The following is a 71,910-nucleotide window of genomic DNA, read 5'->3' on the forward strand; positions in this document are numbered from 1 at the left end:
GCACGGGGTTGGGGTAATGCTTTCGCTCTAATTTGTGAAAGTTCTGAGCACAACTTGGGCACAGCGAAAGGCAAGTCATTTTAACATTTACAGGAAGAATTTGCTGCGCTAATTCCGTGCACAGAATTGAAGAACAACGGTAGGTCAAATAAAGTCTCGCGATATGGACCATGAGAAATTCTACCAAACACCTCGAGAGGATTCTGCTTTAAAAGTGTTCGATGCTGCCATCTTGCAACATATTTTCTTTTTCATACTCACATTACCAAGACAAATTCTACGTTCCTATTACAGCTTGAGCGCGCCCACGGCAGGGGGCGCAGTCGCATCTCGAGTCTCCTGAGGGCCATCGAGCTACTGCGGCACCAGCTGTTCCTACCCGAGTGGCTGCACAAATCGCGTCTGCGCATGCGCTTCGCCGAGCTCGCATTCGCCGATGCCGAGGAGTCGCCATTGGTCTCGTGGAGAGGTCTTCTGGCCTCCAGGAAGAGGAACGCCCTGCTCAAAATCGCCGACCGGGGCTTCGAGACCTTCTGGGAGGTACGCGGACATGCAGGTGAGGTGCTTTCGACACTTGAATCACTGAAAATCAGAATCACTCAGTGGTTAGGGCGCTCGACTACTGATCCGGAGTTCCTGGGTTTTAACCCGACTGCAGCGGCCGCGTTTTTATGGAGGAAAAACGCTAAGGCGCCCGTGTGCTGTGCGATGTCAATGCACGTTAAAGATCCCCAGGTGGTCTAAATTATTCCGGAGCCCACCACTACGGCACCTCTTTCTTCCTTTCTTCTTTCACTCCCTCCTTTATCCCTTCCCTTACGGCGCGGTTCATGTCTCCAACGATATATGAGACAGATACTGCGCCATTTCCTTTTCTTGAAAAGGGGAAGTCTATTGACTGCCAGACCAGCAATCTATGTATACACAAAAGGGCACATGGAAAAACATAATATATCTGGTCGAAGCAATTACAAAACCAATGAAGGCGAACGTGAAGAAGATCTTGGATGGATGGATGGAAACTTTTGTTAGAAAGAAAAGGAAAGAAAAAAATCTTCCAGGGTGGTCTTCTACTGGTCGAGGAGTCCACGTGCTTGTGCCTCACATAAGGCCCGATCGACCAGCCATTTCTGGCCGGCGGGCTGAGCGATCCGTAAAGCAGCCTCCCAGGAAGTATGAGTGGGATAGGGGATGAGGGTACTGCCTGTGGGGAAGGCCATTCCCTAAGGTAGTGGAAAAGTGTGGATCTGGGCACGCCACAGGTGTTACAATGAGGAGGAAAGGTGGGATGAAAGCATGAGAGACGGTAGGGTTATATAAAGCAGCCCGTCTGTAATTTTCGCCACGTGGCTCTGGATAAGGATGACAATGCACTGTGGGGTGGTGGTAATGTCAATGGTAATGGCGGTAAAGAGCTTTTAAGCTCGTGTTTATGCACAAACAAATAATAGCTACGTTCCTCAGCTCACGAACCGCAAATGAAGCCAGTTCTCACTTGATTAGAAACCGCTAGCTTATGCATTCAGCGCACAAAAAATTAGTGGTCCAGTAAGAGGCTTTTGATCAAAAAAATTCAACTCTAAGTGTAACTCTTGCTTGCTTTCAACGCTGATTGTGTACTGGCGGGGTTGCATCGAAGTTTTAATCAATGTCAAATTAGAATCTGAGATTTAGGCTAAGCGGAGATATTATTGTTACTCTTCATTTTGCTTTACCCTGCTGACGACGAACAGCCAAAAAAATAATGTAGATTAACTCAGCTAATCCAGGATATACAAAGCGAAATACGTCGGCGTTCACCGTGTTCATTGGCGTTACGTTGACAATGTTCTAGAAGGCGATGGCTTTGAGCAAAGGAACGGCGCATAACTGGCTCCCTGGATATGCGGACGGGTCATTCGTGATTTGATACATATGGCGGTGGTGAGAGAGAGATGTGGCCTGAATGCATTAGCGCTGACAGCGTTGTGGCTGACAAGTGGCACTGCAGCAATAGCTGGGCCGCAGCGTTCATTTGGTGATCAATCTCTCGCGATCAACCATTAACCTCCCAGGGTGGGATGGAGGGCGCGCTGCCTATCCACTGTGCGGAACGCAATCAAAGCAGGCTTTTGCAGTTGAACACCAATGCCACGTACATGAAAACGAGATGGAGGTCTTCGCTGACCGACGGAGCCGGTTGTGCGCCTTTCCTTTCGTGAAAATCACCGGCACTGCCTTTGCAAAGCGGTAAACGCCAATGAACTCTATGAACGCCGTTGGCTCACTTGTTTTATTTGGTTTGAGAGGAAAGGAAATGGCAGAGTAACCGTCTCACATATCTCGGCGGACACCCGAACCGCGCCATAAGGCAAGGGATAAACGAGGGAGTGAAAGAAGAAAGAGGTGTGTTAGTGGAGGTCTCCTTTTGTAATTTCGACCACCCGGGGATCTTTAACGTACAGTGACATCGCACAGCACACGGACGACTTTGCGTTACGTCTCCATCGAAACGCTGCCGCCGCGGTCGGGTTGGAACCCGGAACTCCGGATCAGTAGACGAGCGCCTTAACCACTGAAACACCGCGGTGGGGTAGAATCACTGCGCCTTCAAGAATATCGCTAGCTGCTTATTTGTGGAAGGAGAGCAGTAGTAGCGGGAGAATACCAAATGTTTAGAACATGAATTGAATACGAATAGTTCTGCCCGAATATCACTCGAATATCTGGTTCGAACCCGACCGCGGTGGCTGCGTTCTTATGGAGGAAAAACGCTAGGCGCCCATGTGCTGCGCGATGTCAGCGCACGTTAACGATCCCCACGTGGTCGAAATTATTCCGGAGCCCTCCACTACGGCACCTCTTTCTTCCTTTCTTCTTTGACTCCCTCCTTTATCCCTTCCCTTACGGCGCGGTTCAGGCGTCCAACGATATATGAGACAGATACTGGGCCATTTCCTTCCCCAAAAACCAATTATTATGATTATTATTAAATGAAATAATAAACCACTGGCACATTGGTTCACGCAACCACTTTTATTTGCACATCATCTAGCATTCTAATTTGGGGAATAATAAAGCAGCACACTTATAACTGAATTCATACTTCGGATGAGGATTTAATAATTTGTGATAGTGCTTTAACATAGCGAATATGAACGGTCCTGTTAGTCTGTGATGCGCACAAGGATCGTGAAACTCGGTTAACTGCCGTTAGTATGCGACGCTCGCTCGTTGCTGGTAAATGGAATAGTCGTGGTGCCGCCATCGGTGCCCTTCTTATCTCCGCAATAACCTCCTTTCGCATACCCTCACACATGCCGGGCACGAACACTGGTATGTATTAATGTTTGGCTCAATATCAGGAAACGGCCACAGTTTCTGCCATGGCAGGTTACGGCGACAGTTTCTACAATTAAGCTGCAGAATAGACAACCCTGCACAGTCCCATATCAAGAGCCAGCATATCAGCCTTTTTTTTATCATTAGCTCTCACGTGCTCCGGTGCTTTTCAGAGTGCTTCGTAGGTGTCATACACCTTGTGGCACTACTCCGTTGATGTCAGCATCCCAGATATAGTTTTCAACGCGAAGGCTATGTAAACGACCGACTTGCTAACGCACTTACGCCCTTCTCCCTTCTAATTCGCCACCAGCGGCTGGGAAATTTATTCATTCATTCATTCATTTTTCGGGCCATACTTCTCCGCTTCGCTGACGGCTAAGCGCAAATGTCGCGCGCCTTCATCATTGAAATATGAAGTCATACCGAAATAGACACTGTCTAGTTATCACAAAACGGAATGACTTCTATCGCATTACAAGGCGATGCACAGAGTCTGCCATTTTGGGTCACTATAGCTCAAGTAAGGGAAGCCTTGCAGCGACCAAGAAAAAAAAGTTAATGCTTCGGAATGCTCTCACGTGTGTTCGATTTTCTGGCGATCTTCAGGTCTCATCGAATATTCGAAATTCAATTGAGATGAGTTCACCAGCTGAATATAAATGATAAATAAAAAAGTTCGAATATTCCATTCGTATTCGAAGCGTTCGAATATACGCACGCCCCTAGAAAGCTGCAATCTTTCTCGCTGTATGTAATATAAAGACATCCAGTGAGACATCGCGGGAGAAGCCAGAAATCAAACTCGTTCTGCATGTTTTCAATCGTCGTCTTCACCGAGAGCATGCCTACACAGCTTCGAGGCCGGGCGATATGCAGTTTTAGCATTGAGCCGGTCAAGTCAACCTGCTGCTGACGTAGGATCCAACAAAGAACGAAGGCGCAGCCCCTGCACTATTCCGAAATCATTATATCAGATGGATCCGGCCATGAGACAAAAAGAGCAACCGAAATCAGGCTAGAACAGGGCTAACAAATTCAAACAAAATGAAAGGAAGAAAACCAGCACCTCCAATTCTCTGTTTATCTCAGAACTTCGTGAACGTTTTTTTTTTTGATCAGCGGTTCTAAACATCCGTTCTAAACCTCCAGCAGGCATTTAGAATGTGCCCGCCACGGTACCCGAGTAGTTATCGCGTGTTACTGTCCCGCAAGACGCCGGAAAATCGAACCTCGACCGCACCGGACGCAATTTAATAGAAATCATACCATGAATATGCTACTGTGCTATATAATTGCATCCGTGGCTCTCTCCTACAACAAGCATTACGCCCTCATTTCGTCTACCCCTTTTCACAGTTTTTTCCAATGTTTGGTTAATATGTTCACCGAGAGCAAGGCTAGGCCTTTATCTTCTTCATAGCCAGATAAATCTATAAAGTTTAATAGCTCAAGTTTTCATTACAATCTGCAGCAAGCCGTGGAGCTCAGACACGGGGGACACTGGTTTACGCCAAAGTTGTGTTCCTTAATCAGGCATCAATACTGTTTTCCGAGTGCCCCTTACAAAAATTTCTTTAGACAATCTACATACTGTCCATAGACTTCTGTCTGTAAAGTCTATAGACTCTCTATAGACAAACCCTTGAGAACAGTCTATAGGCAATACAAATTCTATAGACAGCCTATAGACAATCTGTAGATTTATAGCCATGCACATTTAGTAGTCTTTTGACTATAGACTATGAATTGACAAAAAGAAATATTGTAAGAAGGCAATAGAGTCTATAAGAAGTCTATAGACTGTATATAGATCATTTTCATTAGGAACTATTTCTATAACGTGCTAGCAGCCACCAGATTTCGTGAAAAAGCGCGTCGGTCCTCCTAAAGCCTGCACATCTACCGCGACTGCCGTGACTATAAGGAGTTAATGCATAGAACCTGCATTCGCCGATATAGTTGGAGACTATTACCACGTCTTCCTCCTGCTTGTCGATTTCAGGGTTCAGCACTGACGGATACGCCATGGCTGGACGCGGACGAAGAGTACCTAGCCGTACCACCTGGTGCCGTTGACACCAGGTACAGCACCAACCGCGTTTTTCTGGAACACAACAAGGCACTCTCTCATAACGTGTCACCGGGTTCATTACGAAGAGCGGTTGACACAGACGGTGGAAAAGCAAAGTACAACGAAGTTCTGAGTGCTTACTCTGCTGTGCAGCTCATACTGTATGGAGAAAGAAATTGCAATGACCCACGATCGTGTTCACACATACTCTAAGCGGAAAGACAAGATAGCAAGATGACCTTGGATTTGACACCGCCAAATTCAGAAAGGAATAGAATAATAAGAATAAGGTAGTAAAATGATAGATCGAGTGACGCAAGTACTCTCCGAGGTGAGAAGGAAGAAAATAAATTGAAATTGAAATTGAAAGGGTGGGGTGCTCCATGAATAACTACCACCAGCAAATATTCTAGGCCATAAAGGATTTTTCTTCTTCCGGTATACAAATAGGGATAGGGTAGAGCAAATCCCCACGCAGGGAATGGGCTCCGATCCTCCAGTAAATTGAGAACAAAACAATACAAGATTGTTTTGGATTGAAAAAAAAACAATTTAAGTGTATAGTCAACCTTCAGAAAGAAAAAGAAGCTGAAGGATATAAGGACGAAGAAGAAGATTATTCATGGAAGAGAACGTGATAATACTTTGTTTAACCAGGGAAAGCAAAGTGCCGTAACAACTTATTGTAAAGACACTCCCGAGAAGACGTTGTTATGAACAGAAGAAGCGTGGCTAAATGAGATACTCTAGATGTCTTCTAGGTGTTTCTGCACTGAGTGCCCAAAGCGCTAACACCTCAAGTGAAGAAAAAACATGGTGGGACGCTTAACGCACGTTCAGAGTGAAAGGCGATAGCATTACAGGTCCCCAGTGTTGCTACATTGGACGGGATAGCGTGTACAGCTCGTTCGGTCGAAAAGCCGTCAGCGTAGTCGGCACCGGGCGTCAGAAATAATTGATGGCTGCGTGAAAAAAAAACCGTACGTTGGTAATTTGTGCTTCTAGTAATTGATGATTGATTGGTGTGTGATAGGCGATAACGAGTTAATGAAATCATTGTAATTTATTTACTGAATAATGAGAAAAATGAAAAATAAATTGGAAAAAAAAGGGTTTCAAAGATGTCAAAATGCTCAGAATGAAAAGTCAATGCTATGTTGATGCTAATTAAGAAAATTTGGAGTGTGTAATTGATAGATTAATTATTCACACAATTGATAAAAATGAAAAATGCGTTCAAAGGTGTCAAAATTCTCAGAATAGAAAGCCTAACCCGCTACGCTATTGCGTCATACCCTTAAGGCGGAGCTTAAGTGTACTCTCCAATTTTTTTATGCGTTTCGGGGTTGCTCCTGAGGCACTCGACAGCACTTAATAGGTTCACTTCTGTCGCGCAGCTGAATCGGTATATGATGTCACAAGATCAAGTGACCTTTTAATCTGGTAGGCCGGTTGCCACCTGCTAGGGTGGGCACGTTGTGATGACGTTACAAGGTCGCCTGAGCTCTCTCACCAATAAATATAATCCCCACCTACCACAGTGGGCAGGTCGTGTGGACGTCACAAGATCAGGTGATTTCCCTCGACCAATCAGGGAAGTTAGCCTCGGTCAGCGGCAGGGCTTTGTTGCGACAACTCTAACGCTATCGCGTTAATATCAAGCGGAACCTTGTCAATAATTGTTAGCCTTGATCGTATAGGATTTCAGCTGCGTTTAGGAACTGCTAGTCAGCGGGAGCAATGCCCAATGCCTTCTGCCTGGGCTCTGCAGACAGGATAGAAAAATTGAATGTATATATGCACGTACACCTTACCTGATTCTGTCGAAAATGAATGAATGAATGAATGAATGAATGAATGAAATCTTAACCTGCAGCAGAGACCCTGAGTGAGATAAGAGAGAATGACCTGGTCTTGAGACCTCCCCTTCGACCCACCCCTGAAATTCAAGAGAACATCGGGGCTAAATAACATGGACACACTTTTTTATATGCAATGTTTTTTTTTTAGTGTTTACCTCCTGGTCACAACAACGACAGCTGCAGCTTATTCATTTTACGAGCGATTCAGTTAGATGAGCCCATAAAGAAAGAGGCTCGAAAATTTCGCGAACGTTGTATCCTTCATAAATCGCAATAGCTAAGCCCGCACATGTCATGTTGCCACAGATGCTTTAAGTGACAGCGAAATGGAAGATGGCAACCACGTAGTCGACTACCACACCTTGCTTCGTTTTTTCTATCTTTTTCGCTATTTCCGAAAGTCTATTTCATAATATCTCATTAATGGTGAGCCCAAAAAATGCTCTTTTGAGAGATGAAACGAATGGTTCTTTTCTTTTCGAATGATAAAACTCAATTGCAAACCTAAAAGCCTTTCTGTGCTAGATTTAGGAATGACTGAACGCCCTTGCATGGCAACAAAAAGGACGAACCAACCTCAGTAGAAAGCCTAACATTCAATATCCCCTGATCGGCCAGCTTCACGCACTGTATGACTGTTTTACAGCAGCACCTCAAGAGTGCGGAGATAATAGTTGCATAAATTTGTCATGTTTCGTATCTCGGTGTCTCTCACACATATATAGGTCCACCAGGAAAAATTATCTTCGCAGCTGTAGGGGACACGTAAGCTGTTTGTCGCTTTGATTATAATTCTTCGGCAGAAAGGACACATAGGTTGATGCGACAGTAGTATTTAAAAGTGGAACAATAATTTTCCGTTCTCGGTGCGTCAAGAGTCAAGACCGACAAGGACTCCGTTATCGTTGCTTGAATGTCAATGGTAGTGAAGCATGTCCCCGGAGATCAGCTTCGGAAAACGGTCTTGACGCAGTCACGGTTTGTTTCTGAAAGCAAGCGCAAGCGTCCACACCTGTTTTTAAACTTTTGGACATTTCTGGCTCATAACAGCGGCTTCTATTGTCATTAGAACACAGTAGTTTTGATACACGCGAAATGTTTACTTCATTCTCCATAAATTATCTGGAAAGTGGTCAGAAAGGTGACGCCACACACAGAGGCGTATAGGAGGAGGAGGTAAGCTTTATTAAAGAAGAGGTCTTAGGCGCGGGCTGGGGTGACGTTCCCCTCCCCGCGGGGAGCTCCTCTTCTCCAAGGCTCCATGTGGCCGACCGACGGTGTTGTTCGGCGACCTCTTCGGCCCGCTCCGTGGGTTGGAGTTGAACCTCCGGGTCCAAGCTGAGCAGCGCGGCCTCCCACTGCGATTGGGTACAGAGCTGCAGACTCTGTGATGGCTTGTCTCAGTTACATGAGTATCGGATGTGTGGTGTGTCATGCCTTTTGGTGCCCGCCGGGAGAATTCTGACGGGGCTGGACTGCTCCGGGAACCATACGGAGTACATGTACGGATTAAGGAAAGTGTCTGTTTGGAGCTGCCGCCAACTGACTTGTGTTTTACTTAGAGATCTATGTGTTTCTGGGAAGATTTGTCTTTCTTTCTTTCTTGAAGTGGGTAGCAATTTCTTCGTAGGTCGTCACTCGCTCCCTGGCCGACCTGAGGCTAGGTTGGCGCACCTCCCGGTTAATTAAGAATCCTCGGGCAAATTGGTTCGCCGCCTCGTTTAAAGGATGGCCCGAATTGGTGGGGACCCAGACAAAGGCGTATATTTCTTGCTTCTTTTGCAGGTTCGACGGCCCCGCCTTCTTCATTCACCACGTGCCCTCCCTGGGCGTCGACTTGCCTCGGCTTCTCGCGTCTCGGCTCGGCCGAACAGCCGCCCATAATCGCAGAGACTCCTTGCGGCTGCGGCTGGACCTGCTGAGTGATTGTCTGCGTCGGCAGCATCATAGCGCGCGTCCTTCAAACGATGCCGCCGCCCGCGAGGACATGCTCGACCTATTGGCCCTACGTGTCGCCCTGCACGTGTTCCGTCACCAGGTGGCGCGTGGGAGCCGCCGGTGCGTATGGTCAGAGTACTGCATATATCTTCCACTTGCCGCCGTTCATGGAACCGATGCTGTCATGGCAGCGAACACCGACATTTATAGTTCGCTAATCGGCGACCTTTTCAAGCCTCTTAGCTGCCACCTGGGACCTGCAAGACGCACAAGGTGCTGTTTGAAGAAATCGAAAACATGTATTTTTCCACGGTTGCGGAAAAAAACTGTCCTGACAAGTTACTCTTCAATTTATTAACGCGACTGCGTTAAAGGTCCCGTTGTCCAGAAAATCCGATGTCGGCGTCGTGAGCGAAAAATCACGAGCTTGATTCTGGCAGGTGGTGCCCAGCGAGCAACCTATGAGGAAAGCGGGCCACCTGGGTCACGTGACCTTGCGGCGTCATCACAACCTGCTCATTATGACAGTTGGCAGTCAAATTAATGATTGTTCGCCCGGGAAGAGCAACCTAGGCCACACAAGGCCCATGGCTGGGAGCTCCTGCCATCGCAGGGCAGTGGCGCATCGCTTAAGTGCTGCACCATTGCGTTAGGAGGGGAATTAGGACTCCCTGGGATCTATGAATGTGAAGTAAAGAATGGCCTTCTGCATATTTGCGGATTAACTCATAACGCTATCGCGTTCATCATACTCTAAAGGCGGAGCTTATATGTCCCCTCCAGTATTTGTTTCCACTTATTGTTCGGGTGCTGGTTCGCGATAACCCCGAAATCGGCTACGCAATCAACAGAGAGGTTGAACTTGTCGCCTATAGCAAGTACGCTGTAAAGGGAGACGCAAAGAGCACCACAAAATTGATTCTTGCACTGGCTACGTTAGGCAGCTGCAGACGTACACTTCCCTATCCGCTTGTGTGTAGGGGATCCTCTGGAAAAAATGTTTGGTGTTTCGGTTGCACGTGGTGGTACCTCACAAGAGACCGCGTCCCAGCGTTGCGGATCACGCCACTCTACACTGCCGTCAACGTTCTAGTGTCTAGGAAGTTACACAAAGTGCAGTTACGCAAAGAACATTCACATAGTATGCGAATGTTCTTTGTGCAACTTCACGCTTGTCGGTTGACGTCATCGGGGTAGAGAAGACAAAGAGAGAAGGAATGAGAACGATGCCTTTGGAGGTGCAGTTCTCCGCTTTCGCCTGACGCATTAACCCGAAATAGACGCTGTTAATGCCCTACACGGCATTGCATGTCCTTCTGGATGAATCCATGGCTCGTTACTCGTTCTGCGCAGATAGGAAAATGCAGCAGCTGCTCATTCTTACGCCTTTGCATTGTCTTCTCCGGTGTCCTTGGATAAATCACAAATTTTAGCCAACTGCAGTCAAGGCGAGCCATATTGAGGGCCAAGGGCATCGCAGAATTGTTCGATCTATCGCGTACTTCCGTCTATAAAAATTGCTGTGGATAACCTTATCTGTAACACACAAGCAATACATTGCACCCACGCTAGTGACGTGCGTCATGGCGCAGCCTGCAGGCTGAGCCCACCTCCCCTCTTTAGTCATCGTTAGGCTTAGCACTCCTCGTATCGAAGCCGCGGCGGACGGTGCTTTGGAAACAGCCACTGTTTATTAATAAGGTGTCAAATCGTGTCAAACCCCAGGTGGTCGAAGTTTCCGGAGCCCTTCACTACGGCGTCTCTCATAGCCTGAGTCGCTTTGGGACGTTAAACCTCCATAAACCATAAACTATCATATCGTGTCACCAGTAGTCTCCACATATTATAATGTTATTAAAACATGGTATACAGTGGTTTTCCGGAAGGCCTTCGAGAGACCGCCGCTAGGCTTTACTAGTATAGTTAGATTGGCTTCATCGCATGGCACTGGTGTGACAGAAAATGAGTGCAGGAGACAGCAGGCCCCCTCAAGCACAACCCACGGTACATTGTCACGTGGTTTCACAGCGCTAGACCTGCCGGCGAATGCCCAACGCAGTGGACACGGCCACCTCCACGCTTTGCAGAACCGCCACTTGGTGGGGCGATGCATGCCGTTCGATGTATCGAACAACCTGCGAAATTGGAGCTCGATATGCTGAGCTAATTTCTTATACTTTTGTGCAGGATTTTGAAGAGGATAATCTGTTTGATACCGCAAATAATTCAAATTACCTCGGTTCGGTGTAAAAGAGCTTGACTGCATTAAATTAATTTTCAAATTTGCGGCGGCTGCATTTTTATGGAGGCAAAACTCTAAGGCGCCCGTGTGCTGTGCGATTTCAGTGCACGTGTACGATCCCCAGGTGGTAGAAATTATTCCGGAGCCCTCCACGATGGCACATTTTTCTTCCTTTCCTCTTTCGATCCCACCTTTATTCCTTCCCTTACGGCGCGGTTCAGGTGTCCAACGATATATGAGACAGATACTGCGCCATTTCCTTTCCCTAAGAACCAATTATTATTATTATTATTAGTCACTCCAGCGTTCATGACTGCGCTCTTTTTACCGCTTGCGTCGAATTCTGCCGAGACGTTATTGACGAATAGACGCTAAATAAGTACATGGACCTACCCTTGGTCGCCATTCTTCATCCGCAGGTTTCATATGGGTGCAGTTAGTTCGGGTGCAAACGTGACGTACGGCACAGACCAGCTGCTGTTCTACGGGTTCGCCATGGACCGGTGCGAGGCCTACGACGAGGCTTACCTACAGCAGCGCACGGTCAACGGGCTGCGCTCGCCTGCTCCGACGCTCGTCAATGGACCACTCAGGAACCTCCGGACTTTCGCGAGGGCTTTCAACTGCTCACGGGGTTCGCCAATGAGTCCCGAGCGCATATGCAAGCTTCAGGTTGCGTCGGATCGTCGTCGTGCTTAGCGTAATCCACGCGTGATAAACACAAAAAAATCATTCACACATTGAATGACACCGATAGAAATTATAAGTGATAAAACCCTGTGGCACTATTCGATAAGGATCGCTTGGCGAAGAATTAAGACATTTCACGGAAACAACTTCTCTTCTACGTGCTGCTGGTTACGAGCTAACACACATGCGTCACTATGATGTCACTTGGAAATGAAGACGTTGCCAACAGCGCATATGAGTGCTTGCTGCATCCATTGCTTGTGTTTTGTTTACTATGATCCGATTGTTGTTTACGCCGCTCCTGGTTTGGTCTTGACAGGACCGATAGTCAGAGCAATACAAGTACATTGTAATGCACCTTTCTCTCTACGGGGAAACACTGGGCGGGTGTCTTTGAAATGATTCGTTGAAGAACTTACCCCGAAAAGTAAAAATTAGTAGGGGGTTTAACCTAGTTAAAGCGAGTCGACGTGCGAAACCATGTCTTCGTTCATCAATTGGAGGGGACACTTAAGCGCCGCCTTAATGGACGCGATAGCTTTGTAGGGTTAGCGCCCATATGTGCAGAATTGGTCATTCTCTAGCAATCACAGATTGCGGCCAGTCCTCATACCACAACCAGCGCAGTGGCGCAGCGGTTAAGCGATGCGCCATGCATTGGCAGTCGTGGCCGTTTCTATTACAGTCACCGGTAGGGACTGTGCGACTCATGTTGCTCTTCCCGAGCAACCACTCGCGAACCAATCATTATTTTAACTGCCTCGTGCCAAGCTGCCCAGTTTGCTCACTACACGGTGGGCAGGTTGTGATGACGCCCTCCTCCGAGTGGCTACACCTGGCGCGACGCTCCTCCGAACTTACCCGATCGCCCATTGGACCACACATGCCAGACGGGCATCTGGCTAATGTCCGAAGATGGATGTTCAAATCTCCGTAGGACATCCGCCAAAATCCACGACACCTACTACGGGCATCTGTCGGATTTCCCCCTCAAAAAATTGATGTCTGTGAGGACGTCCCACGTGCGTCTTAAGAGGATATACTGACATCCAGGGGACGTTCAAAATCGAGACACGCCCAGTGCAGAGATCCATGAGGTGTCCTCGAGATTGCTCCTATTGGCTGTGGCTTGCCCGACGCTCCTCCCAACTAACCTGAGCTTACCCGAGTAGCCCGGGTTAGTTCGAGGCACAAGACAAGACAAGATTCTTGTTCAGGGTTGGCTAGTTCGGAACGCAAGACAAGGCACAAGAAAAGATTCTTGCTCGGGATTGGTACGTCTGGAGTCGTGCTTTCGTACCGAAGCGTCGTAGCGGGACAAGCCACAAGCGGTGGTTAAGGCCACCGGAAGCATTCTCCCACTGTACGTTATCCAAAATTTGAGCAAGAGTAAAGTACGCCACTCATTCCAATGTGAGCCGTTTGAATGTTTTTAGCATTGTGCACCCATTTGCGAACCCAGCACCTTGGGAAGAAAAACCGGTGTTTGTTGCAAACTAATGCGGCTATGATCAAGTCTCAAACTGTACTCCCCCCGTTCGTCTATTTCCATTTTTGCGAGTTTGCTATGGATTTCCTGCGACATTGGGCAGTAGTCAATGGTCCTCTCCCTGTTACGGAATTCCAACGTGATTTATCCCTCACATTTAGTTTATCTAATTGAAACAACTAGGCTGCGCCGCTCACAGAAGTCTTGCATTAACTTCCCGTTACAATCTCTGTATCCTTCCAGACCCTCGATGTGGCCATTCATGTCCCTCAGTAGAATAATATCGGCTGTCTCCAAACTGCTTCATATCGGCTCTGAGATAACTAAATCGTCTTCTTGCCCGCATTTGTCCCATCTCCCTAAATACACTACCCCTAGCCATGTCATTTTACAGGCAATCGTTCCTAATACCCAGACATGTTCTTTGTAAGTTGACTTTATTCTTTGCCAACATCGATGTATCAGCTAGCATGCCTACCCCTCCCCACTTCATCTCCGTTGTTGTTCTGTTGCTGCCGTGGACCCCCTAGAAAAAGCTACTGCCCGGCTTGCCAGGCGCCAGCCGATCTCTCCTTCTACCCTTCCAGCAAAATGGCTGCCTTCTCCTGTAAACCCTCTGCCAACGCCTGCTCCATGCACTTCCCTGTTTATGTCTGCCACTTCAAAACCTTTCTCAAGGCTTAGCTTCTTTATCTCCCGATTAACATTCACCGCGTCCTTGTCAACATCTCAGTTCTGTCCTTGCACACCGGTACTGTGCACACCACGAACTGCACTTGCTGCGCTATTGCCCTTAAATCGTCAACTCCTCAGCTTATATTTCCACCACTTTCCACGGATAAAGTATACGGCAGGTCTGACGAGGACTTTATTTTTGCTAGTGACGCAACTTTTTGCATCTAGAGCATTTCACAAGTGCTTCGCTACTGCCGTATCCAGGGTATCTTAACTTACTAGGTACACAAATAACCAGAGAGTTAGCAGCTTTGGCAAATGTGACGCCTGATTTCATGTGCTGTTATTAAAGTTGGAAAATCAGCCTTTGTCCGGTCGTCTACGTCCATTCTTAGCTTACGTGAATTAAGCACACACTCATTTCACTTCGCGCGACAGCTAAAGAAAATGACTGGTAACGAGTGTCATCCGTCGTTAATGAGAATAAATTTCTCTTGTATCAATGGAATGAAATTAGTTTTTGAGGAAAGGAAATGGCTCTGTCTCACATATCGGTCGACACCCGAACAGCGCTCTAGGGGAAAGGAGGAAGGTTGGAGTGAAATAAGAAAGGAACAAAGGGGTGTCATAGTGGAGGGCTCCGGAATAATTTCGACCACCTGGTGATCTTTAACGTGCACTGACATCGCACCAGAGGTGGGCATTTGACCTCAAAAATCTGGACCTCACCCCAACCTCAAAAAGAATTTGCGGGCCTCACTCAACCTCATCAGTTGAAGTTGAGGTCTCCTTAGACGCCCTCACCTCACTTTCCCCGAGGCCACTGCTGACCTCACTCAACCTCACCTCAACCTCAAATTGTGAGGTTGAGGTCGGCTGCTCGACCTCAGAAAACAAACGAAAAGCAAAACAAAAAGCGATTAAGAAGTTTTTCAGTTAAAAACAATTCTGAGAATCATGTGAGACAGGAGAGCCAAATGGTGATAGAGATGAAGAGGACTAGGGAAAGGCAGGAATGTTAACCAGAAAGGAGTTCCGGTTGGCTACCCTGCACTGGGGGAGAGGAATTAGGGGACTAAAGGAGGAATAGAGAAGGGAAAAAGGCATAACACACTCACACGCACAACGCTGTCACAATTTGTCACTCAATTCAGTCGCTCTCAAGTAGGCAAAGAGTGCCTTGTATGCTTAGAGGGCAGGTCGACTGCTGTTGCCACGGACCGAGGATTTTTTGCTCTGTTAATGGGCGAGGATCGAGGTGGTCCAGGGCACAACACAGTGTATGTCTTGCACTCGCAAATGCAGGGCACTCACAGAGAAGATGAGCGATGGTCTCCTCACAACCACAGCTTTCACAGGAAGGGCTGTCGGCCATCCCCATCCGGAAAGCATAGTGGTCGGTAAATGCAACACCGATCCATAAACGGCATAACAATGTAGCTTCGCGACGTGCTAAGTTACGTGGAAGACGAAGGTGCAGTCCAAAGTCCAGTGCCTTGAGGCGGACGTTGCAAACCTCTCTCGTGTTCCACGCTGAAAGTGTGAGCTCCAGCGCCAAAGGGCGAAGCCCACACGCAGCGTCAGGTCTTGATATTGGAATCCTCACTGGAAGTCCGTCGTTGTGAGCAGAGCGCGCAGCCGCATCGGCCTGGTGATTGCCGTTATAACCACAGTGTCCTGACAGCCACTGAAAATTGATGTCATGACCTTTGGATATGGTGCCGTGATACAGTAGACGGATCTCAGCAACAAGTTGTTCCTGAAACCCGCGACGTAACGCAGCTTGCAGGGCTTGAAGGGCTGCTTTAGAGTCGGTGAAAACCGTCCAGTCATGTGGAGGTTCTTGATTGATGAACTCTACCGCAGCCCGTAAGGCTGCGAGTTGCGCACCAGCTGAAGATGTTGGATAGGTCGTCTTCATTTTCATGAAGACGGATCCGGCCGGTATCACCACCGACCCCGCAGAACTGGTCGAGTGAACGGATCCATGTGTGTAAACATGTATGCGGTGACTGTGGTAAGAATGCAGATGATTCAATGTCAGTTGTTTGAGAGCGGGCAGTGATACACCAGCTTCCTTCGTAATTCCAGGAATATAGAGGTGAACCCGAGGTTCTTGAAGACTCCATAAGGGTGAGAACGGTCATGACGCAGGGGTGAACTCCGATGGAAGATATGTGCGATGAGCTTCAATGACTTTGGGGAATGCAGTACGCGGCCTAATTATTGGAAGTGTTGGGAGGTGATGACCGGGAACCCGTGTGAGGTGCCGAATATGTGTTCTCATGGTGTCAACAGCAATGTATGTAGTAACAGGATGTTCCCGGACAACAAGAATGCTGCTGTTGATGCACATTTAGGCAGTCCAAGGCAGGTACGGAGAGCTTGCGCTTGCACACTTTGAAGAGTCTTGATATTTGTATTTCTAATGGAACTGAATATCGGAAGACTGTGCCGCATGTAGCCCAGAAATAGGGAACGGTAGAGTTGTAGTATCGAGCGCACTGATGCGCCCCAGGACTTTCCCCCGAGGAAGTAGAGGACGTGGATAATCGCAATTAGTCTCTTTCTCATGTCGTAGATATGTGGACTCCACGAGAGGTTCCTGTCGATGACAACACCAAGGAAGCGGTGGCTTCTCTCATAAGGAATGGCTTCGCCATTGATGCGAATGGTGTAACGTGACATTATTTTGCGTGTGAACGCCGCAAATGAACACTTTTCGGTCGAAATGTTGAGGCTGTGCAAGCGAAGATAAGATGTCAATATCGATGCCGCCTTTTGAAGTCTTGCACGAAATTGAGGACCGGTCACCCGTGGTGCCCAAATAGAGATATCATCTATGCGCAAGGCGCCACTGCCCGCTTGGTCGTCTTCTGGTAGAAAATAATGTATTCACTGGCACGTCATAAGCACGCAGGCTATTTGAGCACGAAGGGATAGGAAGATGAAGCGCAAAACTTAGCTCGAGGAAGATACAGAAGTGGTTCTTGCTGGTGCTTGGCTTCGAGCTCAACTGTGGTTCCCTGGTGGTGCCTACGTGGTCATCTCTGGTGAGGCCGTTCTGTGTGGGGGATTTGGCCAGGTGTCAGGTTAGGTCTGTAGGCCAGGTTAATGTGCATTTGAGGGTGCGTTTGGCCTAGGTATGTCGCTGACCTCCCCGGGTGGAGGGACGGCAACCTGGTTTGCCAGCTTGCCCACCCAAAGCTTGCCGCTAGAAAATTTTCGTAAAAATGGAATTGACATCTTCCCTGTGGCTTTCGTGCCGATCGGTGAGGGAACGATCAAGATGAAAAGCCCCAAGGTCCTTCAGCAGGAGCTAAGATCTCTCACTACCCACTACCTCCAGATCTCTGAGGTGCGACCGTTCGGCCGGAGAGGCATTGTTTGCAGGTCCGCTGACATTGATTGTGTCACAGACCTGCTCCAGTGCAAAATATTTCAGTCCTTAGCGGTTAAAGCCTTCATCCCGGAACAGCTCGCATGTTCCAAAGGTATTGTTCGTGGCGTGGACCCAGCATCTTCCCCGCAGGATATACTGAAGGAGTTTCAGGATGCAGGTGTGGGGGTTCTTTCTGTCTACCGGTGCAGTAGAGAATTCAATGGTGTGCGTGTTGCGACAGAGTCAGTTATCACTACGTTTGCTGGTTCCTCCTGTCCTTCTGAACTCAAGGTTTGGCCGATAGTGTATCGTGTGGACCCTCTGCAGCCCCGTCCTCTTCAGTGCAACAACTGTTGGCGTTTCGGTCACAGTGGTAAAGCGTGTAAGTCGGCGACCCGCTGCCGGGTTTGTGGAGAAGGGCATTCAGATGACAGCTGCGCCTCTGATCAGCCCCAGTGTTGCCTATGCAAGGGCAACCACTCAGCTGATGATGTCAACTGCTCGAAACGAGCCGACGAACAAAGCCTGCTCGATATCATTCAAGCGAAACGATGTTCGAGAGCAGATGCTTATGCACTTCTGGATCGGAGGGGTAATACATATGCCAGCCGTGCGCGAAGCTCTGTTGCTGATATACCGTCAAGTTTGACTACTTCAATAGTGTCCTCAGTAGAACAGGCTCTTTCTGTGGTGGTCGAGCGAATGCTGGGCAGTTTCACCGAGGCTCTATCTCAACTTGTTGCTGGCCAATCTCTGCCTACTGAATCACATGTTTCGGCGGCTACGCCGGCATCACTCCCGAGTGCTGCTAGTAAGAGTCATTCCATGTCGCCTCCTACCGTGCCCCAAGTACCGCCTGCCAACAGCGCTCCTGACAGTGTCGCTCACGTAGATCCTTGTAGTATGGACGTTGAAATGCTCACCACTTCCCAGAAGCGTCGAGCTTCTTCCTCACCCTCGAAGTCAGCTGTTCCGCAAGTCAAAGCAAAGAAAGGACCCCCCAAATTAATTCCCCAGACTTATGTGCTGAAGGAGGCTGTTGATGCCTCTTTAACCAGTCGATAATCATGGCGGGTCTAAAAGTTATGCAGTGGAATTGTCGCTCCGTACTTTCTTCTTTACCGGATCTTGAATTACTTCTTCATAAACATAATCCAGATATTGTGATTTTACAAGAAACGTGGCTCTCACCACTTAAATCATTCACATTTAAAAAATTTCGTGTTTTCAGGGTAGATCGCGTTAATGGCAGGGGTGGTGGGTTAATAACTATGATCTCTACGAAAATATGTCACCGGGCATCAATCTCGCAGACAGTTATGCGCCCTGACTGTGAGTTGTTGGCGGTTGAAATCTCCCTTCCACAGTGCGCCAAAGTCACTATTGCTAACGTCTATTTCCCAATCGGTGTTCACAGGACAGACTGTTTGGACACCTTACTGAGCGGCGCAAACAGCACAGTCATCGCAGGAGATTTTAATTCGCACCACAGTGCCTGGGATAGTCGCTCTGACTCCTGCGGCCAGCTTCTGTGGTCCTGGATGTCAATGAATGCAGTGCGCTGCTGTAATTCCGGAGCAGTAACCTTTATGCGTGGAGGATCCCGTTCAATCATAGATTTAACATTAGCATCTCGTGGGGTTGGCGTATCTGCATGGTCAACTGAAGAATCAGGTACATCTAGTGACCACTTTCCAATAACCTTTTCTATTATATCCTCGCCTATCAGAAAAGGTGGTGCAACCATGAAATTTCTAAACCACATTATGTACAAAAAATTGATATCTGCCTCACTCCCCTCCATAGTTAGCTCAGGTCGAACACAAAGAGCTCAGCGGACAATTACCTTTCTGCAAGATGCTGCTGAGAGTTCTGTATTCTCGGTGTGCACTACTGCTCCTGCCAGACAGCCGTCTCCTTGGTGGACGGAGGAGTGTGAGAAAGCTTATCGTCGTAGAAAAGCAGCCTGGAAAAGCCTTTCCTATAATCAGAGCCCAGCTAATTGGATAAATTATAAGTTCTTCTCTGCATGTTTCAAACGAACTGTTAAAAAGGCAAAGGAGGATTATAATCAAAATTTAAACACGTATCTCTCAAAACCCCAGAATAAGAAGGCTCTCTATAGATTCATGGCGCAGAATAACAGCTCTCCGGCCTCCAATCGCATAAGGTCAATGGTAATGTCTCCGCAGGAGGCTAAGCAAAACCTTGAACGCATCGCGCAGGGGCTGGCCTTACGTTTCCAGGTACAGAAAGCAGAACCTTTGCACACTCTCACCCCCAGCTCGGACTATCCTGAGGTCGACGTGTCGGAGCTCCTGCAAATTGTTTCCTCGATGCACTCTGCTGCTCCGGGATCTGACGGGATTACTGTGGGCATGTTAAAGATTTTAGCGCACGACTTTCCAACTCACCTTCTAGATATTGTAAATGCGTCATTGGAAACCTCTTGGATTCCTCACAGTTGGAAAATTGCGAAAATAATTTTACTTTTAAAAAATGCAGACAATGGATTTCAATTAGACAATATTCGGCCGATTGCTTTAACCTCAAATTTAGTAAAGCTAATAGAAAGAGTAGTACACAGTCGCCTCACAAAGCATGTTCATCATATTAACGGCCTCAGCCCCGCACAGATTGGCTTTCGTCGCGGTTGTTCCATATGGTCCGCGCATGTGGATCTCGAGAGCCGAATACGACTCTCAATGCGCCAGAGAGAAGTTTCGGCCTTGGTGACGCTTGACGTTGCGAAGGCCTATGACAGCGTGGAGCACACAGTCCTCATTAACAAGCTTGCTCAACTACAACCACCGCATTACCTCTACGCCTGGATTTGTGAATTTCTAAAAGATAGATTTTTCTTCTGTACAGACGGATCTTTTTGTTCTAATACCTATGGTCAATCAAGAGGTGTGCCGCAAGGCTCTGTTCTTTCTCCGCTGCTTTTCAACATATTAGTTCGGGACATCCCCATTCATCCTAACGTTACAGTTTATGTATACGCAGATGATATAGCTTTTTTCGCATCAGCAAATGATATTCATGTGCTCTACGGGTATTTGCAGGCATATCTGAATGCTCTTGAAGTCTGGTTGGACCAAATCAATTTATCACTTAATGTCAGCAAATGCGGCGTGCTGGTATTTCCACCCGACGCTCCTATGTACATCTCGCTAGCCTACCGCTCCACTCCAATTCCGCAGGTGGAGTCGGTTAAATACCTAGGTGTTACTTATGACCAAAATTTGGACTGGCGACACCATATTAAGAATAATGTTATTAAAGGGGAACGTGCACTGGGCCGTTTGACCCGAGTTGGCAATAAAAAGTTTGGCATGCGTCGTGACACGCTACTGTTGCTCTATAAGGCTTATATGAGACCGATTCTGGAATTTGGTTGCCCCTTGTTCTCTGGTAGCGCGAACTACAAGCTGCAGCCATTAGCCTTACTGGAAAGACGTGCCCTACGGCTATGCCTCGGGCTCCCAAAATCAGCTTCCAACGCTGTCCTTTATCTGGAAGCGCGTATCCCCAACCTCTATTCCCGCTTCCAACTTCTAACAGTGCGTACTTTCCTCAAGTCTTTTGACCCGGCCCCAGGCGTTAGTATTCCAATTTTTGTATCCCAACCACACCTTTTTTTGACTAATCACTGGCCACGTTATCAGCTTCCGCAAGTTAGGTTCACGCAGAATCTGTTAGCTCCGCTTCAGGTTGATCTGATCTCCTTGCAACGAGTTGCTGACACGCAGGCTGATCCCGTCTTCTATTACGACTTTATTTTCCCGTCCCATGCGAAGCATATGCCCGCACATACCCTAAATGGTCTTCTTTCTGAACACCTACAGAATTTTCCACATCATACTGTTCTCTCCACTGATGCCTCCGGCAGCTGTGAGAAGGCGGCGATTGGCATATATTCGCAGGATCTAGATTGGAGCTACTCCGTTCGTATCCCTGATTATACTCCTATATTCTTCGCAGAGTTTTTGGCCATTGGTTTGGCTCTTCTCAAAATTCCCAGACATGTCGCACGGGTTCTTATTCTCACAGACTGCCTTTCAGTTATTGTCTCTCTCCAAAATTCGGAAAAATCTTTCTTGACTCGTTCACTTAGGTTTTTTTGTTCCGAGCACAGTGCGCGAGATCCGATTGGTCTGGGTACCTGGGCATTCAGGCGTCTATTTTAACGAGGTGGTGATTTATTGGCAAGGTCAGCTCTCAGCGCACCTGTAATATATCCCGTCCCTCACCTCATTCTGTTAGCAGCTTCACGTTTCCAGCGGTTCCAACATATTTCAGCCACTTTGAGTGATCCGTTGCTGAATACCGTGGACTTTCAACACCTAAAGTACCCATGGAATATCCGGTGGTGTAAGTCAAGGCTTTGTGAAGTGTCCAGAACGCGCCTGCGATGTAGAATCCCTCACTTAAACTTGTACTTATGCAGGTGCGGGTTCGCTGCGACAAACCTTTGTGTATCATGTGGGCAAGTTGAATCAATCGATCATTTTCTCCTCTCTTGCCGGCGGTTCGCGGTTCAGAGAAAGCAATATCTGGAGGTTCCTCTTTCGAGACTAGGACTGCCTCTGTCTCTTACAGTTCTTCTATCGTTCGGTGCGAGTGCCAAGGGATTCCCGTTAAGCAGTGTATGCGGCTACCTTCACGATTACATAAGTGCAACTAATCGATTATCCTGTTAGCTATACACAAAATTCTTTCGCATGTCCAAAAAAGGCTAGATTGATTCTATTCCGGATGACTCATACCTCTTGAATTCATTTTATTTTTCCCAATTTTTTTTTTATCTTGATTCAGTCTTCTGACGTTTCCTTCCCCGCGCAAATGCTTCATTGACATTCTACCCTATACCTTGGCCAATCCCCCCACGTGGGTATGTGCCATATTACTTGAGGAGAAGAAGAAGAAGAAGAAGAAGAAGTTGTTTTCTTGATAGGGTGGCCGCACTGTCCGCTCTCGTGCTAAATTTCTTCCGGAGCCATTCTCTACTCAAGCATTAACGGCCACTCGACGCGAGGCCTGGAGGAGGAACCCCTGGTGCCATGACGAAGAGGGAGAGGTGTGGCTGGGAGGAAGATCCCGGCGCCAGCACAAGTCGCCTAGTCCTAACGCCGGAGCTTTCTCCCAAGCCGCGGGTCTACGATCGTAAGAGTGAACGGGAACAGTCTCGGTCGGGCAGCGAGGCAGGAAGCTCCGACCACTCGCCGGCGCCGCGCGGATCGATCGAACAACTGGAGGAAGACCTCAGATGAAGGCGCGGATGAAGAACGGGGTGATCGACAGAGCCCGGCTAAGCCAGGATCGAAAAAGACCGACAAGACCCCTCTGAGCCCCAAAATGAAACGGCAGCTTGGAAACGGAGGCGACAGCCAGAAGAGCATTAACTCATACCACGACGCGCGGGGTGCTGCTTCACCGGCTGACGACGGAACACCAGACCCCCGGCAAGAAGACAAGAAAGCTTCTGCGTCAGGCAGCCCAGCGAAATCCGCCGCCAAAGTCACGGACGGTGCCAAAAAAGAGCCGGCCCTCAAGAAGGGTCCTTCACTCGTCAAATCTAAATCTACTGGACTTGACTCAGGAAAGAAAGGCAGCCCTTCAGAATCGCCGCCGAAGAAATCGAAGAGGTTGTCCCCTGCTACACCCAAGGTCTAGAGGGGCGAAGACGAAGCGGGCGAGAACCAACAGCCGCAGTTCATTGGTGGATGGCTGAACCTTCTGGTATGTGCCCAGCACTCATTCTTATCTGCATTTAATACCGTCTACTTGTTGGACTAAAACGCCTGCCTCCATTGCTGCTTCTGTCGTCAGCTGTGCCAGACGTCAGCTTTACCGTCGGGCGAGGGGAGAATATCAGCATAGTAATTCAAGCTTTTTATGCACACAACTGGTCGCTTACTCGGTGCGGCAGAAAATATCAAGCCCATGGCGGTCCTGGGTTTTGATCTGCCGCCTCATTTGCAACTTTCTCATAAACATTACAGAACTCCTACAATTAGACACACTGCTACGTATAACTACAGCTTATTGATTTTTACATATTTATCATCACTGACAACCATTTCATTTTCCAATCGCTTGGTTGCTCCATAAACTATTAGGCTGACTAAGAAACTTTTTCTCAGTTCACATTCCCACTGATTAAGGCCAGATTTCCAAAAACGCTGCGCTACCTCCAAGACCTAAGCACTGCCATCTTGGAGAATGATTTCATTTTATCGTCATTTTCGCGAGTGGGGTTTGCGTGTGTACTTGTCGCGGTGTGGAAAGATCCTTGAAATACAGCGCAGCTGCAATCCTCGCAAAGTCCGCAATGAAACTCTTCATCCATAATGTATTTGCAGCGCGGTGCACCCAGCGCTCTCCCTGAAGAGCATGCAAGCGGAGAAGGCGGAGATGCGTGCAACCATACTGGCTCCAAGGTGAATGGGCAGAAGCCTACGTCCTCCAGTAGCACTACCAAGAGCGACCTCACGGCGAGAGAGAAACAACTTTAATGAAACACCCGTCAATGAACGCCAGGAGAGAAGTCCATCTCCCCCATCGCCCCTAGTCGTCGGCCGGAATTCCTTGGGACAGCAGCAGCAAGGGCTTGACTGATGATGTCCTGCTGGACGTTAAGGTGTCGACCGCAGAGCAAAGCCTCCCAGGATTGTAGAGTCCGCGAGCTATCGTACATAGTCGGACATATCCACACCATGTGGACCAAAGCTGCTTCCTCGTCGCAAAATTTGCCCTGTGATCTGAAGACTTCAGCGTGCCACATGCTGCAGAGTGGGTGAGAAAAAAAAATGGCGGTGGTTCAGCTCTGGTTAAACCTGGAGTGACGCGATAGCTACAGCTGGCCGTATGGAACTTGCTCAGTTGAACTGCAAAGTCAGCCTTCCGTCGTTCCGTTTCGCGGGGCGTTCCTTCTTCATCTTCGTCCCACTTGACACGGCGCATGCGCAAAGCTGTGGCTGCTCAGTTTCGCCGGTGCGCCGCCCGGCCGGCAGCAGCAGCTGCCCCGCACCACGTGGCTGGTCACGTGACCAACCAGGTGACAAACCACGTGATCAGCCACGGTGCCGCGCTGCCAGCAGCTGTTCCGCACCACGTGACCAACCATGTGACAGCATGGCGGCGCAGCCACGGGGTGGCGGCACCGCCACGCTGAAGGCTCAAAATGCTACCGTAATGTAGCTATCGCTACAAAAAATTGTGCAGCCCGTCTACCACGCGAGATCAGGTATCACTGTTGTATACAATAGGACTTTTTGGCGGACTAGTTGTCAGCACCCGTCGATCCCACTGCACAAGGAGGAACTTGCTTACCTGGATGACCACTTTCATCCATGTTGACTCTTCGACCTTTCATTCCCTCCCGTCACCCTTACTGTACAACATGATGTACCATTGCTTCTTGTTTCTCTCTCTCTTTTTTGCTATGAATTTCAGTTCTCTATCCACTCACAGTTTAGAACTTCGTTTTCATACGCCATCTGACACGTTAAAGTTGCCCTTCATGCTCTTTATCAGCTGATAGTAGCCCGACTGGCGCACTTTTGTTTCTGTTTTCTGTGACCTTAAACCATTCTTGTCTGACAATAAACCTCAGCTGTTAGTTCAGTGCCTGTGCTGTCGTGTCCCGTAGTTGTCTTTTGCGCTTTTTCTTCACTTGAACAACTATCGACTTGATCGACTGATCTAGCTTTTTTTATTAACCTGTACTCATGCACCGCCGAGCTGCAACCCTCCTCCCTTTACACTCACTCCTTGAGTGCCAAAAGTGACGCAGGCGCGTTCTCCTACGTTGAAATCAACTGACAGGTCTGCGACTCGCAGGCAGAGAGAAAGCGGCAGGCGGCTCAGGAGGTGCGTGGCCAGCAGCACAGCGGCTCCCAGTCCTCCTACGAGCATCCCTACGACACACCGCTCAGCGTGCATACGAGGGACCTGGAGAGCGAGACGGTAAGGGTTGGCGGCAGTTCTATCAGGGACTCTCAAGAGCCTTTTGGAGTGGGATGGCACTCGATGACACTTTCGCCCTTCGAACTTTGTCAAATCTTCTTGCAAACCATCTCTGCGCTACAGACATCCAGGAGTTTGAGGAGTTGGTGCGCAATGTAGTTTCTGAACGCCCTTTTGAAAGTCAACTCCTGCTGAGACAATGCGTGAGGAAGCTTGGAAAAAACACGGCGAATAAATACAGCGTTGTTACCATCCGGTTCTGTGGAACCGTCGTGGTATCATATGTCGGTCATTAGACATATAGGGCTGTTCCCTGGCTGTCAGCGATGTTAAAGCACAAACGGTCGGCAGTCCTCCTGGACAAAATGTACCTGCAATGGTGATGCCACCTGGCCCTCCTCTCCTCATACTCATCGTAGAACCACTCCTTGCAATTTCTTCGCATGCAGTGATCGCCGAAGCCGTGATACCTGTAGGGATGAAATGGTGCAGTCTAAAGCTTTGGAGCAACTTGGTTCCATTATTGCAACGAATATCAAGCACCCAGACAGACCGCTATTGTTGGATTTATTTCCTCAGTGAGTGTGCCATAGTCGCATGGCAGACTCTGGAACGAGTGTGACGTCTATCGGAGAGTTGCTTTCTAATTCGTTGGCTAGACCGTCACGTGATCCGTGTCATTGGCGCGGTCTTCGTTATCATGCCGGAGAGATAATTTTACGGCGGTACCTGCGGCCGTAAGAGAAATGTGCACCAACATCGGACAGTACACGGGCCTCTAGAATTTTGATGGAGGCGAAATTCTAGAGGCTCGTGTGCTGTGCGGTGTCAGTGCCCGGTAAAGAACCGCAATTGGCCTAAATTTCCGGAGACCTTCACCACGGCGTCCCCCATAGCCTGAGTCGCTTTGGGACGTTAAACCCCTATAAACCATAATCCATCATAGCAGAAATTAGGAAAGTGGCAGTCTTAGAGCACAAAACCACTTTGCCGTCTTTAATCGGTTTAGAAGGGCTTGACTCAAAGACCAGGCATGACTTTGCTAGGCGATGCAGCCAGCAAAGATGGTCAGACGTAGCCAACAGTGACACATCAACAAAACGCAGCTTATTGTCTAAAGGGACGTCTGTTGTGAGTTTTAAACCACGGGAGCACTCCCTCGAAATTTTGGACAGCCGCAAACTTATATGAGCGGTTAGAACCTACCACCAATATCAGATAATAGTCAGTGGAACTGAACGCCCTTGGAAACAATACTCCTGATCACCATGCCACCTTCCTATCGATATCACTCAAGTTATTGCTGAGCACGCGTGCAACCCTCGACCGAATGTACACACGTTTCTGTACTAAGAAAGGACCGTTACACCCGATTACCGTGTACTTCAGGAAAAAAAGACAAGACTGGGCAAAATGTTTAACCGGAAACAAAACATCTGCTCATTAAGCCTATCGGATTAATACCATATTTGGTGCACACGTTTGCCCCCCACCATGATGTTCATGTGGCAACCAGGACAACGTATCCTCAGCATCAATGCTAACAAAACTGCACCTTCCTGGATTTCCACTCATTATCGCATCAACAAATCCTTCGATTCGGGCACAAGAAAAGCTTTCTGTCACTTTCAGGGTAGCCAACTGAGAGTCCAGACACCCAGGAACAGCCATTTGGCTTTATGAGCAGATGTTGTGCGTCTGTTGTACCGTTTTCAGAAACCTCCCTTGTTACCCAAAGTCCATGATCTTCGTGTGTAACATAAAGCTGGAGTGTGTATTGGGTCGAGGGTGTCTATCTTTGCTTAGCAATATCTTGAGTGGTATCGATAGGAAGGCTCCAGGATGCTGTGGAGGACTATTGCTGAGGGCGTTCAGGTACGTCCACGATTATCTGATCTTGGTGGAATGTTCTAACCCTTCGAATATTATTGCGGCTGTCCTCAAGATTTTAAGTGGTGCGCTCGTGGTTTAAAATTAACAACAGAGATTCATATTGACAATGAATTGCGTTTCCTCGCCATTTCTCCGAGGGCAATGTCGCACCATCTTTTCTGGCTGTTCCACCATTGAACTGTTAATTCCGTTTCAAGGCTACAAGTCAAGCCATCCTAAACCGATTAAAAGAGCGTAGCGGTTTAGTGAGTTAGGGCTATGACTTCTACTGCCTGTCACCACCTCACTGCAGAATGTTAAGCGTATAGGAGGTCGCCAACGTTAAAAAATCAGTATAGTCTCTCTGAACGCATCATTTCCAGCGCAAGTTAGAAAGGCCACTGGTAGGCAAAATCGGTGGCCAACAGGCGGATTCGGGATGGTAGTCAGTATCGTAGGCAGGCTTTCATGCCCTGTGTTCACAGGCTTTCCCGTGGTTTGAAGAGCTTGGCCAAGAAACACAACGTTAGGGTTATCTTTTTGGGCTACATTGAAGCTCGCTGCATTTTGCTCCGAGCTCGGCAGAACTTGAGTGGCCAGTGGGTACACGAAAGGGAGGGCAGCACAACAAAGCACGTGTCACCTTTAATCAGGTATAGAAAGGGCGTTGTTAAGAGCCGATATCTTGCGGCAATTTATACGAAGGGCTGCTAGGCTGGTTTGTGAACGTGCGGCTTTTTGAGCGTGCAAATTTACACGACAGTGCTTCTCTTGACCGCCTTTTAGTTCACTGCCGAAAATGTGCACGGCACACTTCTTGAGCACTACTATTCTATTTCTTCATCAGGAACAGGTAACCACTGAGACAGTGGAAGCCTTTTTATTACAAAAAAAATGCTAACTGATACGTCAGCCTTCAGCGACCCTGTCAGATAAAGAATTTTGTAACCTCCGTAATTCCGTGATTTTTATGCCAGGCGTTTAAATTTGTCGCCACGCGACAGCTATATCGATTGTCAACGTTGGTTTTTCTGCATGTATTCCTCCGCATTTTTTATACCTTGAGCTCGGCGCATGATAGCCTTAGTTGCTTATGCGCCATTAAACCCAACACTCCTCCACACTTTCATCAAATAATGAGCTGTTTGTCAGCGCGCGTGTTGGCTTCCTTCTCTTTGCGTGTCCCGCGTAGTTTGCTCTGTGAAACGCTAAGAAAGCGCGCGATAAGTGACAAAGAGGTGCAGGAATGAAGCCAGAGCTCGCACCAGACGGGGTTCGTGCGAGGCTACTCATGTGAGCAGAACGAGCAGATTGTGAAGCGCCAACGACAAATGTCAATCAAAGAACGCAAGCGCTTGCGCTGCATGCTGCGTAGTGCGATCAATACAATGTGAAAAGTGCGATTCAGGAAATCTTCTAGGCCTGTTTGCGTGGAATCAATTTTTTTGCGGCTTATCGGCGTCGAAACCCTACAACTCACAGTTCAATCCGGCAATAATATGTTATATATTCTCCTTCGTAGGTCTTTTCTATATTTGTATCCTGCCATTTTATTACTTAGCGCTTCTCGTAAATTTCCCGCTATGTATCATAATTCAAAAAGCAGCAAAGATTATGTACTATAAGCCAATATCAATCTAAAGGTTTAGCGGGCTCCTTCAGGTCACGGCTTCGTCGCCTGCTGGAGGCCATGTCTACCGCAGTCATGTGAGCGCGACGCTTCATCACTCCAATCCGGCGTGCGATGTTTATTTATAATAACCTTGTTCAAGTTCAAGTTTATTGCTATTGCATGTAGAAGAAACGGGCTTACATATTATATACAGCATCAGGAGGTCCCAGAGTGAGAAACTGCCAGGGGGACCTCCTATGATTATTGCGTGCATAAGAGTATTAGAGCAGCAAGTAGAGGGCGAACAAACAAACAAAACCATAGAAAGAAAAAGAAAAAAAATGCGTCAAGAAATACAATTCATAGGGAACAAGTGCAAATAAATATAATACAATTAGATATAATATAAAAACAGCGTTATACAGTAATATCACAATAAATAATCATAAGCAGGAATATCTAGTAATCTGTAATAAAGATTTGGCTCTTCTGCATCTTACGAACAAAGAAAAATACAAAGTGTTTTACAGAAACATGAAGCCTAACGATACAATAACAGAAATTATGTAAAGAAAATTTAATAAATGTATTTATGACAAATGAAAAGATGGTTCTGCTAACAGTATTCTTTTCATATTGTGTTTAAAAAACTGCAATGAAAGAGATGTCTTAATATTAACAGGGATGCGATTCCAGAAACGAAGTGTAAATTTACCATTGTTAGATCTGATTTTAGGTAATAGAAGGTTATAGCGTTCTGAAAACCTAGTATTATTTTTGTTCATGAGGTTATCAAAAAAAAAGACTGTCTAAGGTTATTTCACGATGAAAGAGACGAAATGTAATGAGTGATAACTTATGATAGATCAGCTGTTGTATGGGTAAGACGTTAAGACGTTGATAAATAGGTAAAGAATGGCAGCGTAATGAGCTAAAGGTCATTAATTTTATTGCCTGATTTTGAAGACGTTGAAGTGGTTTGAGATGAATGGCGTATGTATTACCCCATGAAGATAAACAGTATGATAAAAAGCTGTTAATATAAGCATGATACAACGATCTAATAATATGAGGGTCGGAGAATGCGCGCGTTTTAATGATAATACGGACGCCAAATGAAACCTTTTTTATTAGCGAGTTGGCATGGATATTGAACTTAAGGTGTTTGTCGAAAGTAATACCCAGAAATGTAACAGTATCAGATGTCGGTATAACATAAGTATTTAACGAGACAGTTATTGGAGCAGAAATCGACGTTTGTGGATTATGGAATAGTGCAAAGGTTGTTTTTAAGGGATTGATTTGAAGTTTATTATCAGTGCACCAGGAATACACATTGTTATGATCAGTGTTAAGTGTGTCTAGAAGTGCGGTAAGCGATTTCTGTGATGAGTAGATGGTCGTGTCATCAGCATATAACAAACAGTTACAATTGGTAAGTACATTAGTTAGATCATTTATAAATAATAAGAACAACAATGGGCCTAGTATAGAGCCTTGGGGAACGCCGCAGTTAATTACTTTAGTAGAAGAGAATTGGTCATTAAGATACACTACTTGAGGCCTGTTAGACATGTAGCTGCGAATAAGATTTAAAGGTGGGCCAGTAATACCGAAAGATTCGAGCTTATACAAAAGAATAGAATGATCTAGAGTGTCAAAGGCTTTTGGGGATACTAGTCAGCGCACAGTTGGGAATAATAGTCAGCGGGAAAAAAAATGGCAGTGGCTTAGCGCGGCTATGCCAGGATATACATAGCGAAAGCTAAGGCATAGCTTGGTTAGCCTTGGTTAATCTTGATTGCAAGTCCAGGTGAGTCTGATTGCCTGGCGGTTTGTTGTCACTTGGCTCGTCACGCGGTCGGTCGCGTGACCAGACACGTGGTTGGCCACGTGGTGCGGTGCGACCACGGCGAAACTGCGAGTTCGTGGCCAATGTGGCTTTCGCTACAGTACCCCAGTAATCTGTGATTTGGTGGGGACATTGCCGTGCTAAGCTACTCAGGGCATGAACTGCAAAACATGATCAATGAGCTAGACAGGCAGAACAGAATGGTGGGTCTAAAAGCAATATGGAGGAAATCAAAGTAATGTTCAACAGCCTCGGAAGAGGACAGCAGTTTACAAGTGGTAGCCAGGCGCTGTGGTGGTAAGGGGTACGCCCACTTAGGATATATAATGACCGCGAATACGGATGACGAGGGTGACATGACTAGAAGAATAAGAATGGACTGGAGCGCATATGACAGATTCTCTCAAATGATGAATTGCAGTTTAGCATTATCCCTCAAAAGAAAAGTATACAACAGATGTATCTTACAGGTACTCACCTGCGGGGCAGAAACGCGGAGACTAACGAAAATGATTTAGCTTAATTTAATGACAACGCAGCGAGCTATGGAAAGAAAAGTTATAGATGTAACATTAAGCTATAAGAAGGGGGCAGAGTGGGTGAGGGAACAAACGTGGGTTAATTACACCCTAGTCGAAATCAAGAATAACTTGGCTTGGACAGGACGTGTAACACTAAGGAAAGATAACTGATTATCGTTAAGGGTAGAGGACTGGATGAAAGGAGAAGGCAAGCGTAGCAAGGGCAGCAGAAGGTTAGGTGGGCGGATGAGATTACGAAGTCTGAGGAGATAAGGTGGCCGCAGCTCGCACAGGGCAGGGTTAATTGGAAAGACATGGGGGAGGCCTTTGCTTTGCAGTGGGCATAGTGAAGATGCTGCTGCTGATGATGATGATGTACGTGTCTTTTAGTTTTGGAAGCGAGTTCTAATAGCACAAAATAAAGAACAGTGATGCCGCTGGCGCCGTGACTGCCTCACTGAACAATGTGCATCTGAGTTGTCCAGCAGCTAATAAATTATTGAACAGGACAGCTACACTTTAAAAGGATGCGGTATATTATGCAAAGAGTGGGTCATTTAGGGAATTGATAAGGAAGTGCACCAGATAAGTGAGAACACAGAGATAGCTGCGACAGGGAGGTCGAGGGTGCCCTGCAAGGCACAGGCGTGAGCAGATTTGTCTACTGCGCTAAAGCGGTGTGCTGAGCTTCAAAATAAAGAGAGCGAATTCGCATAGCGCAACTTCTGTCTGAAGGGTAATGCATTCGAGCTTTTCTCGCTGGCGAGCGTATTTCTTTAAGCACAGCGTAGAAAGCGAACACGCTGCTGTAAACCTTTGCTTCATTTCCTGAACAGAGGATAGCTCGAGGCAAGTGTGCTCATGTCATTACATCTCTGTTGAATTGGTGATACCGGTGCACCATAGTGCATCTTAATTCCGAGCAGAAGTTGCCCCGGTCGCTCAGTGGTTAGGGCGCTCGACTACTGATCCGGAGTTCCCGGGTTCAATCCCGACCGCGGCGGCTGCGTTTTATGGAGGAAAAACGCTAAGGCGCCCGTGTGCTGTGCGATGTCAGTGCACGTTAAAGATCCCAAGGTGGTCGAAATTATTCCGGAGCCCACCACTACGGCACCTCTTTCTTCCTTTCCTCTTTCACTCCCTCCCTTATCCCTTCCCTTACGGCGCGGTTCAGGTGTCCAACGATATATGACACAGATACGGAGCCATTTCCTTTCCTTGAAAAAGGGTTGGTTGGTTGTGAAACTTTATTTCCAGCGGATATAGAGGAGCGACACAAAGTCGCCCCCCGCTTAAACGGCGGCCGCTATCCCTTGGGCAGCGGCGGCGTCTTCAGCCAGCTGGAGGAGCTTGATCTGTATCCCCGGGTCGGGGCTGAGCAATAGAGCCTCCCAATGAGCAGAGTCGGTAATGAAGTGACTCGCGGGTAGGGACTGCGGGCAGTTCCAGATCATATGATTTAGATCGGCTTTCGCATCACAATTTTTGCATTTGCTTGAGTAGAGTCCTTCCGAATAGAAGCTACACAATTGGGGATTTGGATAGGTGTTAGTTTGAAGTTTACGCCAGGCTTTGGCCTGTTGCTTGGAGAGCGTTTCATCTGCTGGGGGGAATCTGAGTCTTGCAAGCCTGTAGTGCTGCAGGATTTCTCTGTAAGAAAACAACCTGTCCTTGCCAGAGTATAGGGCGGGTGGGCTGCACGACCCAGCTCGGCGGGACAGTTCTCGAGCTAAGTTATGAGCCGCCTCATTACCAGCAAGGGAAGCATGAGCAGGCGTCCAGATTAGGCGAATGCTCCGCGTGGGCTGATACTTTAGCAGAATCCGTGCTGCTTGTGGGGAGATTCTTCCAAACGTGTAGTTACGTATAGCCAATTTTGAGTCGCTGACAATGGTTTCTGCCGAGGATCCCACAATGGCTAGAGCGATGGCTGTTTCTTCTCCAACATGCGTGTGCTGAGTGCGTATAGTGCCCCCAGTTATGAGTGTACCACGTTCCGTGGTGACCACAGCTACCATCTTGTCAGCCGAAGAATCTGCCGCATCTACATATACCACAGAGGTATCATTAATAAAGCGTTTGCCTAATGATTTGGCTCTCTCTGTACGACGTTCAGCGGGGAAATCTGGGTGCATGTTTCGAGGTAGTGGAGGAATGACCAGAAGCTGGCGTATATGTTTGGGAAGGTCAGTTGTGGGTCCGCCTTGTCGTTCGTATGTTATGCCTAGTGTGGACAGAATGTTTCTGCCAGTTGGTGTGGCCGATAGTCGTTCGTACTGCGAGACGGTTACCTCTTCAATAATCTCGCTTATGGTGTTATGAAGACCGAGACCTAACACTTTCTCAGTCGCTGTGTGCATGGGTAGCCCAACTGCCTGTTTGACGCATTTTCTGATTATGGCCTCCACTTTTTCTTTTTCAGCTGACTTGAGATGTAGGTAAGGGCATACGTAAGCTATGCGGATAATCACAAAGGCTTGTACTAAACGGAGAGTATTGCTTTCCTTCAAGCCCGAGTGGCGGTTACTAATGCGGCGAATGAGTCGCATAATTTGCTGCGAGGTTCCCGGAAGCTTCCGAATTACGTGACTATTGAAGCCGTGTTCTTGTAGAATTAGGCCGAAGATTTTAATTTTGGGCACTCGAGGAATGGGGACTCCGCGAATACTGAGTTCGATGGCCGGTGGGGTTTGCGCAAGGGATCTGATGTTGCGGAATATGAGAAATTCAGATTTGGCTGGAGAGCACCGCAGCCCCCTAGGGTCTACATAGTTCCCCACGATATCTATTGCATGCTGTAGTCTCTCCTCGATTTCGGCATCATTGCCCTCGGCGGTCCACAAGGTGATATCGTCAGCATAGAGGCTGTGGTGGAGTTGCGAAACCTGCGCTAATTTGTGTGGAAGTTTCAACATTGCAACGTTGAAGAGAAATGGTGATAGGACCGATCCCTGCGGGGTGCCCTTGTTGCCGAGGGGGAAGTCATGCGAGTGGAGACCTCCTATTTGAAAATGCGCCTTTCTACCTGAGAGAAAGTCGCGGATATAGTTGAAGGTGCGGGCTCCCACCCCGAGTTCATGCAGGTTCTCCAAGATCGCATCATGTCTGACATTGTCAAAGGCCTTTTCCAGGTCAAGTCCAAGAATTATTCTGGTGTCCCGCGTTTTTGCCTCAATAATCTGATGTTTGAGCTGAAGCATTACATCCTGCGTAGAAAGTTTTGGTCGAAATCTAATCATGGTTGGAGGGTACAGCTCGTTCTCCTCCATAAACCGGTTGAGGCGGGTATGAACTACGTGCTCCATGAGCTTACCTACACAAGACGTGAGCGAAATCGGCCTGAGGTTCTCAAGGCTGAGTGCCTTCCCTGGCTTTGGAATGAGAATGATCTCTGCCGTTTTCCATATTTGTGGGATGGAGCCCTCCGACCAGCATTTCTGCATATACTCAGTAATTGTAGCGACACTTCATCCAGGTTGCGGAGGATCTTGTTCGATACTGCATCTGGGCCAGTGGCGGATTTGCAGTTTAGCTTGGCAATCTCTGCCCTAACCTCATCTACAGTAATGGGGGAGTCGAGCTGCTTGTTTTCCGGACCAGCATAATCTGGGAAGGCTTGGATAGGAGCATTGCCAATATATCTATTTTTAAGTTCAAGGAAAAGGTCCTCTGGTGGGCCTGCATACTCATGCACAAGCTTCTGCGGGTTCTGCCTCTGGGTGGTTCTGCTACCTGTAGGGTCAAGTAGATGACGGAGCAAGTGCCAAGTCCTAGAGACTCCCATATTGCGATCCATTTGGTTGCATATGTCATCCCAGGTTTGTTGAGTAAGTTTAGCTGCATGATCCTCGATCTCCTTGTTTAGCCTAGCTATTCTTCTGCGTAGGTTGCGGTTCCACCGCTGTCGTTTGAGTCGGTTCTCGAGTCCTCTCTTTGCCTCCCATAGGTGAAGAACCCGGCTGTCCGCAATCTCCACGTGGTCAGCCTGGTCTAACGTATGGGTGACTGCTTTGGCATCTTGACAAAGATCCTGTGCCCAGATATCTATGTCTAGTATTTCGGGGGTATCAGCTTCTCGGGCGGCTCTTTTAGCGCGGAACGAGTCCCAATCGACAAGGGTGGGGGCTCGAGCGCTACGACGTTTGGGGCCAGTTGAGGTCACTATTTCCAATATGTAGTGATCGCTGCCGAAATTTTGTTGAGTGTTTCTCCATGTTGGAGTGCCCGAATTTTTAGCAAAAGTCAGATCGGGAGACGTATCCCTGGAAACACTGTTACCGCAGCGGGTGGGGACTAGTGGATCTGTAAGAAGAGTCAACCCACATTGTTGTGCGGTGAGCCACAGTTTTCTACCTTTAATGTCCTGCTGTGCGTAACCCCAAGCCGAGTGTTGGGCATTAAAGTCTCCCGTGAAGATGACGGGGTGATTGCCTGCGAGCTTCAGGGTCGCCTGAAAAAGCGGGCCGAAGCTTGCTTTCCGTAACTTTGGGCTGCTATAGACATTCAGCACAAACAGACTGTGGTCGGGTTTCCTAGGCGGAATTAATTCGACTAGCACGTGTGTGACATTTGTGACTGGGGTATCGTGCTGTACTACCGTAATATTTCGTTTGACAAGAGTCGTGACTCCAAGCGTTCCACCCCCCGATGAAAAGGATTGATACCCAGCTAGCTTGCTATTAGTTTGTGTCTCTTGTAGTGCGATTAAGTCCGGTCCGTCCCTATTGTTGAGGAATTGTTGGAGTACAGCTCGTTTGCGGCTAAATCCTCGGCAGTTCCACTGCCAGATGGTGTAATTGGGTTGTGGCGCCATGTTGTTGCTAGTCGGATACCGCTTCAGAAGAAGCGGGTTTGCGAATTTTGTGAGGAAGGAGCCTGCTCTCTGCTTCCTGCTGCCAGCTGCCTAAGTTAATTCCTGCCGGTGTCTGCATAATTCTTCCATGATGGAAGTCATTGTAATCTGCACTTGAATGAGGGTGCTGTTAGTCTGCGTTTGCGCTTCTTCAATTTTGTGAATGGTGTCGGCTAGTGTTTGGCCTTCGGACAGGGAATCGCCTGCTTTTCGCTTAGGCGGGGGTGCCCGCGTTGATTCAGCATGCATGTCCGCTCCAGCGGAGGTTGAGGGGGTAGGGTTATTGGCGCCATCGGTCGTAGGCGGTGACCCAGCCTATTGACTGCCAGACCAGCAATCTATGTGTACAAAAAAGGGTACATGGAAACACATAATATATCTGGTCGAAACAATTACAAAACCAATGAAGGCGAACGTGAAGAAGAGCTTGGATGGATGGATGGATGGAAACCCAATCGACCAGCCATTTCTGGCCGGCGGGCTGAGCCATGTAAAGCAGCCTCCCATGGAGTATGAGTGGGATTGGGGATGGGGGTACTGCCTGTGGGGAAGGCCATTCCCTAAGGTAGTGGAAAAGTGTGGATCTGGGCACGCCACAGGTGTTACAATGAGGAGGAAAGGTGGGATGAAAGCATGAGAGACGGTAGGGTGAAATAAAGCAGCCCGTCTGTAATTTTCGCCACGTGGCTCTGGATAAGGGCGACAATGTATTGTGGGGTGGTGGTAATGTCAATGGTAACGGCGCTAAAGAGCTTTTAACCTCGTGTTTATGTTCAAACAAATAACAGCTGAGTTCCTCGGCAAACAGACCGCAAATGGAGCCGGTTCTCACTTGATTAGAAACCGCTAGCTTATGCATTCAGCGCACAAAAAATTAGTGGTCCAATAAGAGGCATCTGCTGAAAAAAATTTAACTCTAAGTGCAACTGTTGCTTGCTCTCAACGCTGATTGTGTACTGGCCGGGTTGCATCGAAGTTTTAATCAATGTCAAATTAGAATCTAAGATTTAGGCTAAGCGGAGATATTATTGTTACTCTTCATTTTACTTTACCCTGCTGACGACGAACAGCCAAAAAAATAATGTAGAATAACTCAGCTAATCCTCGATATACAAAGCGAAATATATTGGGGTTCACCGTGTTCGTTGGCGTTGGCGTTGACAATGTTCTAGGTGGCGATGGCTTTGAGGAAAGGCGCATAACTGGCTCCCTGGATATGCGGACGCCTCAATCGTGTTTTGGTACATGTGGTGGTGGCGAGTCAGCGAGCGAGATGTGGCTAGAATGCATTAGCGCTGTATGCCACCTCCCAGGGTGGTAGGAAGGGCGCGCTGCCTATCCAGTGTGCGGAAAGCAAGCAAAGCAGGCTTTTGCAGTTGAACACCAAGCCACGTACATGGAAGCGAGATTGAGGTCTCCACTGAGCCACGGAGCCGGTTTGCGCCTTTCCTTCCGGTTAGGGCGCTCGACTACTGCTCTGGAGTTCCCGGGTTCGAACCCGACCGCGGTGGCTGCGTTTTTATGGAGTAAAAATGCTAAGGCGCCCGTGTGCTCTGCGATGTCAGTGCACGTTAAAGATCCCCAGGTGGTCGAAATTATACCGGAGACCTCCGCTACGGCACCTCTTCTTCCTTTCTTCTTCCACTCTCTCCTTTATTCCTTCCCTTACGGCGCGGTTCAGGTGTCCAACGATATATGAGACAGATACTGCGCCATTTCCTTTCCCCAAAAAAACAATTATTATTAATTATTATTATTATTATTATTGCTTCCGTGGAAATGAACGTCCCTTGCAAAGTAGTCAACGCCAAAGAACTCTGAACGCAGTCGGCTCTCTTGTTTCGTTTGGTTTTTGAGGAAAGGAAATGGAACAGTAACCGTCTCACATATCTCGGTGGACACCCGAACCGCGTCTGAAGGAAAGGGATAAAGGGGAGGGAAAGAAGAAAGAGAGCGGAGGAACACCTGTGGCTCACTGCTACTAGTGGCGCATGCGGAGTATTCACTAGGGAGCGAGAGAGAGAAAAAAAGTCGGCGGCGGCCACCTGCGCCGTGCGTGACGTCACTCGTGCTCCGACATACGCCAGCTCGCGTGAAGCACGGTGTTGACTAGCGTAGTGAACCTTTTCGCTTCAATAATTAATGTGGATTAGCTCAGCTAATCCAGGATATACAAAGCGAAATATGGCGTTCACTGTGTTGGCGTTGGCGCTGACAATGTTCTAGAAGGCGATGGCTTTGAGCAATGGAACGGTTCATAACTGGCTCCCTGGATATGCGGACGGCTCATTCGTGATCTGTACATGTGGCGGTGGTGAGTGATAGATGTGGCCTGAATGCATTAGCGCTGACAGCGTTATGGCTGACAAGTGGCACTGCAGCAATAGCTGGGCCGCAGCGTTCATTTGGTGATAAATCTCTCGCGATCAACCATTAACCTCCCAGGGTGGGAGGGAGGGCGTGCTGCCTATCCACTGTGCGGAACGCAATCAAAGCAGGATTTTGCAGTTGAACACCAACGCCACGTACATGAAAGCGAGATTGAGGTCTCCGCTGACCCACGGAGCCGGTTGTGCGCCTTTCCTTTCGTGAAAATGACCGGCACGGCCTTTGTAAAGTGGTAAACGCCAACGAACTCTATGAACGCCGTCGGCTCACTTGTTTTATTTGGTTTGAGAGGAAAGGAAATGGCACAGTAACCGTCTCACATATCTCGGCGGACACTCGAACCGCGCCAATAAGGCAAGGGATAAACGAGGGAGTGAAAGAAGAGGTGTCTTAGTGGAGGTCTCCGGTTGTAATTTCGACCACCCGGGGATCTTTAACGTACAGTGACATCGCACAGCACACGGACGACTTTGCGTTACGTCTACATCGAAACGCTGCCGCCGCGGTCGGGTTCGAACCCGGGAACTCCGGATCAGTAGTCGAGCGCCTTAACCACTGAACCACTGCGGCGGTTAGAATCACTGCGCCTTCAAGAACATCGCTCGCTGCTTATTTGTGGTGGGAGAGCAGTAGTAGCGGGAGAACACCAAATCTTTAGGACATGAATTGAATACGAATAGTTGTGTCCGAATATCGCTCGAATATCTGGTTCGAACCCGACCGCGGCGGCTGCGGTTTTATGGAGGAGAAACGCTAAGGTGCCCGTGTGCTGCACGATGTCAGCGCACATTAAAGATCCCAACGTGGTCGAAATTATTCCGGAGCCCTCAACTACGGCACCTCTTTCTTCCTTTCTTCTTTCACTCCCTCCTTTATCCCTTCTCTTACGGCGCGGTTCAGGTGCCCAACGATTTACGAGACAGATACTGCGCCATTTCCTTTCCCCGAAAACCAATTATTATTATTATTACGTGACACATCGCGGGAGAAGCCAGAATTCAAGCACGTCCTGCCTGTTTTCAATCGTCGTCTTCACCGAGGGCATGCCTACACAGCTTCGAGGCCGGACGATATGTAGCTTTAGCATTGAGCCGGTCAAGTCAACCTGCTGCTGACGTAGGATCCAACAAAGAACGAAGGCGCAGCCTCTGCACTATTCCGAAATCATTATATCAGATGGATCCTGCCATGAGACAAAAAGAGCAACCGAAATCAGGCTAGAACAGGGCTAACGAATTCAAACAAAATGAAAGGAAGAAAACCAGCACCTCCAATTCTCTGTTTATCTGAGAACTTCGTGAACTTTTTTTTTATCAGCGGTTCTAAACTACCGTTCTGAACCTCCGGCAGGCACCTAGAATGTGCCCGCCACAGTACCCGAGTAGCTATCGCGTGTTACTGCGCCGCAAGACGGCTGAAAATCGAATCGCGACCGCACCGGTCGCGATTTAATGGAAATCGTACCGCGAAAATGCTAGTGTGCTATATAATTTCATCCGTGGCTCTCTCCTACAACAAGCATTACGCCCCCCTTGCGTCGACTCCTTTTTCATCCTTTTTTCCAATGCTTGGCTAATATGTTCACCGAGAGCAAGGCTAGGCCTTTATCTTCTTCACGGCCACATAAATCTATAAAGTTTAATAGCTCAAGTTTCAATTAGAATCTGCAGCAGGCCATGGAGCTCAGACACGGGGGACACTGGTTTACGCCAAATTCGTGTTCATTAATCAGGCATCGATTGTTTTGCGAGTGCCCCTTACAAAAATTTCTTTAGACAGTCTACAGACGGTCCATAGACTTCTGTCTGTAAAGTCTATAGACTCTTTATAGACAAACCCTAGAGAACAGTCTATAGGCATTACAAATTCTATAGACAGTCTATAAACAATCTATAGATTTATTGCCATACACATTTAGCAGACTTTTGACTATAGACTATCAATAGACAAAAATATTGTAAGAAGGCAATAGAGTTTATAAGAAGTCTATAGACTGTCTATAGACCATTTTCATAAGGGACTATTTCTATAACGTGCTAGCGGCCACAAGATTTCTTGAATAAGCGCGTCTGCCCTCCTCAAAGCCGACACACCCACACATCTCGCAAATTCCCGCGACTGCCGTGACTATAAGGAGTTTATGCGTAGAACCTGCATTCGCTGGAACAGTTGGAGAGTATTACCACGTCTTCCTCCTGTCTGCCGATTTCAGGGTTCAGCCCTGAGGAGTACGCCATGGCTGGACGCGGACGAAGAGTACCTAGCCGTACCACCTGGTGCCGTTGACACCAGGTACAGCGCCAAACAGTTCGCCGCATTTTTTCTGGAACACAGCATGGCACTCCGTCATGACGTGTCACCGGGTTGTTCGCACAGCGAGGTTCATTACGAAGAGCGATTGGCACAGACCGAGGAAAAGCATGGTGCAACGAGGTTCTGGGTGCTTACTGCGCTGTGCAGTTATACTGCGTGGAGAAAGAAAATGCAATGACCCACGATCGTGTTTACACATAGTGTAAGCGGAAAGACAAGATAGCAAGATGACCTTGGAATTGGCAGAGCCAAATTCAGAACAGAACAGAATAATAGGAATGGGGCACGAAAATTACAGATCGAGTGACTCAAGAGCTCTCCGAGGTGGAAAGGAAGAAAATAAATTGAGATTTTGTTCAAATTCATCAAGATATCCATCAACTCTTCGAAGCTAGGGCGGGGTGCTCCATGAATAACTCCCACTAGCAAATGTTCTATGCCATAAAGAATGTTTCTTGTTCTGGTATGCAGACAAGGAGAGAGTAGAGCAAATCACCACGCAGCGTCTGGGCTTCGATCCTCCAGTAAATGGAGAGCAAAACATACACGAAATTGTTCTGGATTGAAAAAAACAATTCAAGTGTATAGTCAACGTTCAGAAAGGAAAATAAGTTGAAGGATATAAGGACGAAGAAGAAGAAGATTATGCATGGAAGAGAACGTGATAATACTTTGTTTAACCAGGGAAAGCAAAGTGCCGTAACAACTTATTGTAATGGCACTCTCGAGAAGACGTTGTTATGAACAGAAGAAGCGTGGCTAAATGAGATACTCTAGATGTCTTTTAGGTGTTTCTGCACTGAGTGCCCAAAGCGCTAACACCTCAAGTGAGAAATAATCTTGGTGGGATGCTTAACGCACGTTCAGAGTGAAAGGCGATAGCATTACAGGTCCCCAGTGTTGCTACATTGGACGGGTTAGCGTGTACAGCTCGTTCGGTCGTAAAGCCGTCGGCGTAGTCGGCACCGGGTGTCAGAAATACTCGGTGGCTGCGTAAAAAAAACCTGTACGCTGGTAATTTTTGCTTCTAGTGATTGATGATTTATTGGTGTGGGATAGGCGATAACGAGTTAATGAAATCATTGTAATTTATTTACTGAATAATGAGAGAAATGAAAAAAAATTGGAAAAAAGGGGTTTCAAGGGTGTCAAAATGCGCAGAATAAAAAGCTAATGCTTGGTGATGCTAATTAAGAAAATTTGGAGTGTGTAATTGATATATTAATTATTGGCACAATTGATAAAAATGAAAAATGCTTTCAAAGGTGTCAAAATGCTCAGAATGGAAAGCCTAACCCGCTACGCTATTGCGTCATACCCTTAAAGCGGAGCTTAAGTGTACTCTCCAATTTTGATATGCGTTTCGGGGTTGCTCCTGAGGCACTCGACAGCACTTAATAGGTTGGCTTCTGTCGCGCAGCTTAATCGGTACATGATGTCACAATATCAAGTGACCTTTTAATCTGGTAGGCCGGTTGCCTCCTGCTAGGGTGGGCACGTTGTGATGACGTTACAAGGTCGCCTGAGCTCTCTCAACCAATAAATATAATCCCCACCTACCACAGTGGGCAGGTCGTGTGGACGTCACAAGATGAGGTGACCTCCCTCGACCAATCAGGGAAGTTAGCCTCGGTCAGCGGCAGGGCTTTGTTGCGACAACTCTAACGCTATCGCGTTAATATCAAGCGGAACCTTGTCAATAATTGTTAGCCTTGATCGTATAGGATTTCAGCTGCGTTTAGGAACTGCTAGTCAGCGGGAGCAATGCCCAATGCCTTCTGCCTGGGCTCTGCAGACAGGATAGAAAAATTGAATGTATATATGCACGTACACCTTACCTGATTCTGTCGAAAATGAATGAATGAATGAATGAATGAAATCTTAACCTGCAGCAGAGACCCTGAGTGAGATAAGAGAGAATGACCTGGTCTTGAGACCTCCCCTTCGACCCACCCCTGAAATTCAAGAGAACATCGGGGCTAAATAACATGGACACACTTTTTTATATGCAATGTTTTTTTTTAGTGTTTACCTCCTGGTCACAACAACGACAGCTGCAGCTTATTCATTTTACGAGCGATTCAGTTGGATGAGGACATAAAGAAAGAGGCTCAAAATTTGTACGAACGTTGTTTCCTTCATAAATGGCAATAGCTAAGCCCGCACATGTCATGTTGCCACAGATGCTTTAAGTGACAGCGAAATGGAAGATGGCAACCACGTAGTCGACTACCACACCTTGCTTCGTTTTTTCTATCTTTTTCGCTATTTCCGAAAGTCTATTTCATGATATCTCATTAATGGTGAGCCCAAGAAATGCTCGTTTGAGAGATGAAACGAATGGTTCTTTTCTTTTTGAATGATAAAACTCAATTGCAAACCTAAAAGCCTTTCTGTGCTAGATTTAGGAATGACTGAACGCCCTTGCATGGCAACAAAAAGGATGAACCAACCTCAGTAGAAAGCCTAACATTCAATATCCCCTGATCGGCCAGCTTCACGCACTGTATGACTGTTTTACAGCAGCACCTCAAGAGTGCGGAGATAATAGTTGCATAAATTTGTCATGTTTCGGATCTCGGTGTCTCTCACACATATATAGGTCCATCAGGAAACATTATCTTCGCAGCTGTAGGGGACACGTAAGCTGTTTGTCGCTTTGATTATAATTCTTCGGCAGAAAGGACACATAGGTTGATGCGACAGTAGTATTTAAAAGTGGAACAATAATTTTCCGTTCTCGGTGCGTCAAGAGTCAAGACCGACAAGGACTCCGTTATCGTTGCTTGAATGTCAATGGTAGTGAAGCATGTCCCCGGAGATCAGCTTCGGAAAACGGTCTTGACGCAGTCACGGTTTGTTTCTGAAAGCAAGCGCAAGCGTCCACACCTGTTTTTAAACTTTTGGACATTTCTGGCTCATAACAGCGGCTTCTATTGTCATTAGAACACAGTAGTTTTGATACACGCGAAATGTTTACTTCATTCTCCATAAATTATCTGGAAAGTGGTCAGAAAGGTGACGCCACACACAAAGGCGTATAGGAGGAGGAGGTAAGCTTTATTAAAGAAGAGGTCTTAGGCGCGGGCTGGGGTGACGTTCCCCTCCCCGCGGGGAGCTCCTCTTCTCCAAGGCTCCAAGTGGCCGACCGACGGTGTTGTTCGGCGACCTCTTCGGCCCGCTCCGTGGGTTGGAGTTGAACCTCCGGGTCCAAGCTGAGCAGCGCGGCCTCCCACTGCGATTGGGTACAGAGCTGCAGACTCTGTGATGGCTTGTCTCAATTACATGAGTATCGGATGTGTGGTGTGTCATGCCTTTTGGTGCCCGCCGGGAGAATTCTGACGGGGCTGGACTGCTCCGGGAACCATACGGAGTACATGTACGGATTAAGGAAAGTGTCTGTTTGGAGCTGCCGCCAACTGACTTGTGTTTTACTTAGAGATCTATGTGTTTCTGGGAAGATTTGTCTTTCTTTCTTTCTTGAAGTGGGTAGCAATTTCTTCGTAGGTCGTCACTCGCTCCCTGGCCGACCTGAGGCTAGGTTGGCGCACCTCCCGGTTAATTAAGAATCCTCGGGCAAATTGGTTCGCCGCCTCGTTTCCAGGATGGCCCGAATTGGCGGGGACCCAGACAAAGGCGTATATTTCTGGCTTCTTTTGCAGGTTCGACGGCCCCGCCTTCTTCATTCACCACGTGCCCTCCCTGGGCGTCGACTTGCCTCGGCTTCTCGCGTCTCGGCTCGGCCGAACAGCCGCCCATAATCGCAGAGACTCCTTGCGGCTGCGGCTGGACCTGCTGAGTGATTGTCTGCGTCGGCAGCATCATAGCGCGCGTCCTTCAAGCGATGCCGCCGCCCGCGAGGACATGCTCGACCTATTGGCCCTACGTGTCGCCCTGCACGTGTTCCGTCACCAGGTGGCGCGTGGGAGCCGCCGGTGCGTATGGTCAGAGTACTGCATATATCTTCCACTTGCCGCCGTTCATGGAACCGATGCTGTCATGGCAGCGAACACCGACATTTATAGTTCGCTAATCGGCGACCTTTTCAAGCCTCTTAGCTGCCACCTGGGACCTGCAAGACGCACAAGGTGCTGTTTGAAGAAATCGAAAACATGTATTTTTCCACGGTTGCGGAAAAAAACTGTCCTGACAAGTTACTCTTCAATTTATTAACGCGACTGCGTTAAAGGTCCCGTTGTTCAGAAAATCCGATGTCGGCGTCGTGAGCGAAAAATCACGAGCTTGATTCTGGCAGGTGGTGCCCAGAGAGCAACCTATGAGGAAAGCGGGCCACCTGGGTCACGTGACCTTGCGGCGTCATCACAACCTGCTCATTATGACAGTTGGCAGTCAAATTAATGATTGTTCGCCCGGGAAGAGCAACCTCGGCCACACAAGGCCCATGGCTGGGAGCTCCTGCCATCGCAGGGCAGTGGCGCATCGCTTAAGTGCTGCACCATTGCGTTAGGAGGGGAATTAGGACTCCCTGGGATCTATGAATGTGAAGTAAAGAATGGCCTTCTGCATATTTGCGGATTAACTCATAACGCTATCGCGTTCATCATACTCTAAAGGCGGAGCTTATATGTCCCCTCCAATATTTGTTTCCACTTATTGCTCGGGTGCTGGTTCGCGATAACCCCGAAATCGGCTACGCAATCAACAGAGAGGTTGAACTTGTCGCCTATAGCAAGTACGCTGCAAAGGGAGACGCAAAGAGCACCACAAAATTGATTCTTGCACTGGCTACGTTAGGCAGCTGCAGACGTACACTTCCCTATCCGCTTGTGTGTAGGGGATCCTCTGGAAAAAATGTTTGGTGTTTCGGTTGCACGTGGTGGTACCTCACAAGAGACCGCGTCCCAGCGTTGCGGATCACGCCACTCTACACTGCCGTCAGCGTTCTAGTGTCTAGGAAGTTACACAAAGTGCAGTTACGCAAAGAACATTCACATAGTATGCGAATGTTCTTTGTGCAACTTCACGCTTGTCGGTTGACGTCATCGGGGTAGAGAAGACAAAGAGAGAAGGAATGAGAACGATGCCTTTGGAGGTGCAGTTCTCCGCTTTCGCCTGACGCATTAACCCGAAATAGACGCTGTTAATGCCCTACACGGCATTGCATGTCCTTCTGGATGAATCCATGGCTCGTTACTCGTTCTGCGCAGATAGGAAAATGCAGCAGCTGCTCATTCTTACGCCTTTGCATTGTCTTGTCCGGTGTCCTTGGATAAATCACAAATTTTAGCCAACTGCAGTCAAGGCGAGCCATATTGAGGGCCAAGGGCATCGCAGAATTGTTCGATCTATCGCGTACTTCCGTCTATAAAAATTGCAGTGGATAACCTTATCTGTAACACACAAGCAATACATTGCACCCACGCTAGTGACGTGCGTCATGGCGCAGCCTGCAGGCTGAGCCCACCTCCCCTCTTTAGTCATCGTTAGGCTTAGCACTCCTCGTATCGAAGCCGCGGCGGACGGTGCTTTGGAAACAGCCACTGTTTATTAATAAGGTGTCAAATCGTGTCAAACCCCAGGTGGTCGAAGTTTCCGGAGCCCTTCACTACGGCGTCTCTCATAGCCTGAGTCGCTTTGGGACGTTAAACCTCCATAAACCATAAACTATCATATCGTGTCACCAGTAGTCTCCACATATTATAATGTTATTAAAACATGGTATACAGTGGTTTTCCGGAAGGCCTTCGAGAGACCGCCGCTAGGCTTTACTAGTATAGTTAGATTGGCTTCATCGCATGGCACTGGTGTGACAGAAAATGAGTGCAGGAGACAGCAGGCCCCCTCAAGCACAGCCCACGGTACATTGTCACGTGGTTTCACAGCGCTAGACCTGCCGGCGAATGCCCAACGCAGTGGACACGGCCACCTCCACGCTTTGCAGAACCGCCACTTGGTGGGGCGATGCATGCCGTTCGATGTATCGAACAACCTGCGAAATTGGAGCTCGATATGCTGAGCTAATTTCTTATACTTTTGTGCAGGATTTTGAAGAGGATAATCTGTTTGATACCGCAAATAATTCAAATTACCTCGGTTCGGTGTAAAAGAGCTTGACTACATTAAATTAATTTTCAAATTTGCGGCGGCTGCATTTTTATGGAGGCAAAACGCTAAGGCGCCCGTGTGCTGTGCGATTTCAGTGCACGTGTACGATCCCCAGGTGGTAGAAATTATTCCGGAGCCCTCCACTACGGCACATTTTTCTTCCTTTCCTCTTTCGATCCCACCTTTATTCCTTCCCTTACGGCGCGGTTCAGGTGTCCAACGATATATGAGACAGATACTGCGCCATTTCCTTTCCCTAAGAACCAATTATTATTATTATTATTATTAGTCACTCCAGCGTTCATGACTGCGCTCTTTTTACCGATTGCGTCGAATTCTGCCGAGACGTTATTGACGAATAGACGCTAAATAAGTACATGGACCTACCCTTGGTCGCCATTCTTCATCCGCAGGTTTCATATGGGTGCAGTTAGTTCGGGTGCAAACGTGACGTACGGCACAGACCAGCTGTTCTTCTACGAGTTCGCCATGGACCGGTGCGAGGCCTACGACGAGGCTTACCTACAGCAGCGCACGGTCAACGGGCTGCGCTCGCCTGCTCCGACGCTCGTCAATGGACCACTCAGGAACCTCCGGACTTTCGCGGGGGCTTTCAACTGCTCACGGGGTTCGCCAATGAGTCCCGAGCGCATATGCAAGCTTTAGGTTGCGTCGGATCGTCGTCGTGCTTAGCGTAATCCACGCGTGATAAACACAAAAAAATCATTCACACATTGAATGACACCGATAGAAATTATAAGTGATAAAACCCTGTGGCACTATTCGATAAGGATCGCTTGGCGAAGAATTAAGACATTTCACGGAAACAACTTCTCTTCTACGTGCTGCTGGTTACGAGCTAACACACATGCGTCACTATGATGTCACTTGGAAATGAAGACGTTGCCAACAGCGCATATGAGTGCTTGCTGCATCCATTGCTTGTGTTTTGTTTACTATGCTCCGATTGTTGTTTACGCCGCTCCTGGTTTGGCCTTGACAGGACCGATAGTCAGAGCAATACAAGTACATTGTAATGCACCTTTCTCTCTACGGGGAAACACTGGGCGGGTGTCTTTGAAATGATTCGTTGAAGAACTTACCCCGAAAAGTAAAAATTAGTAGGGGGTTTAACCTAGTTAAAGCGAGTCGACGTGCGAAACCATGTCTTCGTTCATCAATTGGAGGGGACACTTAAGCGCCGCCTAATGGACGCGATAGCTTTGTAGGGTTAGCGCCCATATGTGCAGAATTGGTCATTCTCTAGCAATCACAGATTGCGGCCAGTCCTCATACCACAACCAGCGCAGTGGCGCAGCGGTTAAGCGATGCGCCATGCATTGGCAGTCGTGGCCGTTTCTATTACAGTCACCGGTAGGGACTGTGCGACTCATGTTGCTCTTCCCGAGCAACCACTCGCGAACCAATCATTATTTTAACTGCCTCGTGCCAAGCTGCCCAGTTTGCTCACTACACGGTGGGCAGGTTGTGATGACGCCCTCCTCCGAGTGGCTACACCTGGCGCGACGCTCCTCCGAACTTACCCGATCGCCCATTGGACCACACATGCCAGACGGGCATCTGGCTAATGTCCGAAGATGGATGTTCAAATCTCCGTAGGACATCCGCCAAAATCCACGGCACCTACTACGGGCATCTGTCGGATTTCCCCCTCAAAAAAATTGATGTCTGTGAGGACGTCCCACGTGCGTCTAAAGAGGATATACTGACATCCAGGGGACGTTCAAAATCGAGACACGCCCAGTGCAGAGATCCATGAGGTGTCCTCGAGATTGCTCCTATTGGCTGTGGCTTGCCCGACGCTCCTCCCAACTAACCTGAGCTTACCCGAGTAGCCCGGGTTAGTTCGGGGCACAAGACAAGACAAATTTCTTGTTCAGGATTGGCTAGTTCGGAACGTAAGACAAGGCACAAGAAAAGATTCTTGCTCGGGATTGGTACGTCTGGAGTCGTGCTTTCGTACCGAAGCGACGTAGCGGGACAAGCCGCAAGCGGTGGTTAAGGCCACCGGAAGCATTCTCCCACTGTACGTTATCCAAAATTTGAGCAAGAGTAAAGTACGCCACCCATTCCAATGTGAGCCGTTTGAATGTTTTGAGCATTGTGCACCCATTTGCGAACCCAGCACCTTGGGAAGAAAAACCGGTGTTTGTTGCAAACTAATGCGGCTATGATCAAGTCTCAAACTGTACTCCCCCCGTTCGTCTATTTCCATTTTTGCGAGTTTGCTATGGATTTCCTGCGACATTGGGCAGTAGTCAATGGTCCTCTCCCTGTTACGGAATTCCTACGTGATTTATCCCTCACATTTAGTTTATCTAGTTGAAACAACTAGGCTGTGCCGCTCACAGAAGTCTAGCATTAACTTCCCGTTAAAATCTCTGTATCCGCCGAGATTCTCGATGTGGCCATTCATGTCACACAGCAGAATAATATCGGAAGTCTCAACTCTGCTTCATATCGGCTCTGAGATAACTAAATCGTCTTCTTTCCCGCATTTGTCCCGTCTCCCTAAATACACTACCCCTAGCCATGTCATTTTACCGGCAATCGTTCCTAATACCCAGACATGTTCTTTGTAAGTTGACTTTATTCTTTGCCAACATCGACGTATCAGCTAGCATGCCTACCTGTCCCCACTTCATATCCGTTTCTGTTCTGTTGCTGCCTTCCCAGACGTAGCCATCAGTAAACGCTGGTTCATCTAGATGCCATATCTGTCTTGCACAGAGTGTACGCGCACTATTTCATCGTCCTTCAACTGTGGTTCTATTTCTAACCATTGCGTTTATTTCTACCCCTTTGCATGTTTATGTAATTGATCCTGGTATTAAACTTTTTTTGGTAGTTTTCTTCCTCGACCTCCTAGCGGCCATTTCGTTGGGCTCAGCCTCCATTATTACGCTTTCTCCTTCAATTCTTTTTAACCCTACGCCCACAGCCGCCGTGGACCCCCTAGAAAAAGCTGCTGCCCGGCTTGCCAGGCGCCAGCCGATCTCTCCTTCTACCCTTCCAGCAAAATGGTTGCCTTCTCCTGTAAACCCTCTGCCAACGCCAGCTCCATGCACTTCCCTGTTTATGTCTGCCACTTCAAAACCTTTCTCAAGGCTTACCTTCTTTATCTCCCGATTAACATTCACCGCGTCCTTGTCAACATCTCAGTTCTGTCCTTGCACACCGGTACTGTGCACACCACGAACTGCACTTGCTGCGCTATTGCCCTTAAATCGTCAACTCCTCAGCTAATATTTCCACCACTTTCCACAGATAAAGTATACGGCAGGTCTGACGAGGACTTTATTTTTGCTAGTGACGCATCATTTTACATCTAGAGCATTTCACAAGTGCTTCGCTACTGCCGTATCCAGCGTATCTTAACTTACTAGGTACACAAATAACCAGAGAGTTAGCAGCTTTGGCAAATGTGACGCCTGATTTCATGTGCTGTTATTAAAGTTGGAAGTTCAGCCTTTGTCCGGTCGTCTACGTCCTTTCTTAGCTTACGTGAATTAAGGACACACTCATTTCACTTCGCGCGACAGCTAAAGAAAATGACTGGTAACGAGTGTCATCCGTCGTTAATGAGAATAAATTTCTCTTGTATCAATGGAATGAAATTAGTTTTTGAGGAAAGAAAATGGCTCTGTCTCACATATCGGTCGACATCCGAAAAGCGCTCTAGGGGAAAGGAGGAAGGTTGGAGTGAAAGAAGAAAGGAACAAAGGGGTGTCATAGTGGAGGGCTCCGGAATAATTTCGACCCCCTGGTGATCTTTAACGTGCACTGACATCGCACCAGAGGTGGGCATTTGACCTAAAAAATCTGGACCTCACCCCAACCTCAAAAAGAATTGTACCCGCCGCGGTGGCTCAGTGGTTAGGGCGCTCGACTACTGAGCCGGAGTTCCCGGGTTCGAACCCGACCACGGCGGCTGCGTTTTTATGGAGGAAAAACGCTAAGGCGCCCGTCTGCTGTGCGATGTCAGTGCACGTTAAAGATCCCCAGGTGGTCGAAATTATTCCGGAGCCCTCCACTACGGCACCTATTTCTTCCTTTCTTCTTTCACTCCCTTCCTTATCCCTCCCCATATGGCGCGGTTCAGGTTTCCAACGATGTGAGACAGATACTGCGCCATTTCCTTTCCCCAAAAACCAATTAATTAAAACCTCACTCAGCCTCATCAGTTGAAGTTGAGGTCTTCTTAGACGCCCTCACCTCACTTTTCCCGAGGCCACTGCTGACCTCACTCAACCTCACCTCAACCTCAAATTGTGAGGTTGAGGTCGGCTGCTCGACATCAGAAAACAAACGAAAAGCAAACCAAAAAGCGATTAAGAAGTTTTTCAGTTAAAAACAATTCTGAGAATCATGTGAGACAGGAAAGCCAAATGGTGATAGAGATAAAGAGGACTAGGGAAAGGCAGGAATGTTAACCAGAAAGGAGTTCCGGTTGGCTACCCTGCACTCGGGGAGAGGAATTAGGGGACTAAAAGGAGGAAGAGAGAAGGGAAAAAGGCATAACACACTCACACGCACAACGCTGTCACAATTTGTCACTCAATTCAGTCGCTCTCAAGTAGGCAAAGAGTGCCTTGTATGCTTAGAGAGCAGTCGACTGCTGTGGCCACGGACCGAGGATCTTTTGCTCTGTTAATGGGCGAGGATCGAGGTGGTCCAGGGCACAACACAGTGTATGTCTTGCACTCGAAAATGCAGGGCACTCACAGAGAAGATGAGCGATGGTCTCGTCACAACCACAGCTTTCACAGGCAGGGCTGTCGGCCTTCCCCATCCGGAAAGCATAGTGGTCGGTAAATGCAACACCGATCTATAAACGGCATAACAATATTGCTTCGCGACGTGCTAAGTTACGTGGAAGACGAAGGCGCAGTCCAAGGTGCAGTGCCTTGAGGCGGACGTTGCAAAACTTTCTCGTGTTCCACGCTGAAAGTGTGAGCTCCAGCGCCAAAGGGCGAAGCCCACACGCAGCGTCAGGTCTTGATATTGGGATCCTCACTGGAAGTCTGTCGTTGTGAGCAGAGCGCGCAGCCGCATCGGCCTGGTGATTACCGTTATAACCACAGTGTCCTGACAGCCACTGAAAATTGATGTCATGACCTTTGGATACGGTGCCGTGATACAGTAGACGGATCTCAGCAACAAGTTGTTCCTGAAACCTGCGACGTAACGCAGCTTGCAGGGCTTGAAGGGCTGCTCTAGAGTCGGTGAAAACCGTCCATTCATGTGGAGGTTCTTGACTGATGAACTCTACCGCAGCCCGTAAGGCTGCGAGTTCCGCACCAGCTGAAGATGTTGGATTGGTCGTCTTCACTTTCATGAAGACGGATCTGGCCGGTATCACCACCGCCCCCTCAGAACTGGTCGAGTGAACGGATCCATGTGTGTAAACATGTATGCGTTGACTGTGGTATGAATGCAGGTGATTCAATGTCAGTTGTTTGAGAGCGGGCAGTGATACACCAGCTTTCTTCATAATTCCAGGAATATAGAGGTGAACCCGAGGTTCTTGAAGACTCCATAAGGGTGATTACGGTCTTGACGCAGGGGTGAACTCCGATGGAAGATATGTGCGATGGGCTTCAATGACTTTGGCGAATGCAGTACGCGGCCTAATTATTGGAAGTGTTGGGAGGTGATAACAGGGAACCCGTGTGAGGTGCCGAATATGTGTTCTCATGGTGTCAACAGCAATGTATGTAGTAACAGGATGTTCCCGGACAACAAGAACAGTTGCTGCTGTTGATGCACATTTAGGCAGTCCAAGGCAGGTACGGAGAGCTTGCGCTTGCACACTTTGAAGAGTCTTGATATTTGTATTTCTAATGGCAATGAAAATCGGAAGACTGTGCCGCATGTAGCCCAGAAATAGGGAACGGTAGCGAGCGCACTGATGCGCCCCAGGACTTTCCCCTGAGGAAGTAGAGGAGGTGGATAATCGCAATTAAGTCTCTTTCTCATGTCGTAGATATGAGGACACCACGAGAGGTTCCTGTCGATGACAACACCAAGGAAGCGGTGGCTTCTCTCATAGTGAATGGCTTCACCATTAATGCGAATGGTGTAGCGTGACATTATTTTGCGTTTGAACGCCGCAAGTGAACACTTTTCGGTCGAAATGTTCAGGCCGTGTAAGCGAAGATAGGATGTCAATATCGATGCCGCCTTTTGAAGTCTTGCACGAACTTGAGGACCGGTCACCTCTGATGCCCAAATACAGATATTATCTTTGCGCAAAGCGCCACTGCCCGCTTGGCCGTCTTCTGGTAGAAAATAATGCATTCACTGGCACGTCATAAGCACGCAGGCTATTTGAGCACGAAGGGATAGGAAGATGAAGCGCAAAACCTAGCTCGTTCGTATCCCTGATTATACTCCTATATTCTTCGCAGAGTTTTTGGCCATTGGTTTGGCTCTTCTCAAAATTCCCAGACATGTCGCACGGGTTCTTATTCTCACAGACTGCCTTTCAGTTATTGTCTCTCTCCAAAATTCGGAAAAATCTTTCTTGACTCGTTCACTTAGGTTTTTTTGTTCCGAGCACAGTGCGCGAGATCCGATTGGTCTGGGTACCTGGGCATTCAGGCGTCTATTTTAACGAGGTGGTGATTTATTGGCAAGGTCAGCTCTCAGCGCACCTGTAATATATCCCGTCCCTCACCTCATTCTGTTAGCAGCTTCACGTTTCCAGCGGTTCCAACATATTTCAGCCACTTTGAGTGATCCGTTGCTGAATACCGTGGACTTTCAACACCTAAAGTACCCATGGAATATCCGGTGGTGTAAGTCAAGGCTTTGTGAAGTGTCCATGACGCTCCTGCGATGTAGAATCCCTCACTTAAACTTGTACTTATGCAGGTGCGGGTTCGCTGCGACAAACCTTTGTGTATCATGTGGGCAAGTTGAATCAATCGATCATTTTCTCCTCTCTTGCCGGCGGTTCGCGGTTCAGAGAAAGCAATATCTGGAGGTTCCTCTTTCGAGACTAGGACTGCCTCTGTCTCTTACAGTTCTTCTATCGTTCGGTGCGAGTGCCAAGGGATTCCCGTTAAGCAGTGTATGCGGCTACCTTCACGATTACATAAGTGCAACTAATCGATTATCTTGTTAGCTATACACAAAATTCTTTCGCATGTCCAAAAAAGGCTAGATTGATTCTATTCCGGATGACTCATACCTCTTGAATTCATTTTATTTTTCCCAATTTTTTTTATCTTGATTCAGTCTTCTGACGTTTCCTTCCCCGCGCAAATGCTTCATTGGCATTCTACCCTATACCTTGGCCAATCCCCCCCACGTGGGTATGTGCCATATTACTTGAGGAGAAGAAGAAGAAGAAGAAGCTCGAGGAAGATACAGAAGAAGTTGTTTTCTCGATAGGGTGACCGCACTGTCTGCTCTCGTGCTAAATTTCTTCCGGAGCCGTTCGCTACTCAAGCATTAACGGCCACTCGACGCGAGGCCTGGAGGAGGAACCCCTGGTGCCATGACGAAGAGGGAGAGGGGTGGCTGGGAGGAAGATCCCGGCGCCAGCACAAGTCGCCTAGTCCTAACGCCGGAGCGTTCTCCCAAGCCGCGGGTCTACGACCGTAAGAGAGAACGGGAACAGTCTCGGTCGGGCAGCGAGGCAGGAAGCGCCGACCGCTCGCGACACGAGAACGACGAGACCACTTCCCGGCGCCGCGCGGATCGATCGAACAACTGGAGGAAGACCTCAGATGAAGGCGCGGATGAAGAACAGGGTGATCGACAGAGCCCGGCTAAGCCAGGATCGAAAAAGACCGACAAGACCCCTCTGAGCCCCAAAATGAAACGGCAGCTTGAAAACGGAGGCGGCAGCCAGAAGAGCATTAACTCATACCACGACGCGCGGGGTGCTGCTTCACCGGCTGACGACGGAAAACCAGAACCCCGACAAGAAGACAAGAAAGCTTCTGCGTCAGGCAGCCCAGCGAAATCCACCGCCAAAGTCACGGACGGTGCCAAAAAAGAGCCGGCCCTCAAGAAGGGTCGTTCACTCGGCAAATCTAAATCTACTGGACTTGACTCGAGAAAGAAAGGCAGCGCTTCAGAATCGCCGCCGAAGAAATCGAAGAGGTCGTCCCCTGCTACACCCAACGTCGAGAGGGGCGAAGACGAAGCGGGCGAGAACCAACAGCCGCAGCTCATTGGTGGATGGCTGAACCTTCTGGTATGTTCCCAGCACTCATTCTTATCTGCATTTAATACCGTCTACTTGTTGGACTAAAACGCCTGCCTCCATTGCTGCTTCTGTCGTCAGCTGTGCCAGGCGTCAGCTTTACCGTCGGGCGAGGGGAGAATATCAGCATAGTAATTCAAGCTTTTTATGCACACAACTGGTCGCTTACTCGGTGCGGCAGAAAATATCAAGCCCATGGCGGTCCTGGGTATTGATCTCCCGCCTCATTTGCAACTTTCTCATAAACATTACAGTACTCCTACAATTAGACACACTGCTACGTATAACTACGGCTTATTGATTTTTACATATTTATCATCACTGACAACCATTACATTTTCCAATCGCTTGGTTGCTCCATGAACTATTGGGCTGACTAAGAAACTTTTTCTCAGTTCACATTCCCACTGATTAAGGCCAGATTTCCAAAAACGCTGCGCTACCTCCAAGACATAAGCACTGCCATCTTGGAGAATGATTTCATTTTATCGTCATTTTCGCGAGTGGGGTTTGCGTGTGTACTTGTCGCGGAGTGGAAAGATCCTTAAAATACAGCGCAGCTGCAATCCTCGCAAAGTCCGCAATGAAACTTTTCACCCATAATGCATTTGCAGCGCGGTGCGCCCAGCGCTCTCCCTAAACAGCACGCAAGCGGAGAAAGCGGAGATGCGTGCAGCCATACTGGCTCCAAGGTGAGTGGGCAGAAGACTACGTCCTCCAGTAGCCCTACCAAGAGCGACCTCACGGCGAGAGAGAAACAACTTCAATGAAACACCCGTCAATGAACGCCAGGAGAGAAGTCCATCTCCCCCGTCGCCCCTAGTCGTCGGCCGGAATTCCTTGGGACACAGCAGCAGCAAGGGCTTGACTGATGATGTCCTGCTTGACGTTAAGGTATCGACCGCAGAGGAAAGCCTCCCAGGATTGTAGAGTCCGCGAGCTATCGTACATAGTCGGACATATCCACACCATGTGGACCAAAGCTGCTTCCTCGTCGCAAAATTTGCCCTCTGATCTGAAGACTTCAGCGTGCCACATGCTGCAGAGTGGGTGAGAAAAAAATGGCGGTGGTTCAGCTCTGGTTAAACCTGGAGTGACGCGATAGCTACAGCTGGCCGAATGGAACTTGCTCAGTTGAACTGCAAAGTCAGCCTTCCGTCGCTCCGTTTCGCGGGGTGTTCCTTCTTCATCTTCGTCCCACTTGACACGGCGCATGCGCAAAGCTGTGGCAGCTCAGTTTCGCCGGTGCGCCGCCCGGCCGGCAGCAGCAGCTGCCCCGGAAAACGTGGCTGGTCACGTGACCAACCAGGTGACAAACCATGTGATCAGCCACGGCGCCGCGCTGCCAGCAGCTGTTCCGCACCACGTGACCAACCATGTGACAGCATGGCGGCGCAGCCACGGGGTGGCGGCACCGCCACGCTGAAGGCTCAAAATGCTACCGTAATGTAGCTATCACTACAAAAAATTGTGCAGCCCGTCTACCACGCGAGATCAGGTATCACTGTTGAATACAATAAGACTTTTTGGCGGACTAGTTGTCAGCACCTGTCGATCCCACTGCACAAGGAGGAACTTGCTTACCTGGATGACCACTTTCATCCATGTTGACTCTTCGACCTTTCATTCCCTCCCATCACCCTTACTGTACAACATGATGTACCATTGCTTCTTGTTTCTCTCTCTCTTTTTTGCTATGAATTTCAGTTTTCTATCCACTCACAGTTTAGAACTTCGTTTTTATACGTCATCTGACACGTTAAAGTTGCCCTTCATGCTCTTTATCAGCTGATAGTAGCCCGACTGGCGCACTTTTGTTTGTTTTCTGTGACCTTAAACCATTCTTGTCTGACAATAAACCTCAGCTGTTAGTTCAGTGCCTGTGCTGTCGTGTCCCGTAGTTGTCTTTTGCGCTTTTTCTTCACTTGAACAACTATCGACTTGATCGACTGATCTAGCTTTTTTATTAACCTGTACTCATGCACCGCCGAGCTGCAACCCTCCTCCCTTTCCACTCACTCCTTGAAGCCAAAAGTGACGCAGGCGCTTTCTCCTACGTTGAAATCAACTGGCAGGTCTGCGACTCGCAGGCAGAGAGAAAGCGGCAGACGGCTCAAGAGGCGCGTGGCCAGCAGAACAGCGGCTCCCAGTCCTCCTACGAGCATCCCTACGACACACCGCTCAGCGTGCATACGAGGGACCTGGAGAGCGAGACGGTAAGGGTTAATTACCGCCCTTGATCGGCAGTTCTATCAGGGACTCTCAAGAGCCTTTTGGAGTGGAATGGCACTCGATGACACTTTCGCCCTTCGAACTTTGTCAAATCTTCTTGAAAACCATCTCTGCGCTACGGACATCCAGGAGTTTGAGGAGTTGGTGCGCAATGTAGTTCCTGAACGCCCTTTTGAAAGTCAACTCCTGCTGAGGCAATGCGTGAGGAAGCTTGGAAAAAACACGGCAAATAAATACAGCGTTGTTACCATCCGGTTCTGTGGAACCGTCGTGGTATCATATGTCGGTCATTAGACATATAGGGCTGTTCCCTGGCTGTCAGCGATGTTAAAGCACAAACGGTCGGCAGTCCTCCCGGACAAAATGTACCTGCAATGGTGATGCCACCTGGCCCTCCTCTCCTCATACTCATCGTAGAACCACTCCTTGCAATTCCTTCGCATGCAGTGATCGCCGAAGCCGTGATACCTGTAGGGATGAAATGGTGCAGTCTAAAGCTTTGGAGCAACTTGGTTCCATTATTGCAACGAATATCAAGCACCCAGACAGACCGCTATCGTTGGATTTATTTCCTCAGTGAGTGTGCCATAGTCGCATGGCAGACTCTGGAATGAGTGTGACGTCTATCGGAGAGTTGCTTTCTAATTCGTTGGCTAGACCGTCACGTGATCCGTGTCATTGGCGCGGTCTTCGTTATCATGCCGGAGAGATAATTTTACGGCGGTACCTGCGGCCGTAAGAGAAACGTGCACCAACATCGGACAGTACACGGGCCTCTAGAATTTTGATGGATCGAAATTCTAGAGGCTCGTGTGCTGTGCGATGTCAGTGCCCGGTAAAGAACCCCAAGTGGCCTAAATTTTCGGAGACCTTCACCACGGCGTCCCTCATAGCCTGAGTCGCTTTGGGACGTTAAACCCCTATAAACCATAAACCATCATAGCAGAAATTAGGAAAGTGGCAGTCTAAGAGCACAAAACCACTTTGCCGTCTTTAATCGGTTTAGAAGGGCTTGACTCAAAGACCAGGCATGACTTTGCTAGGCGATGCAGCCAGCAAAGATGGTCAGACGTAGCCAACAGTGACACATCAACAAAACGCAGCTTATTGTCTACAGGGACGTCTGTTGTGAGTTTTAAACCACGGGAGCACTCCCTCGAAATTTTGGACAGCCGAAAACTTATATGAGCGGTTAGAACCTACCACCAATATCAGATAATCGTCAGTGCATGTGAACGCCCTTAGAAACAATCCTCCTGATCACCATGCCACCTTCCTATCGATATCACTCAAGTTATTGCTGAGCACGCGTGCAACCCTCGACCGAATGTACACACGTTTCTGTACCAAGAAAGGACCACTACACCCGATTATCGTGTACTTCAGGAAAAAAAGACAAGACTGGGCAAAATGTTTAACCGGAAACAAAACATCTGCTCATTAAGCCTATCGGATTAATACCATATTTGGTGCACACGTTTGCCCCCCACCATGATGTTCATCATGTGGCAACCAGGAAAACGTATCCTCAACATCAATGCTAACAAAACTGCACCTTCCTGGATTTCCACTCATTATCGCATCAACAAATCCTTCGATTCGGGCACAAGAAAAGCTTTCTGTCACTTTCAGGGTAGCCAACTGAGAGTCGAGATACCCAGGAACAGCCATTTGGCTTTATGAGCAGATGTTGTGCGTCTGTTGTACCGTTTTCAGAAACCTCCCTTGTTACCCAAAGTCCATGATCTTCGTGTGTAACATAAAGATGGAGTGTGTATTGGGTCGAGGGTTTCTATCTTTGCTTAGCAATATCTTGAGTGGTATCGATAGGAAGGCTCCGAGATGCTGTGGAGGACTATTGCTGAGGGCGTTCAGGTACGTCCACGATTATCTGATCTTGGTGGAATGTTCTAACCCTTCGAATAATATTGCGGCTGTCCTCAAGAGTTTAAGTGGTGCGCTCGTGGTTTAAAATTAACAACAGAGATTCATATTGACAATGAACTGCGTTTCCTCGCCATGTCTCGGAGGGCAATGTCACACTATCTTTTCTGGCTGTTCCACCATTGAACTGCTAATTCCGTTTCAAGGCCACGAGTCAAGCCATCCTAAACCGATTAAAAGAGCGTAGCGGTTTAGTGAGTTAAGGCTATGACTTCTACTGCCTGTCACCACCTCACTGCAGAATGTTAAGCGTATAGGAGGTCGCCAACGTTAAAAAAAACAGTATAGTCTCTCTGAACGCATCATTTCCAGCGCAAGTTAGAAAGGCCACTGGTAGGCAAGATCGGTGGCCAACAGGCGGATTCGGGATGGTAGTCAGTATCGTAGGCAGGCTTTCATGCACTGTGTTCACAGGCTTTCCCGTGGTTTGAAGAGCTTGGCCAAGAAACACAACGTTGGGGTTATCTTTTTGGGCTACATTGAAGCTCGCTGCATTTTGCTCCGAGCTCGGCAGAACTTGAGTGGCCAGTGGGTACACGAAAGGGAGGGCAGCACAACAAAGCACGTGTCACCTTTAATCAGGTATAGAAAGGGCGTTGTTAAGAGCCGATATCTTGCGGCAGTTTATACGACGGGCTGCTAGGCTGGTTTGTGAACGTGCGGCTTTTTGAGCGTGCAAATTTACACGACAGTGCTTCTCTTGACCGCCTTTTAGTTCACTGCCGAAAATGTGCACGGCACACTTCTTGAGCACTACTATTCTATTTCTTCATCAGGAACAGGTAACCACTGAGACAGTGGAAGCCTTTTTGTTACAAAAAAATGCTAACTGATACGTCAGCCTTCAGCGACCCTGTCAGATAAAGAATTTTGTAACCTCCGTAATTCCGTGATTTTTATGCCAGGCGTTTAAATTTGTCGCCACGCGACAGCTATATCGATTGTCAACGTTGGTTTTTCTGCATGTATTCTTCCGCATTTTTTATACCTTGAGCTCGGCGCATGATAGCCTTAGTTGCTTATGCGCCATTAAACCCAACACTCCTCCACATTTTCATCAAATAATGAGCTGTTTGTCAGCGCGCGTGGTGGCTTCCATCTCTTTGCGTGTCCCGCGTAGTTTGCTCTGTGAAACGCTAAGAAAGCGCGCGATAAGTGACAAAGAGGTGCAGGAATGAAGCCAGAGCTCGCACCAGACAGGGTTCGTGCTAGGCTACTCATATAAGCAGAACGAGCAGATTGTCAAGCGCCAACGACAAATGTCAATCAAAGAACGCAAGCGCTTGCGCTGCATGCTGCGTAGTGCGATCAATACAATGTGAAAAGTGCGATTCAGGTAATCTTCTAGGCCTGTTTGCGTGGAATCAATTTTTTTGCGGCTTATCGGCGTCGAAACCCTACAACTCACAGTTCAATCCGGCAATAATATAAGTTATATATTCTCCTTCCTAGGTGTTTTCTATATTTGTATCCTGCCATTTTATTACTTAGCGCTTCTCGTAAATTTCCGCTATGTATCATAATTCAAAAAGCAGCAAAGATTATGTACTATAAGCCAATGTCACGGCTTCGTCGCCTGCTGGAGGCCATGTGTCCACAGCGTCTCCTACCGCAGTCATGTGAGCGCGACGCTTCATCACTCCAATCCGGCGTGCGATGTTTATTTATACTAACCTTGTTCAAGTTCAAGTTTATTGCTATTGCATGTAGAAGAAACGGGCTTACATATTATATACAGCATCAGGAGGTCCCAGAGTGAGAAACTGCCAGGGGGACCTCCTATCATTATTTCGTGCATAAGAGTATTAGAGCAGCAAGTAGAGGGCGAACAAACAAACAAAACCATAGAAAGAAAAAGAAAAAAATGCGTCAAGTAATACAATTCATAGGGAACAAGTGCAAATAAATAGAATACAATTAGATATATTATAAAAACAGCGTTATACAGTAATATCACAATAAATTATAATAAGCAGGAATATCTAGTAATCTGTAATAAAGATTTGGCTCTTCTGCATATTACGAACAAAGAAAAATACAAAGTGTTTTACAGAAACATGAAGCCTAACGATACAATAACAGAAATTATGTAAAGAAAATTTAATAAATTTATTTATGACAAATGAAAAGATGGTTCTGCTAGCAGTATTCTTTTCACATTGTGTTTAAAAAACTGCAATGAAAGAGATGTCTTAATATTAACAGGGATGCGATTCCAAAGTGATATACCATAGAAACGAAGTGCAAATTTACCATTGCTAGATCTGATTTTAGGTAATAGAAGGTTATAGCGTTCTGAAAACCTAGTATTATTTTTGTTCATGAGGTTATCAAAAGGAAGACTGTCTAAGGTTATTTCACGATGAAAGAGACGGAATGTAATGAGTGATAACTTATGATAGAACAGCTGTTGTATGGGTAAGACGTTAAGACGTTGATAGATAGGTAAAGAATGGCAGCGTAATGAGCTAAAGGTCATTAATTTTATTGCCTGATTTTGAAGACGTTGAAGTGGTTTGAGATGAATGGCGTATGTATTACCCCATGAAGATAAACAGTATGATAAATAGCTGTTAATATAAGCATGATACAACGATCTAATAATATGAGGGTCGGAGAATGCGCGCGTTTTAATGATAATACGGAGGCCAAATGAAACCTTTTTTATTAGCGAGTTGGCATGGCTATTGAACTTAAGGTGTTTGTCGAGAGTAATACCCAGAAATGTAACAGTATCAGATGTCGGTATAACATAAGTATTTAACGAGACAGTTATTAGAGAAGAAATCGACGTTTGTGGATTATGGAATAGTACAAAGGTTGTTTTTAAGGGATTGATTTAAAGTTTATAATCAGTGCACCAGGAATACACATTGTTATGATCAGTGTTAAGTGTGTCTAGAAGTGCGGTAAGCGATTTCTGTGATGAGTAGATGGTCTTTCATCAGCATATAACAAACAGTTACAATTGGTAAGTACATTAGGTAGATCATTTATAAATAATAAGAACAACAATGGGCCTAGTATAGAGCCTTGAGGAACGCCGCAGTTAATTACTTTAGTAGAAGAGAATTGGTCATTAAGATACACTACTTGAGGCCTGTTAGACATGTAGCTGCGAATAAGATTTAAAGGTGGGCCAGTAATACCGAAAGATTCGAGCTTATACAAAAGAATAGAATGATCTAGAGTGTCAAAGGCTTTTGGGGATACTAGTCAGCGCACAGTTGGGGATAATAGTCAGCGGGAAAAAAATGGCAGTGGCTTAGCGCTGCTATGCCAGGATATACGTAGCGAAAGCTAAGGCATAGCTTGGTTAGCCTTGGTTAATCTTGATTGCAAGTCCAGGTGAGTCTTATTGCCTGGCTGTTGTCACTTGGCTCGTCACGCGGTCGGTCACGTGACCAGTCACGTGGTTGGTCACGTGGTGCGGTGCGACCACGGCGAAACTGCGAGTTCGTGGCCAATGTAGCTCTCGCTACAGTACCCCAGTAATCTGTGATTTGGTGGGGACATTGCCGTGCTAAGCTACTCAGGGCATGAACTGCAAAACATGATCAATGAGTTAGACAGGCAGAACAGAACGGTGGGTCTAAAAGCAAGATACAGGAAACGAAAGTAATGTTCAACAGCCTCAGAAGAGGACAGCAGTTTACGACTGGTGGCCAGGCGCTGGAAGTGGTAAGAGGTATGCTCACTTAGGATATATATTGACCGCGAATACGGATGACGAGGGTGACATGACTAGAAGAATAAGAATGGACTGGAGCGCATATGACAGGTTCTCTCAAATGATGAATTGCAGTTTAGCATTATCCCTCAAAAGAAAAGTATACAACAGATGTATCTTACAGGTACTCACCTGCGAGGCAGAAACGCGGAGACTAACGAAAAGGATTTAGCTTAATTTAATGACAACGCAGCGAGCTATGGAAAGAAAAGTTATAGATGTAACATTAAGCTTTAAGAAGGGGGCAGAGTGGGTGAGGGAACAAACGTGGGTTAATTACACCCTAGTCGAAATCAAGAAGAATAACTTGGCTTGGACAGGGCGTGTAACACTAAGGAAAGATAACCGATGATCGTTAAGGGTAGAGGACTGGATGAAAGGAGAAGGCAAGCGTAGAAAGGGCAGCAGAAGGTTAGGTGGGCGGATGAGATTACGAAGTCTGCGGAGATAAGGTGGCCGCAGCTCGCACAGGGCAGGGTTAATTGGAAAGACATGGGGGAGGCCTTTGCTTTGCAGTGGGCATAGTGAAGATGCTGCTGCTGATGATGATGTACGTGTCTTTTAGTTTTGGAAGCGAGTCCTAATAGCACAAAATAAAGAACAGTGATGCCGCTGGCGCCGTGACTGCCTCACTGAACGATGTGCATCTGAGTTGTCCAGCAGCTAATAAATTATTGAACAGGACAGCTACACTTTAAAAGGATGTGGTATATTATGCAAAGAGTGGGTCATTTAGGGAATTGATAAGGAAGTGCACCAGACAGGTGAGAACACAGAGATAGCTGCGACAGGGAGGTCGAGGGTGCCCTGCAAGGCACAGGCGTGAGCAGACTTGTCTACGGCGCTAAAGCGGTGTGCTGTGCTTCAAAATAAAGAGAGCGAATTCGCATAGCGCAACTTCTGTCTGAAGGGTAATGCATTCGAGCTTTTCTCGCTGGCGAGCGTATTTCTTTAAGCACAGCGTAGAAAGCCAACACGCTGCTGTAAACCTTTGCTTCATTTCCTGAACAGAGGATAGCTCGAGGCAAGTGTGCTCATGTCATTACATCTCTGTTGCATTGGTGATAACGGTGCACCATAGTGCATCTTAATTCCGTGCAGAAGTTGCCCCGGTCGCTCAGTGGTTAGGGCGCTCGAATACTGATCCGGACCGCGGCGGCTGCGTTTTATGGAGGAAAAACGCTAAGGCGCCTGTGTGCTGTGCGATGTCAGTGCACGTTAAAGATCCGAAGGTGGTCGAAATTATTCCGGAGCCCACCACTACGGCACCTCTTTCTTCCTTTCCTCTTTCACTCCCTCCCTTATCCCTTCCCTTACGGCGCGGTTCAGGTGTCCAACGATATATGAGACAGATACTGCGCCATTTCCTTTCCTTGAAAAAGGGAAGTCTATTGACTGCCAGACCGGCAATATATGTGTACAAAAAAGGGTACATGGAAACACATAATATACCTGGTCGAAACAATTACAAAACCAATGAAGGCGAACGTGAAGAAGAGCTTGGATGGATGGAAACAAGTTTTGTTAGAAAAAAAAAGTAAAGAAAAAATCCTCCAGGGTAGTCTCCTACTGGTCCAGGAGTCCACGTGCTTGTGCCTCACATTAGGCTCAATCGACCAGCCATTTCTGGTTGGCGGGCTGAGCGATCCGTAAAGCAGCCTCCCATGGAGTATGAGTGGGATTGGGGATGGGGGTACTGCCTGTGGGGAAGGCCATTCCCTAAGGTAGTGGAAAAGTGTGGATCTGGGCACGCCACAGGTGTTACAATGAGGAGGAAAGGTGGGATGAAAGCATGAGAGACGGTAGGGTGAAATAAAGCAGCCCGTCTGTAATTTTCGCCACGTGGCTCTGGATAAGGGCGACAATGTATTGTGGGGTGGTGGTAATGTCAATGGTAACGGCGCTAAAGAGCTTTTAAGCTCGTGTTTATGTTCAAACAAATAACAGCTGAGTTCCTCAGCAAACGGACCGCAAATGGAGCCGGTTCTCACTTGATTAGAAACCGCTAGCTTATGCATTCAGCGCACAAAAAATTAGTGGTCCAATAAGAGGCATCTGCTGAAAAAAATTTAACTCTAAGTGGAACCGTTGCTTGCTCTCAACGCTGATTGTGTACTGGCGGGGTTGCATCGAAGTTTTAATCAATGTCAAATTAGAATCTGAGATTTAGGCTAAGCGGAGATATTATTGTTACTCTTCATTTTGCTTTACCCTGCTGACAACGATCAGCCAAAAAATAATGTAGAATAACTCAGCTAATCCAGGATATACAAAGCGAAATATATTGGGGTTCACCGTGTTCATTGGCGTTAGCGTTGACAATGTTCTAGACGGCGATGGCTTTGAGGAAAGGCGCATAACTGGCTCCCTGGATATTCGTACGCCTCATTCGTGTTTTGGTACATGTGGTGGTGGCGAGTGAGCGAGCGAGATGTGGCTAGAATGCATTAGCGCTGCATGCCACCTCCCAGGGTGGTAGGAAGGGCGCGCTGCCTATCCAGTGTGCGGAAAGCAAACAAAGCAGGCTTTTGCAGTTGAACACCAAGCCACGTACATGGAAGCGAGATTGAGGTCTCCACTGAGCCACGGAGCCGGTTTGCGCCTTTCCTTCCGGTTAGGGCGCTCGACTACTGATCTGGAGGTCCCGGGTTCGAACCCGACCGCGGTGGCTGCGTTTTAATGGAGTAAAAGTGCTAAGGCGCCCGTGTGCACTGCGATGTCAGTGCACGTTAAAGATCCCCAGGTGGTCGAAATTAAACCGGAGACCTCCACTACGGCACCTCTTCTTCCTTTCTTCTTCCACTCTCTCCTTTATTCCTTCCCTTACAGCGCGGTTCAGGTGTCCAACGATATATGAGACAGATACTGCGCCATTTCCTTTACCCAAGAAACCAATTATTATTAATTATTATTATTATTATTATTGCTTCCGTGGAAATGAACGTCCCTTGCAAAGTAGTCAACGCCAAAGAACTCTGAACGCAGTCGGCTTTCTTGTTTCGTTTGGTTTTTGAGGAAAGGAAATGGAACAGTAACCGTCTCACATATCTCGGTGGACACCCGAACCGCTTCTTAAGGAAAGGAATAAAGCGGAGGGAAAGAAGAAAGAGAGCGGAGGAACACCTGTGGCTCACTGCTACTAGTGGCGCATGCGGAGTAGTCACTAAGGAGCGAGAGAGAAAAAAAGTCGGCGGCGGCCACCTGCGCCGTGCGTGACGTCACTCGTGCTCCGACATACGCCAGCTCGCGCGAAGCACGGTGTTGACTAGCGTAGGGAAGCTTTTCGCTTCAAAAATTAATGTGGATTAGCTCAGCTAATCCAGGATATACAAAGTGAAATATGGCATTCACTGTGTTGGTGTTGGCGCTGACAATGTTCTAAAAGGCGATGGCTTTGAGCTAAGGAACGGTGCATAACTGGCTCCCTGGATATGCGGACGGCTCATGCGTGATTTGATACATGTGGCGGTGGTGAGTTATAGATGTAGCCTGAATGTATTAGCGCTGACAGCGTTATGGCTGACAAGTGGCACTGCAGCAATAGCTGGGCCGCAGCGTTCATTTGGTGATGAATCTCTCGCGATCAACCATTAACCTCCCAGGGTGGGAGGGAGGGCGTGCTGCCTATCCACAGTACGGAACGCAATCAAAGCAGGCTTTTGCAGTTGAACACCAACGCCACGTACATGAAAGCGAGATTGAGGTCTCCGCTCACCCACGGAGCCGGTTGTGCGCCTTTCCTTTCGTGAAAATGACCGGCACGGCCTTTGCAAAGTGGTAAACGCCAACGAACTCTATGAACGCCGTCGGCTCACTTGTTTTATTTGGTTTGAGAGGAAAGAAAATGGCACAGTAACCGTCTCACATATCTCGGCGGACACTCGAACCGCGCCAATAAGGCAAGGGATAAACGAGGGAGTGAAAGAAGAAAGAGGTGTCTTAGTGGAGGTCTCCGGTTGTAATTTCGACCACACGGGGATCTTTAACGTACAGTGACATCGCACAGCACACGGGCGACTTTGCGTTACGTCTCCATCGAAACACTGCCGCCGCGGTCGGTTTCGAACCCGGGAACTCCGGATCAGTAGCCGAGCGCCTTAACCACTGAACCACTGCGGCGGTTAGAATCACTGCGCCTTCAAGAACATCGCTCGCTGCTTATTTGTGGTAGGAGAGCAGTAGTAGCGGGAGAACACCAAGTCATTAGAACATGAATTGAATACGAATAGTTGTGTCCGAATATCGCTCGAATATCTGGTTCGAACCCGACCGCGGCGGCTGCGGTTTTATGGAGGAAAAACGCTAAGGCGCCCGTGTGCTCCACGATGTCAGCGCACATTAAAGATCCCGACGTGGTCGAAATTATTCCGGAGCCCTCAACTACGGCACCTCTTTCTTCCTTTCTTCTTTCACTCCCTCCTTTATCCCTTCTCTTACGGCGCGGTTCAGGTGCCCAACGATATACGAGACAGATACTGCGCCATTTCCTTTCCCCGAAAACCAATTATGATTATTATTACGTGAGATATCGCGGGAGAAGCCAGAATTCAAGCACGCCCTGCCTGTTTTCAATCGTCGTCTTCACCGAGAGCATGCCTACACAGCTTCGAGGCAGGACGATATGTAGCTTTAGCATTGAGCCGGTAAAGTCAACCTGCTGCTGACGTAGGATCCAACAAAGAACGAAGGCGCAGCCCCTGCACTATTCCGAAATCATTATATCAGATGGATCCGGCCATGAGACAAAAATAGCGACCGAAATCAGGCTAGAACAGGGTACAAATTCAAACAAATTGAAAGGAAGAAAACCAGCACCTCCAATTCTCTGTTTATCTGAGAACTTCGTGAACTTTTTTTTTCAGCGGTTCTATACTACCGTTCTAAACCTCCGGCAGGCACCTGTGTCCCCTCTGTGTCGTCGTTTGATAGCGCCAGGTTTTTTCATATTGAACGTGCACCAACTAGCTCAACTTTCTGCCCTGTTGCACCTAGAATGTGCCCGCCACAGTACCCGAGTAGGTATCGCGTGTTACTGCGCCGCAAGACGGCCGAAAATCGAATCGCGACCGAACCGGTCGCGATTTAATGGAAATCGTACCGCGAAAATGCTAGTGTGCTATATAATTTCATCCGTGGCTCTCTCCTACAACAAGCATTACGCCCCCCTTGCGTCGACTCCTTTTTCATCCTTTTTTCCAATGCTTGGTTAATGTGTTCACCGAGAGCAAGGCTAGGCCTTTATCTTCTTCACGGCCACATAAATCTATAAAGTTTAATAGCTCACGTTTTCGTTAGAATCTGCAGCAGGCCATGGAGCTCAGACACGGGGGACACTGGTTTACGCCAAAGTCGTGTTCCTTAATCAGGCATCAATACTGTTTTCCGTGTGGCCCTTACGAAAATTTCTTTAGAAAGTCTACAGACTGTCCATAGACTTCTGTCTGTAAAGTCTATAGACTCTCTATAGACAAACCCTAGAGAACAGTCTATAGGCATTACAAATTTTATAGACAGTCTATAAACAATCTATAGATTTATGGCCATACACATTTAGCAGACTTTTGACTATAGACTATCAATAGACAAAAATATTGTAAGAAGGCAATAGAGTTTATAAGAAGTCTATAGACTGTCTATAGGCCATTTTCATAAGGGACTATTTCTATAACGTGCTAGCGGCCACAAGATTTCTTGAATAAGCGCGTCTGCCCTCCTCAAAGCCAGCACACCCGCACATCTCGCAAATTCCCGCGACTGCCGTGACTATAAGGAGATAATGCGTAGAACTTGCATTCGCTGGAACAGTTGGAGAGTATTACGACGTCTTCCTCCTGTCAGCCGATTTCAGGGTTCAGCTCTGAGGAATACGCCATGGCTGGACGCGGACGAAGAGTACCTAGCCGTACCACCTGGTACCGTTGACACCAGGTACAGCGCCAAACAGTTCGCCGCGTTTTTCTGGAACACAGCATGGCACTCTGCCATGACGTTTCACCGGGTTGTTTGTACAGCGAGGTTCATTACGAAGAGTGATTGGCACAGACGGAGGAAAAGCAAGGTACAATGAGGTTCTGAGTGCTTACTCCGCTGTGCAGCTCATACTGCGTGGAGAAAGAAATCGCAATAACCCACGATCGGGTTCACACATACTGTAAGCGGAAGGACAAGATAGCAAGATGACCTTAGAATTGGCAGAGCCAAATTCAGAACAGAAGAGAATAATAAGAATGGGGCAAGAAAATGATAGATCGAGTGACGCAAGAGCTCTCCGAGGTGAGAAGGAAGAAAATAAATTGAAATTTTCTTCACATTCATCAAGATATCAGTCAACTCTTCGAAGCTAGGGCGGGGCGCTCTTTCAATATCTCCCACCAGCAAATATTCTACGCCACAAAGGATATTTCTTGTTCCGGTATACAAACAAGCAGAGGGTAGAGCAAATCCCCACGCAGCGTCTGGTCTTCGATCATCCAGTAAATTGAGAGCAAACATATACGAAATTGTTTTGGATTGAAAAAACAATTTAAATGTAGTCAACCTTCAGAAAGAAAAAGAAGCTGAAGGATATAAGGACGAAGAAGAAGAAGAAGATTATTCATGGAAGAGAACGTGATAATACTTTGTTTAACCAGGGAAAGCAAAGTGCCATAACAACATATTGTAATGACACTCTCGATAAGACGTTGTTATGAACAGAAGAAGCGTGGCGAAATGAGATACTCTAGATGCCTTTTAGGTGTTCCTGCACTGAGTGCCCAAAGCGCTAACACCTCAAGTGAAAAATAAACTTGGTGGGACGCTTAACACAGGTTCAGAGTGAAAGGCGATAGCATTACAGGTCCCCAGTGTTGCTACATTGGACGGGATAGCGTGTACGGCTCGTTTGGTCGTAAAGCCGTCGGCGTAGTCGGCACCGGGTGTCAGAAATAATTGGTGGCTGCATAAAAAAAACAACCGTACGATGGTAATTTGTGGTTCTAGGGATTGATGATTGATTGATGTGTGATTGGCGATGAAGAGTTAAGGAAATCATTGTAATTGATTTACTGAATAATGAGAAATAAAAAAAAGGGAAAAAAGGGGTTTCAAAGGCATCAAAATGCTCAGAATGACAAGCCAATGTTTGAGGATGCTAAACAAGAAAATTTAGAGTGTGAAATTGATAGATTCATTATGGACACAATTGATAAAAATGAAAAATGTGTTCAAAGGTGTCAAAATGCTCAGAATGGAAAGCCTAACCCGCTACGCTATTGCGTCATACCCTTAAGGCGGAGCTTAAGTATGCTCCCCAATTTTTTTATGCGTTTTGGGGTTGCTCCTGAGGCACTAGACAGCTCTTAATAGGTTCACGTCTGACGCGCAGCTCAACCGGTACATGATGTCACAAGATCAAGTGACCTTTTAATCTGGTAGGCCGGTTGCCACCTGCTAGGGTGGGCACGTTGTGATGACGTTACAAGGTCACCTGAGCTCTCTCAACCGATAAATATAATCCCCACCTACCACAGTGGGCAGGTCGTGTCGACGTCACAAAATGAGGTGACCTCCCTCGACCAATCAGGGAAGTTAGCCTCGGTCAGCGGCGGGGCTTTGTTGTGACAACTCTAACGCTATCCCGTTAATATCAAGCGGAACCTTCTCAATAATTGTTAGCCTTGATCGTATAGTATTTCAGCTGCGTTTAGGAACTGCTGGTCAGCGGGAGCAATGCCTAATGCCTTCTGCCTCGGCTCTGCAGACAGGATAGAAAAATTGAATGTATATATGCACGTACACCTTACCTGATTCTGTCGAAAATGAATGAATGAATGAATGAATGAATGAATGAATGAATGAATGAATGAATGAATGAATGAATGAATGAATGAATGAATGAATGAATGAATGAATGAATGAATGAATGAATGAAATCTTAACCTGCAGCAGAGACCCTGAGGGAGATAAGAGAGAATGACCTCGTCTTGAAACCTCCCCTTCGACCCGCCCCTGAAATTCAAGAGAACATCGAGGCTAAAAAACATGTACACACTTTTTTATATGCAATGTTTTTTTTTAGTGTTTACCTCCCGGTCAGAACAACTATAGCTGCAGCTTATTCATGTTATGAGCGATTCAGTTAGATGAGCCCATAAAGAAAGAGGCTCGAAAATTTCGCGAACGTTGTATCCTTCATAAATCGCAATAGCTAAGCCCGGACATGTCATGTTACCACAGATGCTTGAAGTGACAGCGAAATGGAAGATGGCAACCACGTAGTCGACTATCACACCTTGCTTCGTTTCTTCTATCTTTTTCGCTATTTCCGAAAGTCCATTTCACGGTGTCTCGTTAATGATGAGCCAGCCCAAAAAGTGCTCGTTCGAGAGATGAAACGAATGGTACTTTTCTTTTCGAATGATAAAACTTAATTGCAAACCTAAAGGCCTTTCTTTCTGTGCTAGATTTAGGAATGACTGAACGCCATTGCATGGCAACAAAAAGGACGAACCAGCCGCAGTAGAAAGCCTAACATTCAAGATCCCCTGATCGGCCACCTTCACGCACTGTATGACTGTTTAACAGCATCACCGAAAAAGTGCGGAGATATTACTGGCATGAATTTGGCACGTTTCGGATCTCGGTGTCTCTCACACATATATAGG

The 71,910-nt window shown here is 47.6% G+C and overlaps 2 protein-coding genes across 2 annotated transcripts; both read left to right on the forward strand.

The window, feature by feature from the left end:
• Positions 1-9,234: 9,234 nt before the first annotated feature.
• On the forward strand, positions 9,235-12,136 carry LOC144109607 (membrane metallo-endopeptidase-like 1). The gene is made up of 2 exons (XM_077642425.1): positions 9,235-9,315; positions 11,857-12,136. Exons 1-2 carry the CDS (start codon positions 9,245-9,247, stop codon positions 12,134-12,136), a joined length of 351 nt encoding a protein of 116 aa, XP_077498551.1. The 5' UTR covers positions 9,235-9,244.
• Positions 12,137-23,031: 10,895 nt separating this feature from the next.
• LOC144109608 (uncharacterized) lies at positions 23,032-47,889 on the forward strand. The gene is made up of 5 exons (XM_077642426.1): positions 23,032-23,343; positions 25,504-25,644; positions 40,954-41,033; positions 44,717-44,989; positions 47,534-47,889. The coding sequence occupies exons 1-5, from the start codon at positions 23,032-23,034 to the stop codon at positions 47,784-47,786; spliced, it is 1,059 nt and encodes a 352-aa protein (XP_077498552.1). The 3' UTR covers positions 47,787-47,889.
• Positions 47,890-71,910: the final 24,021 nt, after the last annotated feature.

This window comes from Amblyomma americanum, chromosome 11, assembly GCF_052857255.1.
Source record: "Amblyomma americanum isolate KBUSLIRL-KWMA chromosome 11, ASM5285725v1, whole genome shotgun sequence".
Classification (NCBI taxonomy): domain Eukaryota; kingdom Metazoa; phylum Arthropoda; class Arachnida; order Ixodida; family Ixodidae; genus Amblyomma; species Amblyomma americanum.

What these genes read in the sequence shown, in the direction of transcription:
- LOC144109607 (XM_077642425.1), top strand. Translation starts at nt 9,245, where the DNA reads ATGCTCGACCTATTGGCCCTACGTGTCGCCCTGCACGTGTTCCGTCAC. An exon ending in GTGGCGCGTGGGAGCCGCCG is followed by an intron (nt 9,316 to 11,856) that starts GTGCGTATGGTC and finishes CTTCATCCGCAG; the next exon opens with GTTTCATATGGGTGCAGTTA.
- LOC144109608 (XM_077642426.1), top strand. Translation starts at nt 23,032, where the DNA reads ATGAAACGGCAGCTTGGAAACGGAGGCGACAGCCAGAAGAGCATTAAC. An exon ending in TGTCCCCTGCTACACCCAAG is followed by an intron (nt 23,344 to 25,503) that starts GTCTAGAGGGGC and finishes ATCAACTGACAG; the next exon opens with GTCTGCGACTCGCAGGCAGA. An exon ending in GTGGCGCGTGGGAGCCGCCG is followed by an intron (nt 44,990 to 47,533) that starts GTGCGTATGGTC and finishes CTTCATCCGCAG; the next exon opens with GTTTCATATGGGTGCAGTTA.